Here is a 61,252-nt window from a genome sequence, read left to right as displayed (position 1 = left end):
ACACACTTATATATATATATATATATCATTGGAAAAGTTAGTGATATTATTTAATAGGATTTTTTTTCCCAATTTTGTCGAGATTTTCTTAATTAATAAGCCTCATTCAAAAAATCATTATTGTATTTGAAAACAATCCAATATATGTTTTTGTTGGAAAAAATTTTGCATGGGCTGATTGTATGAAAAGGTCCAGAGCCCAAGATGACTGTGCTCAGCAGACCCACCTATTGGAGCAGACAGATCATGATTGACCATCACTCGACAATCCTTATGTGCCATTATCGATGTATCCTCTTTGATCGATCATGTTTGGCCAACCAACTTCACGCCAGTAAACAGATTTTGGCCATGGATGTCCCTATCCAATGGTGTCTTAAGGTGACCGACCTCTAATCATCGCCAACCAATCCTTGTCTTGACAACACACGATTTGCAATTTTATTCAAAACATAATATCCGTCAAGTAACAACTATCGCTGGACTAATAAGATAACCACAATCGTCACATCTTGAAAATCTCGAGCGACAATCTCGTATCCCACAAATCACGTCCTGATCATGCAGGATCATGCCAACCACTTGCCAACTGAAGCTCCAACTCTTCGCTATAAAAGAGACTCAAAGAAGACCTCCAAAAAGATACGCCATTATTCTACCTCTCATGTTTCTCCTTATGTTGAATAAAAGTTCTAACTTTAACGTCGGAGGATCCTCATCAGAACCACCTCCACTTAGGATTTTTGTGTAAGTTGTACTCTCGGGAGACCTACCTCGTCATCAGCTCCAGCATCTTGGCGCTAGATGAATTCTCACACCAACAATTTATATTTATATTAAAGTGAAGTACCATATATATTCAATGTATTGAGTGAAGCTAATTAAACCTAGACTTAGTCATTGGATAAAAATAAGATTCTTGATCATGTCTTGCTATTAAAATATAAAAAATAGTATATACATTTACATATGGAAAATTGGTCCCTTGACTTTGCCTGTAGAAATCTCTATCTACTTCATGGCACCACCTTCGTTTATAAATACCATAATGCCATTCGAAATTCTTCATCTTCCATATTGAACTCTTTTCCTCTCTATCACCAAAAACAAGGAAAACTCTTCATTCTTATATGGATATTCTTTTATCTAAGAAATTTTTGACATTATTTAGTAAGATCAAGATTTTTCATCTCTCAAGATTCTCTTGATTGATAAATTTGGTCAGGTAATTATTATCGTATCTAATATCATCCAATATAAGTTGATTCTACCAATGTTCAAGTAGATTATCATGTTCAACATATTGAATTAATCTGGCTAAACCAAACCTTTATCATCGAAGAAAAAAAAAATTCAATTCATTGCTCTCTTCTTATATTGGTCTATGCTTATTCAACCATATCAAAATCAAGACTTCAAGTGATGCTTAGAAATATATGCTTAAGTTTCATGAAGAAATCATTCATCTGTATCTATGTTCGAATTGAATTGAAATATAGTAGGTTGATAATTTTTGTATGCATCTTTTTTGTAATCCTAACCTCAAGGATCCAAATAAACTTGACTTCTTTATTAATTGAATATTGTCTTAAAAGATTTAGTAGTTAGGCCTGTATTTCAAAAATTGTTGAAAGTTAAAACTATCTACATATTGATCTCATTAAAAATCACTAAAAATAATGACCATTATTTACCAAATATAACTATAACATTGACAACTATTTTAATCATATTTATTAGTTTCAATAGTGAAAAAATATATATTGTGATAGTAAAATAGTAGTATTATTAGATCGGTAATGTCCAACATATATTTTGCATATGATATTGATAGGAGCGGTGGTGGAACCTGACATCAAATATTGGGAGGATAAAATAATAATTTATTAATAATTTTTTAAATAAAATATTTTATAATAAATAATAAAATAAAGATATATATATATATAATATTATAAAAATATCAATAAATATTTAATTTTTTATATAAATAAAGATAAGTAAAAAATATTACCTTATACTATCTATAAAATGAATTTGATTGTGTAAAAATCTTAATAATTTTTTCTACATTAAAGGTTGAAGAATAAATAAAAGATTAAGAAATAAATAAAACTATTTTTTTAAAAAAATATTATTTTTAATAAAAAATTAATATATAAATAAATTATATGATTTTTTTTTAAATTAGTAGATTCGTAATGTGTGTAAGACTAAAATATTGGAAGGATCATATATATATATATATATATATATATAGGTAATAAATATTTTAAAATTTTTTTGAGGGACAGTGGCCCTCTTCGGTCCTTCTTACCTCCATCACTAGATAAAAGAAAAGAAAAAGAAAAACTTATGATATACCATAGGTATATTATTTTTTGTAATACGTAAACTAAAATTTTTTATTCAAATGGTCTGAAAATGTGAATGTAAATTTATTATCTCATTCATATAAAAAATACAATATCAAATGATAGCCATATTATATCTACTGTACAATAATCATTATAAATTTACTATATAGCACCCACTCATTTAATTATCCATCATTATAAACAACCGTTATAATGGCCGTTACTTTAGACGGAGGTCGGCCTAGGGAAATAAGTAGAGCCCAGTCGACGCACACGGAAAGTAACGCACCCGGACGTTCTTCTCTTCTCCTTTCTCCTGCAGGACACCCTTCCGATCGTCGGCTCGTCGGTAGAAGAGAAAGGAAGGAGTCGGGGCCGCGGAGGAGACCCAGATTCTCGCCAGAGCGCCGCGGAGGAGACCCAGATTCTCGCCGGAGTGCCGACGGAGATCGCCCGTCCTCGCCGGATAAAGACGGTCGCGATGAGGCCCTTTGTGAGAGCGATCAACCTCAATGCCTGCGCCCAGCGGGTGGATGTCGACAATCGGATCTCCCTCAATTACTACTATCGAATTGCCGATAACCTTCTCAGACAGGTCTGTCCCTCTCCCTCGATCGGTCTTTGTTTTATTTCACTTTTTTTTTTTCATGTTTCATTTCAATCTTAACCTATTCTTTTGTTGGAAGATGAAAAGCCCTGATTTTATTGGGTTCTTTTTACGAATTGTTGGTTCTGGGTGTTTGATTAGGTTTAGGGTTGTGTTTATGTGGATTTGCTGGGGAGAATTGGAGAGGTGAAAAGCGGGATGGTGTGAAATTTAGGAAATTGCTCGTGGACAGATGGTTGAGATTGTCTGGGCGTCTAATTGGGGGACATTGATGGATTTGTTGGGTTGAAAATTGACCATCGGTGGTCAGTAATGATAAAACTATGATTTTGGGGAAAGCGAGATGGAGGGAGAGATAGGAGGTATGAATTCTTTGGTGGGTGTTAACTCTCGTTCTCAAAGATTTTCATGGTGTAGCATCAAAAGCGTGTTCGCATGATCAAAAGAAATTTTCACATTATCTAATTGATTTGAAGTTGAAGTCGTGATCTTGAATTATCCTGCTCAGCAGGATGTACAGTTTTCTTATGGACATATTTGTAATTGAATGCTTTGTGATTTTGCATGGGCTTTTCCGATAAAATGGAACTTGGATTTTAAGTTTCGCAGTGCTCTATTCTTTGTTCAGGCAAGCATATATCGGGAGGAGAAGAATCTCATTGACCTATACATCATACTTCTTAGGTTTTCAAGGTAATAGAAGCTGAAGAATCAAATTTTGCTTTTTATATGTAATCAATCTTAACATGCTGATATTTATATTTATTCTGACCATGACACCAGTTCGGTGGTTGCTACCTTTATTCATTTGTCTTTGTTTAGAAAGTTGTCTGAAACCATTAAGAGAATCTGCAAAAATACCTTCTCAGTTCTCAACTTGTGGCTTTGTTATTGCAGTCTAATGTGTGAGACCATACCTTCACATCGTGATTACCAAACATCGCTTCCAAAAGAAAAGGCAATTTTCAGGAAGGTTGGTAAACTAACTGTTCTTGCTTAACTGCATTCTGTGAAACTTTATATGTTTTTTTTCTTTTTTTTTAAAAGGAAATAATAGCTTGCCTAAAAGAAAGAAACAATGACAAGTTTTTTCAGTAAAATTATCAAAAGCTGTTGTTGACCTTTAGCACATCATTTCAGAAACTGCTGGATGTCATGGATGAACTAGAATCTCTGAAGCCTTCTGTTCAGCACCAAGTCGACGAACTCAACAAAGGGCATTTTCAATCTGACACTCAAGAAATAATTTCTTATAGTACAACTCCTGCTAAGAAGCAGATCTTCCCAAGTTTGTGCATAGAGCAGGTAACCAAAGTTTTTCCAGAATGTAATACTGAAGTCAGTGCATAATAAGATTTGATTAGCAACTTTTTCTGCTCCAAATAGTGTGCATCTTGACCTATGTTTTGTTGTTCTATATCACTTAGATAAATGCACTTTCCAAGGTTTTAAGTACTGTTACCAATCCCTGTAGTGCCACCTGATTTGTACGGGCATATTATGTGTTGATAATTTGATATGGTATGCTGGTCCAGTACCTATTGTCAGTGTGGGGTGCATACCACTTACTGGTTCTATTCCAGCCTGGTATGATATGCCGGACATGGATAGGTACTTAAAACCTTGGTGCTATGTTTATTTGTAATATTTTTCAGGTTCACATAATTCTTTCATATTCAATTTCTGTATAAATTTTATGCGATCTCTCGTAACCACAGGCATCTACCAGAAGTACATCTCAGTTGTCACGGAAACCCTCCAATGAGCGAAATCTAGTGGTATCATCAGATCGCATGCAAACGGAGAGGCAATTGCAGAGACTGTAAGTGTATAGTTAGATTTCTTATTCTCGTTTACTATTTGCAAAAGGTTTAGAGTAATTGAGAAACCTAGAAAGAAAACGCTAATTGGAAGAGTAAAGGCATTAAACATTGCCTCACAAGGAGATGGGACTTAAGCTTATGTGGTTGTATCTCAAAATAATAAAAGCATGCTCCTGTAGTATGGAGTGAGTTGCTTATAGAATGCTAAGTATCCTTGGGATTTTGCATCTGACCATATGCTGCACTCACTGTGGACAGCGTATTCTTGTCAGTATCATGGACTTCGATCAGAAGGCAAAAAATTGTGCTATTCATTGATCTTCACCAAACCCATTGGATCACATTTGAAATTATTTTTATGTTAGCAACCAGCACTTGTGCTTTTAGTTGTTTGGAATCTTATGATAATGACTGTCAGCTGCGAAATCATGACATCTATATAAATTCACATGAGAGAGCTCCTGTCATTGACCTGTACAGGTTTCCAGATCGTGTTACTAATTTGGCCTAGAAGCATATATCATGATTTAGTGTCGAGGAGCAGGACTGAGATTTGTCTGAAGTCTGAACTCACAGTATCAGATCATATTCATAATAGAGAAGGCTGCTTTTAATGTAGCATTGTGGACCATTGCATCCAATGAATTTCGTTGTTCTTTTCCTGGAAAAATGAATGTTCCCTGGGTTCCTCTTTGAACTGAACTTGAAAGTGAGTGTCACCAACTCAAAAAATAGAAGAGGAAAGAAAATTCCTGTTTGCAGAGTTTTTTTTTTTTTGGTATTAAGTCCATTTTTCTGAATAGCTTCCCAGCAACAAATCAAGTTTTCATTCTCCATGAAAAGCTTCCAAAGTTGGACCATTTGGATCCCTTTCTGAGTGGCCAACAAAAGATAGAAACACATCCCATCTGGATTTTTGATTGGGTCAGAGTCTTGGAACCCAAAATCGATGGAAAGAGAATCCTAGTTCAATCCAATCAGAAAGGGGGATTTCTTTCTCGATAGTAGTGGAATCACAGTCATTTCGTGAGGTCAAAGATACTTTTGGTAGAAACAGTTTTATGCTAATTTTGATATCATTGGAAGGGTTCTCAAACTATTGAATATGATTGGATGAATTCTGTTGTCAACAGGATAAAAATCTGGTTGTGGAAGGCTGAAGGTGAATCATGTCAAAAGGCAACTCGATGTCTTAGGTTAGGATATTGAAATTGCTAATTTGCTATTTTAATTTGTCCAGGATCCAACAAGTGTTTCTGGAGAAAGGTAAAGTTTTTGAAGAAAGTTCATGCTAAAAGTTAGTAACAAGTTTACAGATTGGTGCATTTAGCAAGTTGGTATTTGGCTTAACATTTTTAGTTTTAAGGGTCGTTGTTGGCATGGTACTCTTGATTGTTCCAGCCATACTTTTAATTTCAAGTGGAGGTGGAACTAGTGTGGGCCAAAAGCTCTTTTAGGAAAACTGTCCATTTGATAAGTTTTGTTCAGGTTGAAGCAAGTAGGGAATCTTGTCTGCAATGCTGGCTAAATGTTTGGACATTTGTGATTCAGTAGAACTTTTTAGCATGAGTTTATTGTCCAGAACTCAATGATGGGCTTTAATTTTTTTTCCTTATATGACATAACCATTTTGGTTGTAAGCAGAATATAACTTGAAACAAGACCCAAGGTGACATGTATAAAAGTTGTGAGAAAAGGTATGGAAAAGGTTGAAATAGCATCAGAGGTGGCCCTAAATAAAATACTCAGCCAATGAGGATTCATAAGACTGACCCAAATAGTTGGGACAAGGGGATAGTGGTTATCGTCGTGGTTATGGGATGGTTGTAAATGTAATGTTTGCATATGATGGAGGATTTGGGAGGCTACACAATGAGCTTTCTCCCCTTCTTGAAGAACTTTGCTTCCATAACAAGTTTTCCTGCAACTAAAGGAGGAACCTTGCTTTCATTTAATCTAATGCTGCTTGGACTTCACATTGAGGGGAAGTGATACCAATACAGTTGCCTTAGACCTAATTATTTTTCTGGACTCAAGTAGGTTATTTACTTATCCAAAACAGGAACAATCTTAACTAAGGCAACGATTGAAGGGCAAGGAATTAACAAATCCTTTGTGCAATAGGAGGAATTTGTAAAGAGAGGAGCACAATGTTGTACTTGGCTTAGTGCATTGCCGGTGCTTAGGTTGCATTTTGCATCACTGTCAGTTTTCAGCCTTCTAAAAACTGAAAACTGAAACTGTTTGGTAGTCAATGCTGTTTTTCTTTCTAAAAACTGAAAACTTGCGTTGACTTTGGCACTTTTGTGGTGATGTTGGTGGCAGTGAAGTTGGCGATGGGGGTGATGGTGGCAAGTAGGCAACAATAGCAGTGGAAGTCGTGGTGATAGCAGTGGTGGCAGGGGTAAAAGAGAACCATTTTCTCTTTTCAGAAGAAGTGAAAGCCACTTTATAGCTTCTACTTTTTTCAAAAATTTGATGAAAGTCCAAAAAAATTAAAACTATTCTACCAAACTTTTTTTCTGCCTTGGCTTTCATCTTTTGGTTTTCGAAAACTGAAAACCAAAAATTGCATGATGCCAAACAGGCCTTAGTTTGATATCTATGTTCTTAGCCAATGAGTGGGGTTTATATGAAGTTTAATAACTTCCTTTGAGAAATTTGAGATATGGAATCATTATGGAATATGTATGTTGGTATAAGTGGCCTTATTTTGCCAGGACTGTTTTACATAATAAAGTTCAGGTGGTGTGTTGCCACCTTTCTCGAGAAAAAAAAAAACATCGAGGATTTTAAGAAGATTGAAATGGATTTTGAAGATTATTTACATAGCAAAAGCTTGCATATCACACAAGTTTTTGTGGTATCAATGAGTCTCCCTCTCTATACATCTTTTATGCTGGTCTCTCTGTCTCTCTGATTGGTCACTTTTTCCCTACCATTTGACTTTTGATTTCATAGCAGGTTCCTTTCTTGCCTAAGTTGCTTTTGCTAGGAACTTGACATTAATAAGAAAACATAGTTGTTGGTGCATGGATTTATATTTTACTAATTTTGATCATTATGTGAAATAATTATTTGTTTTGTATTATTACACTTACATCTTATGTACTAAGATTTGATGCTTAACTTTTATGTTGTGAATGTATATATCAATTGTTAAATTCATCTCATATCTAATTAAATAGATCCCAATTATTTTTTCTTGAAGTAATTATATGATTCTTCGGAGTCGCAATTTTAATATTTTTTTAACATAAAAATCAAGGTTAGTTATGGTTTGCTAGGGTTGTAGGTAGATCTGGGCATGGGTCAGGTGACTTGGTAATTGGATGTGCCCCAGGAAAGAATCCTAAACCATTGGGTGACTCAGGCATATATGTTAAGGCCTAGTTGAGTTTAACGATGGCACATGCTTGCTTAAATTTACCCCAACCTGATCTAGAGAGCCCTAGCTTAGGATAATAATTAGCAATATATAATATATATGTTATATGTTTGTTATAAGTTACAATTATAAATAGTATATAATTATGAACCTTAATCCCAAACTTCCTTCTCTTCCTATGCCGTTCCCCCTCACCTTCTTTACCTTCTTTCTTATGTTCAAATGTAGGACTACCATTGTTAGACCTTGGCAATGTAGGTATACTCTTCCTCGCTCTCCTCTCTCCCACTTCCCCCTTCCAAAAGCAACCCTACAACCCCCTCACCTCCCCACTTCCCCCTCCTTTTTTCTTCCTTCCTCATATTTATGGATTGTGGATCACCCAAGCTAGGGTTTTGAGTTGAGCCCCTGGTTTACCTCAAGTCAAACATTAGAATAATTATAGGCTTTTGACCCTTTTCCTTGATACAATCTCATTGGATTCTTCAATTGATCTTTGGTTGTAGAAATATGGCGATAGATGCATGGACGTGGGTTCATGGAGGGGTGGGGGTGTGTATCCAAGGGTTGGATCCTTTAAATATCTAAGGGTGGAGCTATGGAGTCATGCCCAAGGCTAAAATGAAGTGTCCGAGTACTCAAGCGATGGGTAAAAGTTTCATTTGGTGAGTAGTGTTATGATTACCCCAAAAAAAAAAAAGAAATGTTATAGAAAGTTGGCCGAGTGCCATTCCACCATGTAATCTTTGCTGCAGGTCTAACCATTCCAAGGTTGTTGACTAATGAAGGCATGTATTACTGGTTTTCTCTCTTTTCTCTTTCTTAATAAAGATTTGTTGCTTAATATGTCAGGTGCAAAATGATCCCCTATTCATAGAATATTGTTCCCAAGGTTTTAAAATACTGTTGAATGGGGCTTTCTCGGTTTTTCCAATTTGAACAGGATTCTCCACTTAATGACACTCGGGATGGTGGGTGTCCCATCCACCCCAGTTCATTTCCCAACATTTCCCATCTTGACACTTGAGTTGGGGCACCATCTTGACACTTGGGATAGTGGGACGTCCCACCATTCCAATGATACTTAAACCCTTGATTCTTCCTATTTTGGGTCTCAAGAGAGACCTTTATTATGACTTTGCACCCCCACCACTCCCCGAAAAGGGAAAAACAAAAGTGGCGAGACACAAAGCATGTTTTAGATGTCTAATTGATTCAATTATGGGTGATGCTATTTGAGTTGCTTCTTCTAGAGTTTTATTCTCCTGCTAGCCGCCAATCATGCTATATGTGGTCCAGCACATTTTCTATGGCAAGACCATTGCCTATACCTTCTTGTATACACTGTATGATATTCTACCTACCTTTGGTTCTTCATTATCTTTATGCATTTAAATCTTTGGGGCCTAATAGCACAAGCACCATTCATGCTATGTTCAGTTTGCTGGTGTAGTTTTTTTCATTCTTGGGTCCACTTTCTTGAGTAGTGATCCAATCACGTTTTCTCAGAATGGACAATCACGCTTTCTTTAGTCACAGTAGTTGGGTCGTTCCCAACTTATGAAATGTGTGCCACTTATATATCATGCAGATTCTCGATTTGCACTTCATTGGGGTCATTGTAACTGGTTTTTGGGTGGTAAAAAATCAGTCTTGAAGTCATTCTCTTTTACTGAAATTAAATTTCTAGATAATTAACATGAGTTCGTTTTTCATATTTCAGTTGAGTTTGCTTGCAAATCTATACAAATTAAATCTTTTTCTGTTTTTATTTGTTTCCTTTTTCTTTTTTTTCTGGCATTATAAAATCTTTAATTTTCCATGGAATTCTCTCCTTATATTTTTTCTATACTAGTATGCTGTACAAATCATACGAATAACAATTAGTTTTCTAAAGTTTGATCAGTTTAAGATAAACTATGCAGATCCTTCAGTCTACCTCCGCCAAAGGAAGAAACACTATCCAGACACTCTATTTTAGGTCCTAATGGGCTCCGGGGCCAATGGACAGGACCAATTACTGGTATTAGGGTATAATCCTTGCATTCTTGACAACTCTTTTCGGTCCTCTCTGCAAAGTAGTGACTGACTGGGTCATTTACTGCCAATTGGTACAGGTCCAGTATCCCAATAATGCTGAGTTAATCCAAAGTGGAATTACAGGGTGAGAATTTTTAATACATCTTGTTAATCCTTGATTGATTGGAACATTGAATTGGCCTCATTCTAGCTAAAAAAGCATGTACTTGTTACTTACAAAAGTTTAAGCTGTATCTCATATGTTAGGTGATTAATTTTGTTTTGTTTTATGGTCACTTCCAAACTGGCAATTTCTGATTATTAGCAACTCTCTTACATGGTTTACTATCTAATAGTGTGAACCAGGATGAACAATATGGTGCTATTACGGTAAATGAAGGTGATTCTGGAAAGAGTAATTATGATTTGGAGTCTGTTCTCTCCCTTGATGATGGTAGATGGTCCATTCCGAAAGAAAAATCCGGTTCCCTGGTCACTAATGTTGCACAGGAAGGTTCTATTCAGTTAAATATTAGGCAGCCATCTCCTCCTCCTGTTCTTGCTGAGCTACAACCTGAGGTGCATTCAATTTCTCCTTCAAATGTTGCTGATCCAAGACCAGGACCACCAAAGCGTGCATTGGATGGAATGCCTGACTCCAAGGAATATCAAGATTTGCATGTTGTAAGCTCTCTATCTCTCTGATGTATGTGTGCATGTGTTCCACTAACTCTCTGAAGGCTTCAGGAAAATGAACTTGTCAAACTATGTGCCAGCTTAGTCTTTTCTATGGTGTTCGTCTATTTGACATAGAAATTTCTTCATCTGATTTACAGCCAGTGAAGATGATGGAATGCTTTTTGAGGCTTGCAGAGACAAACACTGCAAAAAATTTAGAAACATGTGGAGTTCTTGCAGGTTCACTGGTAAGTGCTATCAAATAAGAAAACTGAAACCTATTAGGTAGTTGCTTGGCTTTCTAATGTTGCTCCATGATTATTTTGTAGAAAAACAGAATGTTTTTTGTGACAACACTTATAATCCCCAAGCAGGAGTCAACGTCTGATTCAGTAAGAAAGATAATCTTATGCTATCTTGCTATAATCCTTTGTTTGTTCTTATAACATTGATATTTTATCCCGCATTTATGCATATATTATATTTTCAGTGCCCATTGTACACACTGTTTGTTGTTGATTCTGTGTTGCTGGGACTTCATTCCATCAAGACCTTGCATACCTGAGTTTAAATCTGCATTTAGTTTGGAACCCTTCCATGTCACGGTATAATTGATGCACAAAAAGAAAAAAATTGAACCAAAGGGTTTTTCTAATGCTTTTATCATACACATTGACAAATGCCTCTAAGAGCATAAGTTTCTTGTATACTATCAGCTTTCTTTATATGTTTGCTATGTTCAAAGAAATATATGGATTTTTAAGTTCATATGAGTTTTCCAGGTTAACAATTGCAATATTTTTGAAGTTGTGATTTGGAGGCACTTCCTTTGGATTCACTAGAAAAAATGTAGCAGCTTATGGTAGCAAGTACAGGGGGTATGAAAGATGGAAACAGCCTTTCTACATGTGCATTGATGGGAGCCTCTTGCACTAGGATGCCCATTTAGGTTAAAGTAGCATTTACATTGCACGTGCACATTCAATCTGCTATCCCATTTATTCTATCATGCCAATATTTTTTCTACATGTGGATAGTCATATTTCTTACCACTTCTATACATGACCTACATGATATAATGTCATATCATTGTCTTGGACCCTTAGTTAAAAGCAATGGGGACATAGTGCAATCTGCAAATCTATAGTCATTCCCTGTGTTGACTTGAGTCATTGTCTATCTAAACAGTGGCTAGACCTAGTGGTTGGAGCATTCCAGGAATCTGATTGTTTTGTTTTTGTAGATTTGCTAGATGTTGAAATTTTCAGGAATTGGAATAAGTTCAATGGGATTTGTTTATTGCCTGGTTTCCCAATCTTCTGAAGACCTCACTGCAGTTGTTTTTAAGTGCTTCCTGTTTTGCTTGGCAAATAATGCCTAGAAAGCTGTTTGTACTTCTACTGCTTTCCGTTACCAGGATCACAAGAAGAGTTGATAGTGCCATTCGGTTTGTTGTAACAAACTTGCTTTAACATGGTCCAATTCGATTTGTTTTACCAATCCGAGCTTTGATATAATTTTTAAAACATTTGATGGCACCCCTGAAATCAGCATACTTTGCTACATTTTTTATCCTTTTCTGTTTCGGAAGTTTCCTGATCTCGTAGATCTCCAATTTCATCCCTTCTGGCCCTGAATCTCAGTTTGATCTGTTTGCCCACTTCTCTTTATTCCTGCTTCATTGTTTTATTATAAACTGACTGTTTTATTCTGTACTGATTTGAGTTGTACTGTAGCCTTATTTTCACCTTTATTAGTCCTTTTTTCCTTGTGTTAAGAGGTTGTCAGGGGTCTCACACATGATGTCGGTTTTCAATTTTGCAGTCTCTTTATTAAGTTGTCTCCATATTAGGATCTATCGTTTATCTTGTACTGGAAATTCTCAATGCTTAAAAGTTGTGGCTTACCTCAGTCATTGGTAGCGTTTGATTTTCAAGGTCCAAAAATGGTGCAAGTTTACCTGATATAGGACACAATTGACAAAACAATAATAATCAGGATCTTAGTGGAAATCATATGGGTTAACATGATTGTTATGTTTGTTGCCGATGATTTTTATTCCTATTGTCAATGAGTATCTCGTATTGGGTATTTTTTTGGCAATCATTTCAAGAAGACTTTTCTTTTTCAGTGTCAAACTAAAGATGAGGAAGAAATATTTGATGTTCAAGACAAAAGGTCTCTTTTCCCCCTTGGGTGGATTCATGTAAGTATTATTTATGACACCTGTATGTTTGTCAATCTCCATTTATTTATTTTGTCAATCATTTGAAGCACATCATGGACAATTATCCACAAATGGTTTATTAATATTTTGAGCAATCTACCTGGGCATTATGATGCATTCGTTCATGTTTCTTGAAATCCTTGAGAGTATATGGAGTCTAAAATTGTGTTTTAAGTTTCTGGTTCCTTCTGTATATTTGTAATTTAACCGGAGTAAGTAGTGCTGCTGACATGGGCTGACCAGCATGGCACATCTTTGTTGTGCTGAAACAAAAATAAGGCTGGTACTTTTGGCTGTATTGACCTGTGCTGAACAGGCTTGGATTGATACCGTGCCAGTATGCCCGGTGCTTGGTACTGACCTGGTTCTCGGTGCTGGCACTGGTCTGGCACGGACCTGCACTCAAATTCATGTTATATGTTTTTAAGGATCTAAGTTTGTTCTCAATTGTTCATAGTTCATACATTCAGTCTCCTTATGCTTTATCAAAGTGCTGTGGTTTTCCCATAATTTTTCTGAAAATAATTATTTATTGGCAAAAAGGGAAAAGGATAGAGAGCCAGTGAGAGTAATCATGTCATGAATCATGATACAATGGTCAATCTTGTTTAACCACAAGCACTGTTACTATAAGTACTTCTAATATGAAATTCATAGTCATGTTAAAGAACTTCATGTGGGAAAGAAAATTTAACTGTTTACAGATACATTTAATTAGGAAGTTGAGGAAAGAAGTCAGTCAGGGAAAAAGCTGAAGTGACTATTTACAGGCTTAATTTGCATTCTTGGTTTTATTAATTTTTAAAGATGCCCATTTCATTGTTTTGATAGCACAAAATCTTCAAAAAGTCATTCTTTTTTCTAATACGGAAACTCATTTTGGTCATATTCTGTTTTCCAGACACACCCAACACAGACCTGCTTCATGTCATCCATTGATCTTCATACTCATTATTCATATCAGGTAATCCCTGATCACTTTAACCTATCTTATGTCTTCTTTTGGTTCATGTTTGAAATTACTACCTTTGCCTGTTTTGAAGCTGTCATTATTGCAATTCTCTTAAACTATGTAAATAAACTTTTGGAGTTCATCCGTCATGATATAATGTCTTAGTATGACTTTGTGGTTGGTCCCTTTTGGAGAAAAATGCGAAATATTGAAATGGTATCCCACCATTTTCTTCTATTTGTCATATTAACTACTTGTTTCTGTTAAAATAAGCAGTTGTTATCATCTCGCGATCTGTTTTCAACTACTATGTCATTTACACACAATGTTCTTAAATTTCTTGTAAAACTTAATCTAATAAACTTGTGGTTGCTTTCGGCTAGTGACTTTCATGTGTTTTATGTTTTTAGGGAATTGGAGAAATAAAAAAGAGATCCAAATTCCAGTGTCATAAAAAACATGCATCTCTGCTAAATTGAGATTAGATTCTATTCTGTTTATTTTGCATCAAACACTATTTGTTCTTGAAACTTATTTTATCTCTTTAAATTTGATCTTCTGGACTCTGCTGGTTTTTGGCAGATTATGTTACCAGAAGCAATTGCAATCGTTATGGCACCTACTGATACATCTAGGTATGTTCTGTTTCTTGCATGATCGATATCCAATTTCAGTTGACTTGTTGGCGGCATCAAGGGAAAAAAAAAAAAAAAAGAAAGCTCTTAAGAAATACTAATATTTTTAGAGGGTGGCCTGAGGGGTAAAATACTGCTCCAGAATAATGGATGCAATTAGGTATACATGTGAAGAATATTGGAAGCATTCATATTTCTCTACTACTGCCATCATTATGTTGTTGGCTATCAAATGCCTTGGATTGAGGACAGCTCAACAGGCCAGCAGGAAATTTTCACTTTATTTCTAACATGTATTTCTGGATATGAGTCTGCAAAGTGCTGATTGTACTTTTATGTTTTAATTAGTTGTTTTTGAGGTGCCTTTCTTTTTTGAGAGAGTATGGTGTAATAGAAAAAAGGGTGGCCTAGAGCACTGGGCTCTCACCATTGCAGGGTCTGTGTGGAGGGTCAGATTTACGCAGTCTTATCTCCATGCGCAGAGAGGTTGTTTCGTATTTCAAACCTGTGATGCCCATATCACAATGGAGCAACATTACTGTTGCACTAAAGTTGAGATAGTGAAATGATGAAAAACATTTAACCATTTGGGAGTATGGTCAAAAAATATGAATATGATAGGAAATCTGCAAATGATGGTTTGATGGTTGGTCTTTTAGTTTATTTTTGACTAATCAATTTGATACAAAGCATGAAATTAGTATCTAGTATTTTGTCTACTTGGAATGTGATACAAAAGCTCTTTTTTTTTTTTTTTTGGTTTAAAGGATTTTCACAACTTGTTTTCTTCATGCAGAACCCATGGCATATTCCATCTAGCAGATCCAACTGGTGTTTCTATTATACGTAATTGTCAAGAGCGTGGATTTCACCCTCATGAGCAGCCTCCTGATGGCAGCCCAATCTATGAGCATTGTTCACATGTTTATATGAATCCCAATCTTAAGTTTGATGTCATCGATCTTCGTAACTCATAATCACCCCATTGCTCTGAATGACATCTGCAATTTCAGCAGGCAAGAGATCAGATAGCATAGGGCATAGTATCAAGCTTCCAGGATCTTGCTTTGAGGAAGTTTGACCTGTTTATTTGGTACTTGATCGATCAACCAGTGTTCAGATAAGGGATTAAACATTTGCTGATCATTTTGATCTATCAAATTAAATGCTGAGCCTCTTTTATGGAGGGTCAGTATTATCTGCATTACGATGATGCCTCAGTGGTTAATCAACTTCACAATTAGTGAGCATTATCAAACATATTGAGGTCATCCAGTATTCATGGTTTTTTTGTATAAAAGAATTCTGGTCTTTGTACGCCAGTTGTGCAATTACAAGGAGTTCATGCTTGATGTAGCTATCGTGGAAGCACTCACTTTGCTGGTGTTTAATGTAAATGGTTTCTGGCCATTTCCAAACAAGTTTGAAGTGGCTATTGTGGAAGCGATCTGTCTTTGCTGGTGTTTCTCATTTGCCTGTAGTTTATTGTGGTTTCTTTCCTAGCAATCTTTCTTTCTCGATCATTTTGCATTTTCTTTCCCAGTTATGTCGGAGCCAGTTGCTGTTCCATGTTAATCAGTGGTTCTTCTTTCCACCCCTATGTACCATCTTGGGTTGGTAAACTTGGCGATCTCAATTGTAGCCCACACAATTGGCTGCATTTTCATGCTTTGTTGCCACTGACATGATAAAGACAGATTGGCTTCAGTTAAAGAATGCAACATGACTGTCCCTGTTTGTTTTTCATACATATGCTCTCTCTTAATGCTTAGTAGGCAACATGAAAAGTTTGATTGGCTTGATTTCAAGAAGGCAGCAAGATAGAAACTGTTTATCGTCATTTGTTGGATCTCTCAGTTGGTGTATAAATGAAGTAATGTGAATACATTTGCATGCAGGAAGTCAGTGATTAAAATGCTTGTATGGTTTTTATGCATATTCATAAAATGCAGATGAATCTGTGGTGGATGTACCAAACCTAGCAGGGATCTTGTCCCTTTTGGACCCAATCATTTAAACCCAACGGCCTCTGCCAACTTATTATTGTTGTAAGCTCATCATTTTCTGAAATATAACGATAATTTTCCTTAAAACATTAAGTTGCCTCCATATATTATCTCTGCAGCTCCATCCAAATATCCTTTATTATTATTATTATTTAAACTCAGCTTTGGTGTCCGATTATGTTGGCATTTGGCAATGGTGGAACACATATGCTGTTTGGTTTCTACATCTCTATCATGAAATAGCAATTCAGTTGAGGTATGGTCAAATTAAGTGGAAGAGGCTGGTGGAGTGGTGTTGGATGACACTGAAAAGGAGATAAAGAAGATTGTAATGGAAGGGGAATAATAATTGGCCAACATTGAGGTGGTGCATATTGTTTTGCACTCATTTACTGCCTGAATGTAAATGGTTATGTTAAATTATTGGTGATGTATGCTTGTTTGTCTGACCAGCTTAAACCAAAGGATAAGCCTTACTTGAACAAGCCAATGGAGCTCTATGAGCAGATGACAACCACTTAGGGCAAAGACCAAGCCACTGGTCTAGGTGCAAGAATGGATGTACCTAGCAATGACATCCCCGTGTTTCTAATGACACTGATGACCTTTCTCAGTCGTGATAGGCACAGACATCATCCACTCTATCATCTTTATCTGTTCAAGTTAAAGGTGGCACAACGACAGGCAAGAGATGAAGAGAAGGGAGCTTATTAGATAGTGAAGTAGCACTTCGGCCTTGTGGACTTTGCCCCACACTACAACGAAGTGATGGGGATGAAGAAATGCCTTTCAACAGACCAACACATCCAAGGCCAATGACTGCTTGCTTACTAATGAGAGGCTGTCTCGAGGGTTCATAGCAAGGATTCAGGATCTGAAGAAGATGTAATGGAGGACTTTTTGGCCTTTTTGACAGGTGAACTTGAATGCGTTGGTCTGTTTTTTTGTGAATAAATATCATAAAATAAATAATTAATTTTTTTATTAACTAACTTATCGATGTTCTAACATTTTTCAAGATGGATAAGTTATTTTCTATGGATGGTATTTATCGATAAAATTAAAAAAAAAATTTATCTATTTAAAAAGTGGTTAAATCATTTTTTGATCAGTCAATAAATTATGCATTTAATTTTATTTTTAAATACTCCATCTTCATTCCCAATGCCTCAATTATTCAATGCCCAAATAATTCACTCATCTATTTTCTTCTAAACTAAAAAGCATAAAGGATATTATAAAAAATATGGATAAATTTTAGCAACTTATTCAGAAAAGTAGTAATGCAAAAGAATATGTGTAATAGATTTTGAAATCATTTTTTTATATATAAAAAATATGAATAAATTATTTTTTTTATTTAAATATTATTTAAAAAATATTTATTTATAAAAATATAAATTTTTAGATATATTTTTATGTGCAAAAGAACGGTTCTCAGGAACAGAACGTAGGATAACCTTACTTCACTTGACAAGCTTGACTTGGTACTGTAGAAATACTGTTTGTGTATTTGGATTCTACTTGGGATGGCAAGACTTATATTTTTTCGTGCAAGCATGGACACGCATGCTAGTCCCTCAGGGGACGCTCATACCTCGATGCCTCCACTTTTTGAGGCTCTTTTTGCTTAGCTTGCACCAACTATACGTGCCTATAGATGAACGCTTGTGATTTTTAGAATATTAGCTGCATGGTTGAATTTTGTGGATATGAAACTCGGATGGTAGATTTGTTTGATATGGTTTGTTCGAGTTAGATGATAGATTCTCATTGAACTGTTCAGAATTATATTGCAGTATTGTTTTGATTGAGTAGTAAAATGATTCAAGTATGGTAGCATATCTGGTCATTGAAAAGTTATTCATTGCAATTGTAATTTTTTTTTTGTCATGAAATAAATGATTTAAATTAAATAAAAAAAATATATTTATGAGTATTTTATTGTAGAAGAAAGGATATTATTAGTCCTATATTGATAATGAATTAAAAGAAACTTTCGGCCTATATTCAACCCATGTGAGGTATTTTTTTAGATCTAAATATACAAAAATAAAATTTTGAGATCTATGAACCAAAATAAATAATACCTTATATACTGAGCCACAAGCGTTTTGGATAAAAGACCATCTCATTCTTTGTGAAGTCCAATGTTACCCTCAATTTAGCCCTCGGTACTATCGTATCAAAATTGTAACGCCATCTGCAGCTATAAAAGCATCATTATTATTTCCGAAAGCAAAACCAGCTCCACAGTTCCTTCTTTTTAAACAGTTGATTTGGGAATCCAAGTCTGCTACTTTGCCTCCCCTGTGAGCTCAAATACATGCAACTGGGAGTGGCAACTAGCAACGTAGCGTGCATCCAAGTAAGAAATCTCTTTCCCCAATTTTTGGCTTTCCAATGGACGCAGGAGCTTTCAATTTCGCTCCATCTCCGGGAGGATTCTTTTCGGTACACGCTGCAGGAGCACTCTTTTAAAGCTATGGTCTAGCGTCTAGAAGGAGGAGGTAACCTCACAGCGTGGTCTCAGGATTCGTTAGCATCTGGGACTTATATATAGGGTCCAGTCCTTCCCTTTTATGCCGCCATTCTTCCGGCGGTGCGATCGACGAGGAGGACGAGAGAGGAAAAAGAAGTGCTTTCAGGAAAGAGAGAGGCTGGAAAGAGAGAAGGAGAGCGAGAGATGGAGAGATCTCAGATCTGGTTCTCCTTTGGAACCCTAACCCTCATACTATCTCTCCTCTTCGTCTCTGCTGTCGCCGACGACGTCTTCGTGCTCACCGAGGCCAACTTCGAGGAGGAGGTCGGCCAAGATCGTGGTGCCCTCGTCGAGTTCTACGCCCCTTGGTATCCTCTACTCTCTTCGTTGCTGTGAGAATATAGAAAGTGTTGTCCAATCTCGTGAATCTGCTTTTGTCTTTGTCACAATCCCCGGGTAGTGATTCCTCGAAATTTTTGTGATTGGATTCTTAGATTGCGGTAGTTGGCATCTGGATGTGTAGATTCAGTGTTTTTATGCATGGATCTTGAGATCTTTGAGCTGGATGAGGAGGTGTTGACTTGATTTGGACGGAAATTTATTATTTTCTTCTTTTTGTAATTCATTCGAATGGATTATCTCGCTGCATTTGGAACTGTTCTGGAAGAAAACATTAACTTACTGCGTCATCTGATTGGCGAGATTTCTGAAACCGGAGATTTGTATTTGCTGGATTTGTCGCTTGGTTGGGATTTATACTTGTAGGAGACAGCTTTGTGAAAGGGTTGAATTTTGAGATGGTCTTTTATAACTTATGTTGTTTCATATCGAGGCTATGCATGCAGTTGAAGTTCTCCAGGGCTCTAGTCGTTTAAATTCGTCAGATGATGTTGTTAGAATTTGTGCTTGTAGGAGACAACCTGGTAAAAATGTTGGAATTGTTGAGATGATTTATAACTTTATGTTGTTTCTGTTGAAGTTGCTTAGGTATCCAATCTTATATTTTTATGGCGTTATACATCTTTTAGGGAAAATCTCGTGCCTAGAGCACCTGTTAGCCTCAGTTTTTCACAGATTGACATGTGATAGGCTTTTCACCCTGTAAATGCTCTATGCGGACCCCTTGCACAGCCAGTCACGTGCTGCCATGTCATAGTGTAACCTCAGGCCCATGCATAAGCATAGCAGTCAGGAATTTGTTGAAAAATGCCTTTTCTAGTACTAATAATAGTTGGTTCTTTATTAGACATAGCAAAGTTGTTTCTCTGTTTATTGATGGTTCATTAGTAGAACTTGGATGTGAGGTATTATTACCATGCGATTTTGGTTTTATTGTGAATGGTTTTTCCTTCTTCTTTTGTTCTTGATGTGTCTAACCAATTTTAACAATATAAGGTCAAGTTTAGCTAATTTTGGTAGTTTGGTTAGCATAAATAACATCGAACTAGCAGTATAGACTCTTATGGTAATGCATTGTTTCTAGTCTGCATAGTTTCTTAAAACCACATGCCACATTGTCTAAGCATGTGGTCTTACATAGTTACAAGAAATGTTTTAAATCCTGTGGGATGGGGTTGTTCCAGTTTTCTCATGGAATGGGATGCGTCGTTGTCCTATCTCATTTTGACACTTGGGACAAGGGATGTCCTAAGACGTGCCGATCGGGATGGTGGGATGATGGCGGGACAATTCTTTCCTGACACATGGGATGGTATCCTGTCTGATCCGGATGTCTTGTGGAACGTTCTATTGGGACTTGAATCTTGGGTTGTAGGCTTCTTTTCTTTTTTTTTAATTTTTGTGTGTGTGTGTTGTATTGGAACCTTTCATTTTCTTCTTTGCTGTGGAAGTTTAATTGTTTACTTACCTGTGCTCTTGATCACAGGTGTGGGCATTGCAAGAAGCTTGCCCCTGAATATGAAAAGCTCGGTTCAAGTTATAAGAAGGCTAAATCAATTTTGATAGGAAAGGTTAGTCTTATTTGTAATCTCATGTATCTTTTGGTCTCCAGAACTTGTTGCCAGTTGTTTTGTTCTCGCTTGACAGGTTTCAGCACATCTTGTGGGAGACATATTTGCGTGCACCACAGTCTACCAAATGTGCTGGAATTAAATGAAAAGGATATTGCAATCAAAATTTAGCTTTTTTAACTTTGTCTTGATCAGATTGGACAAATGGAAAACTGACTGCTCTAGTGAATCTTTATTAAATGGTTCACATTGTCTCTCAAAATATTGGTGCCACTCTAACTTCTGCTTGTTCTACATAGGTGGACTGTGATGAGCACAAGAGCTTATGTAGCAAATATGGGGTTTCAGGATACCCAACAATACAATGGTTTGCAAAAGGCTCCTTGGAACCAAAAAAGTGAGTGTAATATCCTAACAGTTTTTCCCCAGCTTTTAATGCTTCTGAAATTGTTTGAGTTTAATATGGCTCTTCTTTATTTCTATCATTTGAGTATTTATTGATTTATATGTGACACTAACAAATTGATATGATTATGGAGGTATGAAGGCCCACGAACTGCAGAAGCCCTTGCTGAATTTGTAAATAATGAAGGAGGTAATATTTTAATTCGTGATGTATAAGGGATTTGGTAGATTTTCATTCTTGCAACTTATAGCTATTGTATAATATATGTTTAGCATATCCAAAATTGTGGGGTGGAGATTGATATGATTAACAATCTTGGTTTTGTACAGAAGATTTGACACTTGTTGAAAAGAAAAGTAATTAACTCATATGTATATGAATTATATGCCTAAGTTTATATGTCAAAGTTGGTGGATAAGATGGCTTGGTTGGTGATGCTGCTATTAATGTTTGTCATGGCATGTATTCATCTCATTCAAGGTTTTCCCTCTTCGTACTGGACCCTGTACTGGCTGGTGTTCAGTAGGGTCAGGTTGCTATAGTATGCCCCTTGAACCGATGCATGCTATGTTGCTGGAGGTGAGAGTGCAGCTGTAACTATAATAGTAATGTATCAAGCCCTCGTACTGTGAGCACTAGGCAAAATCTTATGTGATGGAAGCTCAAGATTGTGTTCTCTTTCTTTTTGTCCTGTTGGCACAGTTGATGGGCTGTAAATTAGCAAATCTAGTTGGACTTCTAGGAAAAGGAGCCTTGGTAAATTAAAGAATATTATTTAGTAGCAAGTGAAATTTGTTTATGAAACATTCATCAGAAGTGAAAACTGCTAAGCAAAGTGCAATAAATGACGATAACATGCAATTATTTATGAATATTGGAGCGCAATACTTAGTTGACACTTGAAGATATGGTATATTGCATGTGTATTTCATGTGGTTTATTCAACAGAAAAAAAAATTCCACCGAATCATGATCAGGATTGTTTGTACCAAGATATGCTATCCTGTACCAAACCGCATGGTATGGAGCATGCTATACTGTATTGGTACCAAATCAATAATGTGGTGGTTGGGGGGGGGGTTTTTTTGGGGGGGGGGGGGGGGGTTTACTAACACTTGATATGCCAAACCAGCCTCTGTACCAGACGGGCATGCTAACACTTGATATGCCGAACCAGCTATCATATTGGGCGTATCGACACAGTAACAAGGTGGCACCTATATGGGGCCAAGTAGCAAGACAGCGTACCTTGGTTTATACGTGGGTTGGGGTTTACTAACACTTGATATGCCAAACCAGCCTCTGTACCAGACGGGCATGCTAACACTTGATATGCCGAACCAGCTATCATATTGGGCGTATCGACACAGTAACAAGGTGGCACCTATATGGGGCCAAGTAGCAAGACAGCGTACCTTGGTTTATACTATATTGATGAGCCGGCTGCCTGTTTACTCTCATGTACCTACTGATTTGCTCTTGATTATTTGAAAGGAAATACAGAAAGGTTTAGAAAAAAGATATCCATCGAAAATGAGGAAAGGAAGAAGTGGAACCCAGGGAGGCCATGTATTAAATTGGAGATGAATACATTAATGTGTATGTGGAGATCGGAAAAGCAAAGGATGGAGATGCATGTGCCTCACAACAGGAGTTTGCATTTCAATAGGCAATATAGTGAGATTTAGAGATGGTAACAAGGTGTTTTGATCACTTCACAGTTTCTAAAGCTTTGATAGATTTCTTTGATGGAACAACTAGAATGTCATCGATTGCTTTGCTGTTGATATAGGAAGTTGCTTTTTATCTGATCTTCGTATGACATGAGGGCTCATAAGTTATCTAACAATATCTAGTAAAATTTATTAGATCTCTGTCAACCAACACTCACCACTACAATTCAATCACATGTGGAAGAATTTTCAGATATCTTTCTGCTTCAATCTACCAGACTTTTGAAGCATTTAATTGAGCTTGAAATGTCAAAAACCGGACCAGAATGGGGGCTCACTTGAATTTGACAATCAAATTGGATCCATTTAACCTGATACACTATTCTAGTTAAAGATACATGAGTTGGTGCAGGCTGAGCTGTTCAAATGTACTGCTAAAGAACCCAATCAAATCCAACGTTGTGCTGTTCAGATATGGAACTGCTTCTAAAACATACAAAAGAAGTGCAATTCAAAACAAGCATATGTAGATATGACACTAATAAAATCATATAGTCACAGGAAAAAGATAATTGTATGAAGAACATAGTTATGCTTACATCTGACGTTATTTCATTATCTAAATTACATTTGTATTTAGTACATCAGATTAATTTTGTATTCTTCATGTATATTCATGAACCTACTCAAGAAATATGCATATTTACATAGTTTAGAAGGAAATTTATAGCTTGTCAAATGAAACAGAATTATGACTTTCCTTTTTTTACAAAAATATTTTTCCTAATACTTGAAAAATGATTGCAATTCTTGTTATATTTTGGAATTTTTGAAGGGCTGTATATTATCCGCCTTCAAATGCAGGATCTATACTGCTCTGGATGAGAATGAGTTCAGTTTATGTTCTGTATTAGGTGCAGTTGGCATGTGTAATATTGCAGATAGTCTGTGACTCTTCTGCATTCTCCTGTGATCAATATCATACATACGTAGTGAGACGTTCTTTTCATATATCCTTCGAGCGAGAAAGGTGCTGCGCCTTACCAGGGCCTTTGACCCTCAAGGTCATCTGGAGCCACTTTAAGGCAGTTTATTGACCGTAGCAATGCGGCTGTCTACCCACTGACCTGTGGATTGGGAGGGCTGGTATATAACCGTGTGCTACAGGATCAAACTTGTATCCCAGGGCAACGGCTTCTTTCTCGCAGCGAGGGTAAGAGAGGTGGAGGAATCCATCCCTGAAACTCAAAACGGGATCTTTGGTATTCATCCCACGCTTCTTTCTTCTTAACTGGCTTGCACCTTATTATCCCCCGGAAGCCACGAATTAGACATTAATAAAGTAGGAAGATGATTGATTCTGGGCGTAACTGGCATGAGACGCTCCAATATCATCTGCGTAAGGAGATGGAGAGTCAGCCTTTGTTGTCTTGTTTGAAGTGGCGCATGATATATATCTGAATTGTTAGGGAGTTGAAGAGATGAAGAAATAGATGTAAATGAACTCCTTGCCTTATCTTTTAATCGTTCTCCGACTAGTATCTGACATGTGTACCATTCTTGTGCTTTATTCCTAGTTTGGCCTGCTGACCTTTTCCTGGCATGCCTGCATGTAATGCTGATAGTGGATTTTATCTTGCAACAGTTGCTAAATTATGCTCGAATTGTCTCTATTTTGCTACTGTTCATGTTTTCATTGATTATTATGCTACTTGGGGCTTAAAAGGATAAAGTCTATTCTGTCATTTACTGCTCACCCTCTTATAAGTAGTTGTTGAATGAGATATGACATACCGGATAGAACTGCATAGTAACCTGTTCATATGTTTTGCTTTCCCTCTATCTATCATTTGAAGCAAGATGGTTCCCATGTGATTGTTCATTTAAATAATTAGTTTCCTATTATCCAGTTTTATGAGCTGAAAATTCATTATATCATCATGTTTCATGGGATAGTTGTGTCATCTAGATGTCAATTAGTGGATAGAAAAGTGTTGACCTTACCTAACAGATTTGTTAGTCTATGATTGCAGGGACGAACGTAAAAGTGGCAACTGTTCCTTCCAGTGTAGTAGTACTAACAGCAGATAATTTCAACGAGGTTGTCCTTGATGAAACTAAAGATGTCCTTGTGGAGTTTTATGCACCATGGTTAGTTTGCCTTCACGACTGATGGCGCTAGCGATGTTCATTTCATTGGATTTTTCACTTGTTCACATTTAATCTTATGATTGTTATTTCAACAGGTGTGGTCACTGCAAAAACCTTGCTCCTGTAAGTAAATTAATGTATCCTTTAAAAATTGTGAAATGAACTGGCCACTTATGATTAGTAATAGCATTGTCATGTACTCTTTGTTTTGTAGCTTCACTAGTACTTAATCTTCTTGTGTTTCTTTGTAGACATATGAGAAGGTAGCTACTGCTTACAAGTTGGAAGAGGATGTTGTAATCGCTAACATTGATGCTGACAAATATAAGGATTTGGCTGAAAAGTGAGTTCAGAATTTACAGTTATTTTTACAAGTAATCAAAATCTTAGGACCAGCAAATATCATAATTACACGACCTGTTTCTAATGGTTAGTATTTCGAAATAAATGTGGTTCTGCAGTTCAGGTTCATTACCTCGAGATCAGTAATCAAGGGGTATACCTGCTGTGCAATGAGAAATAAAGCTGCTATCAGAATATTTCATTTCAACGTTTCATTGAAACCCTAACCGATGAGGATATAATCATGATTCGATATGTTGTTGATTGCCAATTTTTGATGTCATTTTAGTTCTTTTTCATGTGCCCATCAAGAGACCTTCCTAATAAAATCTTTGATGCCCACTTTGCAATCAAAGGAAGCAAAATTTTCACTTTGTTTGCCTCCTTCAATTCAGCCATTGGATTTCAGCATTAATAGATTATTTTCTTTGGAATGAAAAAAAATCATTAAATGTGCAGTAACCTTTCTAACAAGCTTTATTCACTTGATAGCATTGGTTTTGCATATCCTGTTTGGCATTTCATGCAGAAAGGCTTTCCTTCATCCATACAAATTAAAAAAATGTTTTCACTTTGCCTTTCTCTGACACTATGATCCGATATGTATGCCCATTTTTTGACTTCCATTTAAATGGCCAAACTATGTCATCAGCTCTCTAATGTCTGATATTTATTGTTCTTGGGGATTGCTACCTTGACTATATTCATTTCTTGCTTGTTACTTATACTGTGATGCACACATCTCCTTGTTTTCTGTTTCCCTGGAAAAAACAATCCATGCAACATCAATTGCATGTAATGTATTGGCATGATATCTTTTTAAGTTCCGTATCTTGACATATATGATACAATTGATATTATTACAGGTATAGAAACATAATCTGGTGTTATCCTGTTGTGGCTTTACGAATTCCACTTCTTAATTCCTACTAACTGCCATGGCACCCAAAATAATTTATTAAAGAAAGGTCCTGTATATTTTTTTGAAATATCATTTGCCTCTGATTTTTACAGAACTGAGTTCTCATTTCTTTTTTAATTTCCAGCACTGGTTGTGGTGGACCAATTGGATTTATTTTTTTTAACAAAAAATATCTTACTATGTTATGGAACCGTTCATTTCATAAAAATGCAAGAATACAAATCTCTTGGTACAGGACCATCCTGATTTTCTTGTGGAATGGGATGACCATGTATCGTCTTGTCCTGATGCGTGGGACAGGTTGGTGTCCTATGTGTGTTTTCCATGGACTGCAACAGGTAAAATGGGCATAAAGCCCCAGATAAACCACCTACACTGTGTATGGTGCGCAAAAAGCTGGTTTAGCGCTGGTTGGCTCCATGAAACAAAGGGGGAGAAGACTCCTAATCTCCTCCTTTAGCTGCCACTCCCCAGCCCTCCCCTGCAATACCCCTCCCCCCCTCCCCCTCCTTCCCCCACCCCGTGTGGCTATCACCTTCCCTCGCTTGGTTGGAGGTGGGAAGTTGTGGAGGAGTAGCCTACATAACTCCTCAGATTTTCGTCCTTGAATGTCATGAACTGCCATGCTGGATGTCGCTGCTGCGCCTCTGCCTCCACCTCCTCTGGGGCTGCCCTGTTGCATCTTCTTCCTTCTCTGCATCATTTGGCCCCTGTCCTACATTGTTTCAATGTCCCAGTGCCTGTGTGTGTGCTCATTTTCTATTGGATCGGTATGGTACCAGCAGTACTGTCCCATTCTGACATATTGTCAACCCTGCTGAAAAGAGCTTGGTGTTTCTCACTTATTAGTCATTTTGACTGAAGCCCTATATTCATTCTGCTTTCCACTATAAATTCCCACTACATTCTGATTTGATTACTTTTTAAAATATTTATTTATAGAGCAGGTTCTGTGATTTAATTCTCGATATCTTTCCCTGTTTCTAGCTACCATAAACACCAAATCATGCACAAATATCCTGCAACAAAAGGCTTTCCTCTTAATGAAATCTTTGAGCTAGCCCTGGGTTTGGCCTATGCAAAAGTTGGGCAGCATGCCTGGGGCTCTATGCTTTTCATTTTTCTTCATGCAGAAAATTTTGATGTATCAAGTTACCGCCAGATGGGGTGAACAGATCAGAAATAACTTCATGCAACTACCCTTTGGCAGCAATGATGCTCTGTAGCTTTATCTTTTGTCAGTTGTATTTTAGCAACCTTGACTTTTTGATACATCTCACAAGCTAATTTCATTAATAGTCACTTATTAATCCAATCAAATTAGAGCAATTGTAAGACATCTGTGAAAATGCCTCTCATTTGCTCCATTCAACCATAACCTCAACCAAATTGTATTATGCTGTGGGAACTGCTTTGGGGTGTGATCCTTCATCCTCCGAGACGTTTTCTTTTCCGTTTTCTGTCGCCATGGTGTCAACCCTCTAAATTTGTGCTATGTTTTTGGCCAAGTTAACATTGGCTGAAGCAAGGTTTTAAATTCCGTGGGACGGGACAGTCCCAGTTTTTTCATGGAACGGAACGCGTCGCCATCCTGCTCTGTCCCGACACTTGGGACAGAAGATGTCCCAAGGCGTCCCAATCGGAATGCTGGGACGCTAGCGGGACGGCCTATCCCAACACATGGGATGGTATCCCGTTCCGGTGTCCTACGAGATTTCCTACTGGGACCTGAATCCCTGGGTTGGAGAGAGACCTAAGAAAAGATCTGGAATGTCGGTTTGTAGGTGGAAGAACTAGCATGTGGCCGTGTTATGTTATGCTAGACTTGGAGGGCTGGATGAGTGGAGAAGGCAAAGTTTGATGTAGGACACCATATTCTTTTCTTAGGTATAAATTTCAGCACAATCACCTTTCTGCTCATCTTCATTCTAGTTCCAAAATAATTCAAGTCAGCATTTAATATTATTGGGAGGGAATTATGTTTTTCTAATGATGAACACTGATTGGATATGTAATGATGAGGCTCTTATGCTGTTGTGCAAGAAGGCAATCTTGGAAGTGTCTGAAGGAACAAGTTTGAGACTAAATTAACTTATGGTGGTTCATTTATTTCTTGTGTGCCAATTGATTTTTCATTGTTTTCCTCTTCTTGAAGCAGCTAGACATTGTAAAAATACAATTCCTATTATCACCATGAGCCTGTTTTTGAACTTCCAAAACTAAAACATACACATACAAGGGTTCTGAAGAGTTTGAAATTGGAAGAAGAGCAGTAAAGTGAATGTGGTAATTATCAAATCGTTGTCAATTGTAACCCAGGTTTATGTAAGGTGTGCGATAGTTAATGCTTAACATGCTTCTGAAAGTTAAGATGAAGGTACCCTGGTACTCATTATAAGCTAGGTCATTAAAAAAAAAAAAAAAGAAGAAAACTTTGATGTTTTTGTCAATTGTCAATGTGGACTGTTCCTTGATTCTTGTGCAGTGCAGAATAAAGAACCCTGGCTTTTTTTCCTATAAAAAAAAAAAGTTTACCATTTATTGTCCTGTTTTGCATCATCTATCAGTGCATTGTTGATGGCTTCTGTAGGGAAATTTCTCGAAAATCAATATAATGAAGCATGCTTGCTTGTGTCTAAAAAATTTTACAATGTAATAGAGTTTACTTTGAAATATTTCAAACATCATAATATTGGCAATGCAGTCATTAGTTTTGATTTTTATATTTTAATCTTAATTGCTGAGTCTATGTTGTTTTATTGACACCATGCATACGGTGAAATTTAGGTATGGAGTTAGTGGCTATCCTACATTAAAATTTTTCCCAAAGGGCAACAAAGCTGGTGAAGACTATGATGGTGGTCGGGACTTAGATGAATTTGTTAAATTCATCAATGAGAAGTGTGGCACAAGCCGTGATACAAAAGGAAAACTTAGTTCACAGGTTTGCAGAAGATAAGAATTTGAAAACCTGCATTTTTTGTATTTTGTCAATGAATTTGCTTTAATAATTAAAGTTTAATTACTGTAGGCTGGTATCATAGCAAGCTTAGATGCTTTGGTGAAGGAATTTGTCAGTGCTAGTAATGATGAGCGGAAAGCAATTGCATCTCAGATGGAAGAGGAGGTTGAGAAACTCAAGGGTTCTTCTGCAAGGTAACATCTTTTCCCAGTTGAATCTTCATTAGTCATTGTGCTGATATAAATTGATTAATGAATTTGAAACTTGTCAATTGGATTCTGCAGCTGTGGTCCTCTGATTTTTCTTATCGCTATCCTTCCTATGAATGTTCAATTGCTTTTTCTCTATTTTGGCTGACACCATCACTGTTCTGAGAAGCATGTTTATCAAATAATTGTCATTGCTAAAACAAAATTAAACCTCATTCATATGCTTACTATGTTGTGGAAATGATGTATGTATATGCAAGATGTGTGGGCTGGTACACTTTTGTCACTTCTGGTATTCTTCTTCCATGTCCTCTATGTTCTGGTTAGGACAAGAATTCTTTGGTTTCTTATCCAGGCTTCTAAGCCAGTGATCCCTAAGAAATGATTTAACCCAATTGGTAGTGGAATGTATTCCATGGATGTCAAGGTAAATCACTTGACGCAGAATGGTGCTTTTATCTCTTCTTCCTGCAAAGGAGATGAATATTATAGAGAAAACTTGCTTTTCTTAGGGGATGGTCAATAGTAAGAATTTTGATGCAGAACTGACCTCAAAAACTGTTTTGAACATGTGGTGGGGACCATCGGCTTCAATGCTAGGTGTCTAGGGATTTGATTTCCTATTTTGCTTAATGTTAGCAATGCAAATAGCAATTTGCCAATTATTTTAATCTTGCAATTCCTTGTATATGGAAATCTTCATGAATATGAGAAATGAAAGTGAACTTTCTGGTTTCATTTGGTGGTAGTTTCTTATTAGATGCGTGGTTTGAATGTCATTGGTCATCTCAAAGTACTCCAATCTCTAAAACTTCCAAATTACCACCTGTCCTTTCCAAAGTCAAGCACAAGCTCATCTGAAGAATTCTTCACAAACTAGTGACTTAAAATTCAATTAAATATCTATATATAACTGTAGATTTTCTCAATTATGTATCTCCAATAATTTACCAAAATATCAAGTATTAAAATGTTTATTTTTCTACAAGAAGTCAAAGGACTTTACTCCAAGGTTTGCCATCTCAGTACCAGGCTTTGTTTAGTGCCAACTTGTTAATGTATCGGTGCAAGGCTGATTCAGCACTCAGTTCACCCTCCATACCATATTACCGGTACCGAACTGGTATGGTATGTCCAGTACCACTCGATTCGATATGGTGCTGCAAACCTTGCTTGTACCTTTGCAGAATCTGTCTTCATAATTTTGGTACGGGGAACCTTATTTATTTACAATCATGTACCCCCTTGATCTCTGTGTGCGTTTTGGACTGGGCATGCCATGCTATGTAGTGGATATCACCATGTATTGCAAGTTGTACTGCCTTGTATTGGCAAATTGTGAGTAGATACAGGGGCATTCCACGTTACATACTGTGGTAGCACGTGATCTAGCAGCAGGGTACCTCAGGCCTTCAATAGTCAGATTAGTCATGGGAACCATGTTTAAATGGTTGGGTAGGGGTTGACCTTGATACAGCCCTTACTTGGCTCCTTTATGCTTCAGTCAAATGGGGAAAAATGTGTTATGTTTCCCCTTCCTGTGGATATCGGCATATCTCATAGTGGGAATTATTTGACATCATTATCTCTTCCGGGACCTTAAGATGGAATGAAGCATGGATTGTTAGAGCTTTTATTGTGGTTCTGGTGATTGGGTGATAGGTATGTGGCCCCACTATGCCATGTTTTGTTGCTTTAGACTAGTCGTGGGGGAATGTAGGATGCATGGAAGTTTTTTTTTTCCCCAAAGAACTTTTTATATTTGTTAATTATACATGCAATTGAATTGTATTTACAAAGTTTGCAGGATCCCAGAATATGTAGTGAATTAACTTAATCACCAATCTCGCTGGATGTTGTTTTGTTGTTTTAGGCTCTTAAAATCAGATCTTAAAATCTGTTCGATCTATATTTGCTTTCACTGTGGATGCTAAGGTCTTGATCTTCTTGACTAAACCAAGCAACATCATTACATCCAAAGGTTTGAAGTTTGGCCCAAAACTGGTCATGGATCAGATTTGGAGGTTTTGGCCGAGACTGGACGGAACTGATTGAAATTTTAAGTTTCATCTTTCAAACGGTTTTGGCTGGTTTTGGCCGAATTTTGGTGGTTTTTGTGGATACTGTGCAAAACTAATGTCTTTGATACTTTTTCTTATTTAAAAGATATATATGCTAAATATTTTGTAATGTTTGTACACTTTGTTAATACTATTCAATGTCATATGTTTTAAGGCTCCAATGATCAAATCTATGTTATTTTTTGGCTACGTTTTATTATCATGTTAGATGCAACTTGATGTGTATTTACTAATTATAAAGCATTGCATTCCTATAGTTTTCTTTCTGCTTAAATGATTTTTCTTCTCTTTTGTAGACTAGAATGAAATACCGAAATAAAATTGGTTCTTATTTAATGAATATAACGAAATATGCTTAAATGGTTTTTCTCTTTCTTAGATTATTAAAATTTGGGGGCGTTGCTTGGGTAGGTTCAAGTCCTTACACAGCCACTTTGTGTGAAAAATTATGAATGGTTACATGTGTCCCAGTCGACCCCTCCTAGGACCCCAGATTGCTGGGATTGTAAGTGGGCAATGACTTTTTACTAGATTGTTAAAATGAGAGATATGCTTAGAGAAAAGTTTAGTTAAATATAGAAATCAAAGAAAATATACAAAAATAGTAAAATTGAGAAAAATGTAAGAAAATTATCAACTAGTAAAAGTGTAGGATCATTATAAAAATTAGAAGAAATATTGTATATTTAATAGATTAAGCTTTCAACAATTTAGTTTTAATCCGAAACTGCTGAAACTACACAAATATGATCCTGAATAACTCAATGATGTGAACTAACTCTTGATTTTTTTTTCTTCTTATTTTTCTTTTTTTTTTCTTCTTATTTTTTTTTTCTGAGATTTTCCTTGATGCTGAAACTCTCGAAGTTAAAAACTGCTGAGATCAAGACTCCATCCATAGAGCCGAAACCAAAGTCAAAACAGAGCGTTAAATTCTTGATTACATCCATGTGTGGCCATGTTTCCACTTGCACTGCCCTTTAGTGGAAATGCTAGTTGACTTTTCATTTACCATGAATGCCAGGTATGGAAAGACCTACTTGAAGGCTGCAAAAAGCTGCATTGATAAAGGTTCTGACTATGCCAAAAATGAAATTGAGCGACTTCAACGCATGCTGGATAAGGTGTGACGGCAATCTTTTCTATTCCTTTTAATTTTTCAGGAAATGAATCTCAAATATATTAGATATTTGTAGGCTGTTATTTGATGTTCTAACATGGATAAATATTTACTTCTTGTCTGGTGGCAGTCAATCAGCCCTTCCAAGGCAGACGAGTTCATCATTAAGAAGAACATCCTATCAACTTTTGCTGCTTAGGGGTGTGCATGCTTCTATCATACTTTAAGATTTTTGAGACAAAAATTTTGATATTTGTATCAGTGCAACCTAGTGAGTTATGTGTAGCAGGGCCTTATGTTAGACGTTATGGTTTGCATAATCATATGCAATTACCAATGATCTCCATTTCGTTTTGTTTTTAAATGACTCAATCATGACTAACAGAGATAGGCTTACCTTAAAACAAGCGCGCAGATCCTTGCCATTGTGTTGTGCTATTTTCCGAAGAGCAGTTTGAAGCGATCTCCTTGTGCAGGGCAATTTATGGCAGAATTTATCTTTTTCTGGTCAGAATAGCATTCGGGTCACCTGATGTCTCCTGGACCGGAGCATCCTGAATATCCTGGTTTTTACCGGTTAGATTGGAGGTTTAAGTTATAGGAAGTTGGATTAAGTTTAGGTTTAATCAGTGTTAAATACAATCCGGCCTGGGATTTAGTTTGGATTTAATTGGTGTTTGCACATAGGAATTGATAAGTTTGGATTTAATTGGATGTTGGATTAAGGAATGTGCAACCTGATTGCAATCTCTCTGCATGAATGAAGGAACAAACTGACAACTGAAAACATAAATGGTTTGTATCTTCCAGAATACCAATATCTGAGAGAGATTGTGAGATGAATTTCAAACAATTAATAACAACTGAAAAAAATCCCCTTCCTCATGCCCCTTCCTTTTTTTGGTTCTCTCTCTGCACATGTGAAACTTTAAAATGGATGTTGCCAACTTAAGAAAGCTCGAGGAACGAGATAAAACTAGAGATCATTAGCTAAACAAAAGACAGACCGACGTACCAGCTTATCCTCCAACCGTCTGATTAATCTTCAGATAAACCTCTAAATGGCTGTTTGGTTGACCGCAGATGAGCATCCCAACTCAATCCGGAATAGGGGTAGCCCGTGTCGATCTCTTGATTGGAGCTTAGGTGAGTTCCGCATCATCCAATTTAGGGAAAAAGGGCTCGAAGTGATTTCGGCCCGAGAAAATCAACAAGCAATTGATAAATTAATGATACGATTGGATACTGAACCAAACTGCTAATGGTATACCTCTAATAGTTTAAACTATATTAAACGAAGATGGACTCAAAATATCTTAGGGAACATGACTACAATTGAGTAGAGTTGTCAAAGGAACAGATTGTCACCTCCATTCTTTATTTCAGTCATCGCACAGCAGTTTTAGAATTGCTGCCTATGAACGATGTATGACTCCAATATTACTTATCATGCGAGCAATAATAACCTGATAAAAGAACAAAGTAACTCAAAAAGACATATATACAAGCGAGGTAATTAACTCTGGCTTGAGTTCCGTCATCAAACGGCAGCGCATCTTGATGCCTCGGTGTGGATCTGGTGGGCGACCGAGCGAAGGACCATGTTACGGCGCCAAACCCCATACTGCAGTAGACCAACCGGCGCGAAAAAGAGGAAAAGATGAAAAGCAAAGACCTTCAGTATTAAATGCCGTATACGCATTCTCGGCGCCAATTCCCGAACCCCAAGTCCAACGAAACCCTTCTCCTTTCTCTTCTTCCGATCGCCACTCGAGGGTTTCGACTGATCTTTACGGTATCGAATCGTTTCTCTCGCATTTTAGACTTCTAATCATTGTCTTCGATTGAGATTTGAGCGTCTCTTCTTCTCTCCGTGAAAAAATTTAAAAAAATTTACAATCCCTAAATTTTATATCAGTATCTTATGGATCTTTCTTCTTTGCTTTGTTTTATCGCTGGTTTGGAGCCATATGTTTGGTATGATGTGCCCAAACTGCTCCCTTTTTTTCCTCTTTTTTTTTTTGGTCAATTTTAGCATTCATTGTGGTATAAGAACAGGAAATGTTACTGTTGTTTCATTGGATTAAATACTCCGACGTCAAGAGTTTAGATGAAAAAGATCTATACGTGATAGTTTTCTTGATCGTACTGTTCAAAGACATTGTAAGTTGCCTATGAAACATGGCTTAAAATGACGGCCATTATGCGTTACTTTGTATATGTTCATGATAGGTAATATGATTTAGCTGTTATCCCGTTCCATTACAGTGGTTGTTATGTTGCATGAATAGTAGCTATTTTTGGATATTTTCGGTGTTCTCCCACTTGAAACAATTTTTTTCTTATATTCTAATCATGGTATTATTACTGCTCATCCTTTTCTCAAAAATCTGCATATCAGTTCGGAAAGAGTATTTTATTTTCTGAACAGCGAAACAATCAAATAATTGCATTATTTTACCATCATTGCCCATCATTTGCTCTTATGACAACTTATGATGGCCAAGAAAAACGATATGCATTTGAATGCTAGTGGTTTCTGAGGGGTTCTTCTCAGGCGATGTCAACTTTATTTAAACCTTGCAGTAGACTAGTTGATTCTGCCTCATGTTTTTAATGCAAATACTGATTTGGTAGAGGTTAATCTTGCATTTGTAAGAGCAGCCAATCTGTGTACTCAACATGATGATCTTGATGATCCTACATGATTTTAGATTATCAAATTGCTTGTCTTAAAACGCTTCTGTGAGCCTGTTGAAATGTTCAGGACATTGTAACTCCTCTTTGCAGTTTGTTGATACTGATAGTATACCGGTAAATTTTATGAGGCAATATCTCAAGTTTGTTTTATATGGTTATGGTGCTTAATCATAATGTTTCATTATTGTCTTCATGATTCGGGTGTTGGAGTGAAATATTAGCTAGGATAAGTATCGTGGTCTTTAGATAATCTGACAATAATTTGTCTATGATGGAGTGACAATTGCCATATAGGTCTTGTCAAGGTTATCAAATTTTGTGGTGATATTGTATGCATCGCAACAGAGGGTCAGCACACAATCTGGTAATGAATAGGAACGTTAATCTAGTTGCGTCACAAAGGAACCATTATGATTAGCTCTTAAATATTCGCTATGAACAGCTATCAAATGTTGGTTATTTGCTTACACTCTTAGTGCTTGGGTAAAGATTTCATCATTTCAGCTGAGAGTGCTTTCTTGCTAACGCTGTGTTTTTCTCTGTCCTTTGCTTTAGCTATTTCTCTGCAAGCTAGTTTGTCTATGTTGGTGTTTTATTCACTTTTTTCTTAATTGTTAGTAAATATATTACAGAAAGCAAGTTAAAGTTACTGATATAGAAGAATTAACCATTTGATATGAATAATTGTTGAGCATCAAAGATTAATACCTGAAGTTTGAAGTTTTTTTAATTCTGCCTAACATGCTTTGCAGATAATGGATACATCTAGCCCCGCAGTTTTTGTGAATGCAGAGCTTCTGAAGATGTACCAGGGTCGGAGAGTCCGAGCGGTGGTTGAAGTGATGCGAAATGAAGGTGGGGTCATCATAGGGAAATCAACTGATGGGCATCAGTTAACCGTGAAGGTTTCTCAGGCCTTCCCTCCGTCACATTTTGTGGAGGTTATTGGTATTGCTGATGGCAATCAATCAGTTCGTGCGGAAATTTGCACTGACTTTGGTGATACATTTGGTATTTTACTTTGAACTCATTTAGTATTTTATTGTGCTGTCTTCCTCTTTATCATCCTTTTGCGCTTCTTAAACCTTCAAAGTTTTGGTTCAATAGCATTGTTGTTCATCATTTCTAGTTACATTTTCCACATATCTGATTGGGATAAGAAATGAGTATAGGTTGATTATCGAAAGAGCAGGGGGGCAAGGAAAAGAGAAATGGCCAACTGTTAATCTTACTAGTTCCCTTTCTTCCATATATTGAATTCTTTTATGAAAATCAACAAGGTGCCATTCTTCCATGGTGGTTGGGGAATCTTTTTTCTTAGTCCCAATCAAATTGTTTCTTTAAAATTAACTGATACAAAGGTCTCCTTCATGTTGCATTCATTTATTGAGATTAGACTATGAATTAGTTAATTCTCCATTGGTCCCTGTAACATATCCCCTTCTTTCGAAATCAACAACTGTTAGATCAATCTAACATCTTCATCCTTGACTGGGGCATTGATTTTTTTTTTTTTTTTGGACTACATCTTTTTCCAAATTGTTCTTGCTTGAGGGAGATAAGCAAGGAGCTAGGTACTGTCATAAGTTTTAAAATAAAAGAAGGAAATTTCCTTTTTATGCTGCAGATTGGATCAGATACTTTGGTCAGAACTAGTATCTATTTGGTTAAAATTTGCTGTTGTGGCAATAGAAATTGGCCAAAAGTAAAACTTTGCTTGCACTATGGATCATCCTCTTCGCATATGAGTTATGTCTTCATCCTTTTTTTTCCCTTTTTCCTCCTGTTGTTTTGCCGTCTCAAAAAGGTTCTCTCTTGCAGATACCTTAGCATACAATGGGCTATGCCAGCTTGCAAACGGCAAATTCAAGAACCTCTTCCTCTGATGAATTGGGGCTGGACCCGATTGAAGAAGATAAGAATATGGTCGTTATGCCTCCTAATGATGTATAATTCCTTTTAAGGGATGGTGTCAAGAGCCTGATTTTGCAGGCAAGAACCTCATCAACTTGGTTTCAAGTTTTTAAGGCCTCTGGCCATCTTACTCTTGCAAAGGTTGTTCACAGGGTCCAGCTTGTGCATACTATGGCGATTTATCTGTTTCTTGAATTGAGCTTTTCTTTGGTTCTCACTGAATTATTCCATTTGTGGATACTAAAATGGTCATGGAGATGCAGGACTGCTGGTAGGTGCTGAAAGAAAGTTTAGATGACTTGCTCATACAACTTGTTTAAATGTTTATTTCATCTCCTGCAAGAATCAAGATAATGTTGGCGGCAATATTAGAGGGAGAAATGTAGTGGTAACATGTGCAGGAGAAATTATACCCTACACCGCATGCATAATGTGGTCATGCATGCATCTAATCATCGAGACACATTATTGTGTGGGTTCTATTCATTGTCGGCTCATTTCGGTGATTGGCCCGCAGGAATATGCTCGGTGATTCGTGGCATGCATGGTCATGTTGGTGCATGCAGTGCAAACTATAATTTTTCCGCATGAAGCAGGTGATCAAGTAAAAGGAAATAAAAGGAGGGAAATTCTCATTGAATAGCTTGGATCTTTGCAAACTATAGTGATTGAGCCATTTTGGTATTTGCAAGTGGTGTTAGAAGTTTCTGTTGTGCAATGGAACTATTATTGAAGATTGTTGTCACGCTGGATCTTTGCTCTTGGGGGGGAGGGGAATTTGCGTTGAATAACCAATTGTGATTGAGCAATTGTGGTATTTGCCAGTGGTCTTAGAAGTTTGTGTTGTGTAATGGAAAATATTTTGGAAGATTGTTGTCATCCTGGTGCCATCTCGGGCTTCCACAGGTAGTGAAGCAGACCCCAGAGCCTTGCAAGTCGGGATGAACACTTAACAGCATGTGCGGTAGACAATACTGAGTAAGAAGTGCAGTTTAGGAGAAAAAGTTAAAAGAGACGCTTTGGTTTGTAATATTAATGTCTTAGTGGGACTTATATATGCACACTTCTGTTAATTCAATTGATGACGGTGAAATATCCAAACAGTTTTATCTTCACTATAGTCGATCGAACCAAGTTATTAATTTTTTTTAAAAAAAAGGAAAGACCCGACCTGATACTTTACGTTACTAAGAAAATGTATGTATTCTTCATAACTCGTTGACACGTATATCATCTGATGTTGCTGGGGTTGGCACTATGAGATTTCTAAACTTACATGCGAAAGTATTGCACATAAATAATCATTACCTTAAGCTGTCAGTACTTTCACGTCGCAGCTCTCTTTGCCCACGGTTTTCCCGCCGCTCCTTTTGCTGCCCTGCATCTAAAGCCCTTCATTGCTAGGTATCACTCGAAAGAAGGAAATTCTGTGGACTGCAAAATGCATCGTTTTATATGATTTATTTATGTAATTATTATTTTTTAATATATATTTAATATTTATAATTTTATTTTTTTATTTAAAAATTTTGAATGATGAAAATATTTTTTTAAAAAAAAAATTATAACATCTCATATTCATATTATCATATCCTGCATCGAAGATATCATAATTTTGACGTAGAATATCTTAATATATCATTGAATAATAATTTTTTTAAAAAAAATATAAATATTTTTATCATTAAAAATTTTTAAATGAAAAAACGGTAACTGCAGATATTAAATGTACGTCGGAAAGTTATTGGATAAAAATGTCCCTTCTATATGATGACATTCTGGGCTAATATTATGATATCGTGGGTCATATTATGACATCTTGCATGTAAGAAATCATAATTTGACGCCAAATGTCATAATATACTACAGGATATCATAATTTCTTGAGCTATATTATGACATCCTGCATATAAGAAATTATAGTATGCTACAGGATGTCATAATTTTTTTTGAGACTATTAAAATGGACTTGACCCACAGGACCGATCCGGCCTAATCCTGTAAATTGGATGGACTGGGCTGCCATATAAATAGCCCAAATAACAACCGGACCTGTTTGGCCCACCCCACATCAGCCCAAGGGTTAATATGGGTTAGGCTGGGCTAGTCCAGGTAGGCCATGAAAACTTAAAAAAAAAATTAAAAAAAAAATCCTATTAGGTTTCTAATCCTTGATTCCTTGTGACCCTCTTAGTTTTTTAATCCTAAGCCTCGTTGCCTCACATCGTCGGCCGCCACTGCAGAGTAGCAAGACGACCGCCTCCACCAGTTCCTCTCCCTTTCGGCCCCTCCCGCTCCTCGTCGTTGGTGTCGCTGCCTTCGACCTTCGAATCCGATCATGAATCAAGATATGCCAGCCCCTCCTCCCTTCCACCAACCGACACCTCTCCATTCAACCTCTGGATGATCCCCCTCCTCCTCCGAGCCCTTCTTCCTTTCCGCCAACGGACGCCTCTCCATCCAACCTCCAGATCATCTCCCTCCTCCTCCGGGCCTCTCCTCCTTTCTGCCGACGGACGCCCCTCCATCCAACCTCCAGATGATGTCCCTCCTCTTTGTCGTCGGTGCTGCCACCTTCGAGTCAAATCCGGCGATGGCTCCTCCTCGAGCTCTCTTGATCTCTCCCCTCTCTGAGTTAGATCCGCGCCACCTCCGACCTCCTCTCAGGCTCTCTCGATCTCTTTCCACTCTAGGCTCGACCGCTCGAGGCTCTTCCCCTCTCAAGCTCTCTACCTCTCTCGGTCTCTCTCCATCTCGCTTCTGGCTCCAGGACTAGAGTTCGGTCTCTCTCCATCTCGCTTTAAGCTCTAGGATCAGAGTTCGGTCTCTCTCCATCTCGCTTCTCGTTTCAGTCATTTGAGGTTCAAAGCCCATGGGCTGGTCTGGCCCGACCCACGGCCCTTAAAGGGCTGGGCTGGGCCAGCTATATTGCATTCCATTTTTTGGCTGGGCCGGGCTCTATTTTTTGGCTGAGCCTAGCCTGTCCCAGCCCATCAAATTTTAGGCCCTTCTGGGCTGGGTTGGGCCGGGTCGAGTAAGCACATTTTGATAGTACTAATTTTTTTCAAAAAATAAGGATATTTTCATCATATAAAATATTTAAACAAAAAAATGATACTGTAGGTATTAAATACGTATTAAAAAATGATGGCTACATGGATCAATCATATAAAGTGATGTGTTTCATATTGAATTTTCTACACCACCTGTGATACACAAAGAATTTTTCTTCAAAAAAATAAAAAAAATATGCACAATCCTAACTTTATCACCGGTGCTATTAATTAAATTTCCACCTCCATCTATTTTCAACCTTGGCCGTATGTTGTACATAAAATAAAAGATTGTACCCGCCCAAGCACCGCTCCTAAGATACCAATTGGATATCGATATATCAAAAAATATATTTTTTTATCTGACAAATATAAATAAAAATATTATTTAAATATAAAAATTTATATATAAAAATTTATATCTATATTTTTTTAAAAAATATAATTCAGATATAAAAAATATAGATATAATTATAGATATAAGTTAAATAATTAAATTTTATGACTATAGAATCAAAGGTATTATTAAATAGATGATAAATCAAATTATATGCTTATATATTTTTTAAAAAAATAATAAGTACTATATAAAATTATATAAAATTATACATAAATTCATATATCTCAATATAGATTGGATAGTTATCTATTTATATCTATTTTTATTTTTCTTTGATGGATATAGATACGGATATAGATATTAATAAGATCATCAAATCTTTATCTATCTTCGAATTGATTTGGATACGAAAATAAATCCAAACAGATATTATCTATACTACTTTCACTCTCATCTTGAGGAGACAACATGCCATCCTGGTGAAGATAGCTAAACCTGTTCATTGGGCGGGTCTGGCTGGGTACAGATGCTGTTCGGCCCAAAATACAACAAAATTGAGGCAAATCTAAGCTCGGCCTGTCCTGGCTGTCGGGCCTATTTCTTAGGCCCGAGCTTGATATTTATTAGGGATCTGATGCTTTGCTGTCGGACCTCTTTCCTCCTCCATTGGTTTAGGGTTTTTTTTTTTTTTTTAATTTAGAAAAATGTGCTATATGGAAGGAAAAAGGGGAGAGTGGGGGGCAAAGGGGACGAGCAGGGGAGGACAGAGCAGGAGGAAAATAGAGGAGGATTGGGCCCAGACTGGGCTCAGGCTCGGTAGCTAGGCTCATGTTTCAGGGCCAGTCCAGTTTGCCAGGCTCAAAATCCAGGTAACAGACCCGTTTGAAATGCTTCAGATTGGAGCAGGCCGTGTGCCCATCAAAAGGTACTAGTAGTATCTGGTGCAGCCTAACGCCAACGACAAGTGATACACTTTCAGATGCAGTAGGTAATCAGCTCATGCTAACTTAATACTTCTATTGATAGCCCTAAATAAATTTTAACAAAATCTAAAAAATAATGATAGTAAATAAATAGAATTGCCACCAAATTCGTAAATGAACCACCCAAGAACATTTGACAGCCTCAATGTATTCGAAACAGTAAAACCTATACAACAAATCTGAATAGTTTGCTCAAAGATATTAGAAATGACTTGTGATCTGAATTTTAGACGATAGTTGGCACCTCATAAAAGAAATCCTGTCCTAGTTCCTGTTTGTAGAGCAATTTTAACAATCTCCATCTAAAGGTAAAAGTGAATTAAATAAAATCCATCCAGATCTATTTTTATATAAATATAAATTTTAGTATTTGACTAAAATACAATCCTTATTTATATCTATAAAAAAAAATAGATATGAATATAAATAGATAATTATTTGATTTGCATCTGAATATCTGATTCGATTTGTAACTCTATTTAATCCTATACAGCACTCATGAACTTCCAAGAGAAACAAACACCCATGATAATGTGTTACTAACTTAATTAACCTTTTATTTGGTGATATCTTTGAATTTATGATCACAAAGTTTAACTGTCTAACTTACGTTGATATTTGTACCCATAATATCAGTATTTGATATGCATCCAACTATCCATTCCTGTTTAAAACAAATATGGATATAATTTTTTCACATGTCCAGCGAAGTTCAAAAACCCTCCAAATCCTTTCGTTCCAGACTTAACAAGTGTGCAATAGAATAATTAAAAAAAAAAAGAAAAAAAAAAAAGAGGTTCAATGCACCTCCAAATGTACAAGGAGCAATCTCTGCATCATCTCAGGGAACAAGCTGAACGGTTGATCCTATTCTACAACACCATTCTCCTTCAGGCTTCTCTTCCATATACTTTTCTTTTCTTTTCTGATAAAGTCTTCCACATACTCTTTAAAAATTCTCCTTCAGTGGCTTCTTTTCCAATATACCTTTTTTTTCTTTTTTTTTCCCCAATAAGTTTTCCATACCACACAAAAAATAAAAATCCATGCATAATACCATATGATGCTTACTCTTGTCCAAGTTCGGTCTCTAAGAGAGCCTCCACTGATGAACAATCCTCAATGAAGTCTGCTTCAGGTTCTGAGATTTGATAACTGGTTTCATCATCCATAGTCTTAATACATGAGAAGGACCGGTCTTCTTCCTCTTCTACACTCTGGATATTCTCTTGCCCACTACTAAATGGTAATGCACATGCAGGTGGGCAATGTGGCTGTGCTCTCATCTGCACTGATCTCAACAGCGCAGCCCGTCTGAGGTCTGCTGTGTGACACACATCATTTGGTGAAGATGGAAACCGACCTTCTGAGTCTGATCCCCGGTGGCGTGGATGGGAGCAGACAACAGAGGCAAGGGTGCAACTAGGAAGAGGGTAGGGATTGGAAGAAGAGAACATTGTTGGTTTCTGATGCCTGTGAGGAGAAACTGGACTGGTAGAGCTATTCATGACATCAGATTGGGTTGTGATGGTGTTTAATAGGGTCTCAAAGTACCGAGGATCATCTGAATCTTCTGACATTGGAGAGTACTGTGCGGCAATCTCATCCCTGAAAGTAGAGGCCATCACTCATATGTGCAAAGATTTATACAAAGCTACTGAAACTATACATAAAAAAGAGAGAGAGAGAGTAGTTGTGTTTGTGTGTGTGGGTGGGAGGAGGGGGGGTGAGAGCTACTGTAACTGCATTCCGCTTGTGTTGAGGTCTAACAAAACAAGATGATATATAATTAATGTAGTCAAAATGGTCCATCATCATAAGTAAGATTGAAGCTTTTCCTGAAAACTTTAGGACACAAATTTTAACAGTAGATAACATAAAATTAGCATGGTCCAAATGGTCCATCACTGTAAGTAAGATTGAAGCTTTTCTTGAAAACCTTAATAACATCTGCTTCAGCAAAATCATATATTGACCAAACTTAACCAAACCTTGGTCCTTAAAGAATTGCCTATAAACATATTAAGAACAAACAAGAGGGAAAAAGATTGCATGCTTACCGAGCTTGATGGGCAACATTTCTACCCCCCCCCCCCCCCCAAAAAAAAAAAAGAAAAATCTATAATCAATAACTGTACGCAATTTGGACCGACCATTAAGCAACAAAATAAAATCTGTAACGAGCATAGAAAGAAATACCAAAAAGCTAACTGCCACCACAACTTCACACCCCAAGTCTACCTTTTTGAAGACAAATGCAACCAAACAATTTTCCCCAAAACATGTCTTTTCAGACAAACAAAACAGTGGGTTGCAAAAATTTGACTCTTTGGGACTTGCAAGTCAACATGATTGCCTCAGTTCTTGTAACTAGAAACAAGCCTTACATTTCAAGCCAGCATAATAACTATAATCTATTCCATTATAATAACTACAAATTTACTTATTTCAGACATAAGCAAATAGGAGCCCGTTCCTCAACGAGTCCTCCGGACTCTAGCAAGTATCATCTGAAATAATTTCTCCATTATTTTACTCCCCATGGGATGACTATTAAGCTTCATCCATGTGCTTGGTAATCATCATAATTTCTCATTTGACCGAATGAAGTAAATTTTTTCTTAACAATGCAAAGATTATGTGAATAAGCCATCTTTACTACTCATCCTTCCGACTTATAAAACCAGGTGTCCAATGAGATTTTACCCGAAAACATAATGCTTTATCATAAAGCTGATAAAGCATATGATCTTATAAATGTAAACCAACATTGAGATCATTATGCAACTAATTTCATCAACAAATATCAAAATTTTTTGCATCATCATACCTTTTGCTTTGCACAAACACATGGTGCTTAAAATTTCTCTCATCTTTGTCATGGCCTTTCAAAGCCTAACTAGTGAGATGGTCACCATTAATAAAAGAGAGAATCTTGAGATGGTTCTTACGTTCTCCAAGTTAGACACACTGTAGCCCATAATAAGGATATTCTGTAAAGAATGTGAGGTACCCTTTCATCAATTGGGGCTCCCTATGAATCACAAGCCAAGGGTAAGAGCATCGCTCTTCATGTCTAATCAAGGGCTGTCATCATATACACACCATATAATATCATGCTGACAAAAGACATACAAAACATTGTCGAACATATGCCAAAAGAAGTAAAAGATCTGCAGAAATTAAGTTGCTCACTAGTAGGAGGTAGAAATCTTTCAAAGTTAACAAAAAAAAAAAAAAAATCTGACCCTGCTGTAAAGCTTATTAAACAAAATTAAACACAGTATTATTGTTGATGAACATGATGTATAAAACATGAAGTTATATCACTTAAGAAATCTAACCCAAACCAACAGAATTAACAATGCATAGAAATGAATAGTCCAAAACAATAACAAAGAGCAAGCATTTGACTATGAAATCTCATTAATACATTTGACTTTATCTCATAGTAATAAATACTTAACGTACATATTTTTAAGGCATCTGTAAATAACCCATCAAACAATAATGTTTCACAAACAATTTGGATGGCATCACATCAGGTTACTTTATAGAGGTGGAAATTTTAGGTGAAAAGAAGGGAAAACACATTTTAAATTCCTAAACCTTATCTATGATTGGAACATTGATCCATGGATTTATTTAAGAATTTAATGTTTCTTCAGAGAACACCAAAATCTATAGGCATCCTTCAATTCTAGTCTCTGTAGCTTGTTTAATGACTTTCAGATAGGTCTAAGGGGCAAAGATGGAAAATCGAACCTAACATGACAAATTACTAATGCATGACAACCACCAAATATATCATAGTGATACAAGAACAGGTACTGGCTGACACACAATACAGAACCCCGCAACATGCAAGTAGATATGCAGAAAGCTGTCAGATGGTATGATATGGGTGGTCACATTATTTTTTGACAGAATATATTCTGCACCTTCACTTTAGTAGAAATGGCTATACATCTGCCTGATCTTTTTCCCCATATTAATCTAGAAGCACTTGCATTCAATATGTGTGTGCGTGTGTTTCTATGGCCAATATAGTCAATCACCTTTCTTAACTATTCAAACAGCTAGCCTCTCGGCATCTTTTACCATGACAAAGAAATGCTATAAATGAGAATAACGCTCCCAAATCCATTTAGATGAAACTGAAAACTGATCAGCTAATTACCTTGCCAAACTTTTAGATATCAGCTGTTAATATTAGTAGTTCTGAATTTTGATTCCACAATGCTTTAATTAATTAATGTTCCATTCTTTTGACCTCCTATTTAGGTACTCTTACCAAATATCTCATGTTGTTGGGTATTTAACCACAACCATGGTTGATAAAGCCATCCATTTTCTCATTATATGCAAATTGAAAATGCATTCCAGTGAGATATGTAAGCAACCAATCATGTTCATAACCAATAAATTGTTCCTTAAAATAATCATTCAGGCTTTCCTAAGATGGCCTAAAATCAAACACAGATATAAGATAAGATTGTCAACTTCCTTGAAGAAACATGATCAAAGCAGTTATCAATTCTTCTCCCACCCAGAATCCAACCACTCTTGCTACCCAAGTCATCGACGATCTAATTGTCATCATGTCAAATAAACAATGGCTGTGTAGGTCCATTAGCAGTGATAATGGACAAGGCAGGCCCAATCCACCTAAAGACTTGATTTGGAAAAAAAAAGAAAAAAAGAAAAAAAAATTCAAGCCTGGAACCAAGATTCAAGGCTTATGCTGAGCTTGGGACAGGAAATTAAGGCATGGAAGATTTTTGGGCTGGCTTGGACTTGGAATTTCAGGGTTTGTGTCCAAATGCTAAACTTATTTCTACCCTCCAGAAAACCCTATAAATAGCCCTAACAGTCCTCATATTGAAAACAACACCAACTAGGGAACACAAATATCATTGTTTATATAAAACACTTAAGCAAATCCTAAACTGAAAGGTCTTTATCTCACTTCCTCTTCCTCTGTGTCTCTCTAATGCAGTCCGTTCTCACAAAAGCACCTATACATCAGAATGCCTCCCACTCAACAGTCTCCCTTGGTGGTACATGGCTCTCTTCAATCTGAAGAATCAGGGAGGCGCACACATGAATCCATCAAATCCCATGGCTTCATTTGGACCCAAAAGTCCATTCCATTTCCACCAAACAATATGCACACTCACATGCCCTTCTTATTTTCCATCTCTTCCTCCTTTTGGATAAGCCAGATTAAATCCACTGCGAGCATTGCTTTAACAACAAACAAGGCTTTCGAAAACTGATTTGTTGGTCATATCGGTAGATGACCAAGACCGAGATGGACTCAATACCCTGTTTTTCTCAGCCAAGATGAATGGTGCAAAGATCCAAAGTTTTCAGAAACCTCAACCAATATTTTAGGACCAAGATATTGATGCTGGCCAATGTTGTAAATACAAGATTAGCAACTCTTTTTAGGTATTGATTTTGAAATTTATTAGTTAAATGACCTACTTAAGGAAGTAGAAAAGGTGCTTGAAAAATATCAGCCAAAATGTTTATACTTCTTGGCTGGTATCAAGAAAAATATTGATTTATGTTTGCCAAGAAAATAGGGGCCGAGATTTTTAATCCGTTATATCTCGGGGCTTGGCCGGAATGAAATTCTTGATGTCATGAAGGGAAGGATGGACACAAGAAATTGGGAACATACTGTGGTTATAGTTTGGACTTTAGGATTAAGCAATGGACCTAGCATTTGATTTGCAACTTGAAGAGCAAAGAAAATGACTAAGGTGAGTAAATGGAGATGAAATAAATTATACATCAAAAGTGAACAAAAAAAAGGAAAGAAAACAGAGAAAGATGTTTATGCACATCACAACACTTGTTCACATGATGGAGAAAAGGATAAGAATGGTAGCCTACACCTTATTTCTGTATGTTTGTTACCATGTCGAATAAAAATATCAAGGAAGAAGATGTTTGACTGTTTAATTAACAGCTTCCATGAAATTATAGTATATATTCTTGTTGTACACTCGTATTATATATGCTGACTTTATCATTGTATTACATCTAATTCTCATGCACTGGCTAAGACAGTCAAAAGTCTCTACCATTCATAAAGTAAGGGATAATGTTAAGATATTCTTTCATATATCTTATTGGACTTGAAAGCCTGGGTATGGAAAAGAATATACAATAGCGAACTAAGTATATACAATAGCGAACCAAGTATCTAGAAGCATAAAATATTAAACATACCTGGGGCAACAGATATTTTCAGATCTTGCTGGGGATTCCATAAGATTCTCGGGGAAGGAATCCCCCACTGATAATCCATTCAGACTGGAAGCCATTATCTAAACCACAACAAAATAGCCAATCATGACCCACCAAATCAAATATAAATACTTGATAGTTACAGAGTATCAGGTCTAAAACATGATCACTTGGAAGTAACCGAGAAAACTCATATAGAAAATAGAAGGGAATTAATAAAAAAGCCATCAAGTTTTTTCTCTTACATCATTCAGAGAATATATTCCACATCAAGAAAAATGAACTTTGAAAACCAAAATAGTGAAGCATGGTCGACAGAGAACTGAGAACAAACCTATAAGCACTTAAGGCCACAGCTTTATAATCTACCAAAGATCAAATTTTCACCCATTCATAGAAAACCCATCAATCAAACAAAACTCAAAACCATAAAAAACAAAGATATTTACTGGTTGCAGAATAACAAATATCCAAGCAAAGAAATATAATCGTTTTACACCAACAAAATCCATTTTCTAGAAGAAGAAAAAACCCAGAATCTATTTTAAACATGAATAACGATCTCTTCCAACATTTTCCATAAGAATATGAGCAAAACTGAGACCTTTTTTTTTGTAAATAAATAAAACTCAAGAATAGAAAGCAAAACGGGAAAAGGATTTTTTTTTTCCTGGTTCTTCATCAAATAAGTAAAATTCCACTGCCACTATTAAAGAACGAGAAACCATAAAGAAAAAGAAAACACATATTTTCTTTCCCAAAAAAGAAGATTCGGCAACAAGAAACTAACCAACCTCACTGAGATAACGCTTGTGGGCATGGAAGTTGTCGAGGTAGACCTCATCCTCCGGATCTCTCCCCCTCTTCCCGTTCGGAGACGCCGCCGCCGACGACTCCCCACCGCCGCCGCCCATCTCGCCGCTGTCTCTCTATCTCGCTCGGAACCGAAAAAGAAAGGAGAGAGGAAAAAAAACAAAAAGGAAGGCAACGGTCATCCATTCCCGACCCCATTTTTTTTTCTTTTTAATAATAAAATAAAATAAAGATGACGCCCCTCCCCCAGCGATATGGATGATGTTTGATGACGTGTCGGCTCCATTAACGGTACGACGTGTGGAGCCCCGGTTGAATAGAATAGCCTGTTTGACGAGTTAATTAAAAAAATTAAGTGCATGCTTTATTAATTTAATTCACGGTGATGCCATTAGTTTTTATGTTAATATTCATTAGTTTTGGTTGTTAAAGTTATTAGGGGAAATAATCGAGCTAGAATGCTGGATTTGACAAATATGGCGTTGAGCTTGATGTGTTCTTTCTTCAGTGTGCTGTACTTAACGTCCTAATGAGGACACGTCATCAGCGAAGATACCCGTGTTTGATGAGATCATTCGGCTACTGGCTTCAGAAAACAAGGATCCAAGGGTGAAGCGTTTCCCCCGCTTGCAGTATCAATTGAACCATTGTCCATCTCAAATTTAAATTTTGATTATTATTAAAAATATAATTAAAATTAAATATAATATAATTTTATATTTTAAAATATTAAATATATATTATAAATAAAATATAATATTATTAAAAATATATATTTGGTTAGATTTGTAAATTTTTGAGTGATTATTTTGCTACTCAAACATAATTTGAAAAATCATTTGGACTATTCGAGTTCGATAATAATTAAATTGAGTTAACTCTGCATTTGAATCCAATTTGAACGGCTCACAAATCTTTTGGCTCATTTACATCTCTAAATCTAATATATATGTTTAAAAATAGAGGCCTCTCAATGGAGAAGCTTCCGTCCACCATGTGACAGCAATACAGGGTCTCTTTTGGCCACATTACCACGTAAAAGAAAAGAAAAATGCTCACGTAGAAAGAGCAAAGGCCGTTGCACGTTGCCGTCGAAGTGCACAGAAAAAGAGCTGGGCCGTCGTCGGAGTACCAACTCAGCTCGACATGTCAACCATTATGTGTCATCACAGTGGCCGTCGTGCATCGTCGGCAGTGGCTTTCCCCTCTCCATCATCATAAGCACCCACGAAACAAGATCGAAAGGAAAGAGTTGGAGCTGCCGCGCGTCGCGATGGAGTGTCGCCTGGACAAAGCGAGAGGATGAATCCCTTCTTCCTCTCTCGCTTCTTCCTTCGTTTAACGTGTGGCATTTTATAAGGGCGGGGGGGGAGGGGGAAGGAGAGAGAGCCACGTGTTTCCTCTTCGTTCATTTCAAGCCTTTCATTTGAAGCCTCCCCTCTCCCACCACCTCCACCTCTCGCCGCCGCCGTTGCCCCGGAGGAGGAGGAGGCCAAGGCTGAGGAGCCGTTCGCCCCTGCTCCGACCGAGTGGGAGTCGGAGGAGCCTCCAAAGGCAATAGAAGTAGAGGAGCCGCCAGCAGAACCGGAAGAACCCCGAAAGACGGCAGTAGTCGAGGAGATGGCTTCTCCGCCGCCACCAACGAAGGAGAAGGCCATCATGGTGGATGAGGATGGGGCCAAGACGTTGGAGGTGATTGAGGAGACCATGGTTCCCGTCGCTTCGCCGGCCACGAAGGAGGTGACTCCGATAGTGCCGATTGTAAAGCCAGAAAAGGAGGCCTCTGGTGAAGCACCGATGGTCGTGGTGGCACCGAAGGAGGTGTTCATCTGGGGTGTCCTCCTGATGGACGACGAGAAGAGCGACATCATGCCAAGGAGTTCAAGGTGAAGGAGACCATAGCCATGATCAAGAACGCCATAATTTGAAGGAAGCAGTTCGACATCGACACCCTTCTCAAGGAGGACTTTGGCCTGTCAGAGATGGAGAAGGTAGTTTTCATGCATGGGTTCGACAAGGAGGGCCACCTTGTGTGCTATAACGTCCACGGAGAGTTTCAAAACAAGGAGTTTTATGCCAAGACCTTCGGCGATGAGGAAAAGAGGCAGAGGTTCTTTGAGTGGAGGATCCAGTACCTGGAGAAAGGAATCAGGAGCCAATTGGACTTCACTCCCGGAGGAGTCTGCTCTATGGTCTATGTCACGGACCATTCTCTAAGACAATTATCCCGAATTCATTTTACCAAGAAGGTATTTTTGATTTTTGATAAAGATCCCGTCTTTTCTATATATTTTTTAAATTTAATCTATCATTTTATATCTCAAAATTGGCATGAGTTTAAAATATATATAAAATAAATAGAATAGAATAGTTAAATAAAATAAAATATTTTTATAAATATTTTTAAATATTTATATTTTTATTTAAAATATTTAATATCATTTGTGATATTTTTTTATATTATATTAATTTTTTAATTTATTATTTAAAAAATAAATACACATCGTGCATCGTGTGAGATTCTAAGCCAGTGATAACTAATATTTATGCCTAGATGATGGTTGGCGGACTTTTGGACAAGCTGTTGGTGTTTTCCTCATCATCAAAAGATTCAGGGAAAGAGTATGTTCCTTGTAAGCTATAATATATTATATAATAAGCAAAATGCATCAATTTAAAGAATACCATCCATTAAAATCATTAACCAAGAGGTTGCTAGATTTAGTTAAAATGTTATTAGGTTTAATTAATAATAGTTTTGCAAGGATATAAAGGGAACATCAACGATCATTTAAAATTCTTTTAAAAATTATCTTCTAATTAAACTGTTCAACCTAATATCCGCTCTAGCAACCTCCTTATCTTTTTAAAAAAAGATAGTTCCTGAGAGAAACAACCTCCTTATTTATGAAACAAGATCAAGCATATGTAACATTTTAATTATAAGAACAACAATCTGGATTTGATAGCAATAAAAAAAAAAAATCAATCAATTGAAGAGGAAAAAAAAAACTAAAATCTATTTATTTTTATAATCATCATTTTATTTTATAATTCTTTAAAGTATGTAGCCTACACGCTTGATTGCCGGTGTATCTCAAGACATTAGCAAGCATCAACGATGACCAAAGCCCCATGTTCCAACTAACTTCTGGCTTATATAAAATTCTCAGTCAGCATTTCTACTACCATCGGTCTACCTAAATAATCAATAATGGCAAGAATTATACTTTCGAGCTAATAGAGCCATCAGTCAATAGATACGTTGTCATAAAAATATGTGAACATATTGCACCTCTCAATTCCAAATAAATCCCTAATTACTCAAATGTTGCTTCCCACTAAAGTTGCATACCATCTCACATACTTAAGCCAACCATTATAAGTACTTTGATCGCATATTGCATGACTTCAACAGTGTCCTTTCAGTTAAGACATGCTTCTCTCATTGCTCGTACGTTCCATCATAAGCTTTCCCAAATCCATAGAACCATGTTTAAGTTTGACCAACTAAAAAATTCAGTAACTAAACCACATTTCACCCCCGTAAGTGAACAGGGCTAAGGATCTTGGAATACATAGGTTACGCAACTATAGCATTCCATGTGATCATGAAATGTTAACATTTTCAATTCTGCATCAATTACAAATGAAACCATGCAACGTAAAATGAAATTTGCTATGTACTTGGAGAGGAAAAGTTAAGCAAGAGAGACCATGGTGATCCAGGAGAGTGCTACCACATCCACCAAAGCTAAAGCTTAGCTGCGGTCAATAAGCCTCTTTACTACAACAACCTTGTAGTCAGAAGAAATGAAGATGAGAGAAAATAAATTAGAAAGAAAAGGAATAAGTTCAGCAGAAATATTTGCACATGGCCTTCTAAAAGCGCTTCCGGTATGTATTTAATTCATGGAGCCTCTGAAGTTATGCTCCAGCAGTGTCATGTCAATGCATCCTTCAAAGAAGGTAATTCATCCAGACCCAAGGGGGAAAGAAAAAAATATTATTATTGAGATCGAAGCAAAACAATGTAGAAAGATATACTATATAGAGTAGGTTGATTATATCAGTCCAAGATCTAAAATAAATACTATATATATATAGAGAGAGAGTCGAAAAATAATTATGAAAGAAAAAATAGAAAAAAATAAATTCATTTAGAAAAGAATAAGCGCTATAAAATCTAATAAAGATCCCTTGCAAAAGAGTCTCTATGTGCACAAATAAGCTCTCATCTTTCTTTCTTCTCATACTCTTTCACACAATTTTTCCACCATCTTCTACACCATTCTCCACATACCAAGGAGGCATTAAAAGTCCTTTTAAATAAAGCACTATATGGATGGAAGTTTGACTCCTACGTGAATTTACAAATCAAAGATCTACTATAACATAAATTCTAATAATCTTTGAAAGAAAATAATTAAATAGAATAACACTAGGAATAGAATTCTAAAGTCATTGGAATTGGTGATCAACTAAAAATAAAATTTTAATTAGATTAGGACTTAGCAATAAATCTTAATAAATAAATAAGTACAAAAACTTATTCCATACATGTGGGTAACTCCAAAGGGGGTGTTTGTCATCAAAAAATCACATGCATCCTCATAAGTGGGACCTTGGCTAAATTTTGGATAGAAAAGCTAAAGCTGCAATGGTGCAATTATTTATTGCTAGCATATCCTATAAAAGTAATTAAACACGATGCCAATGGTCTCCCGACTTAAGAAGTGAGAACAGTCAAAATCATTGGATTATGGGCTAATATCGATAAAATTGATATGTATCACCAATGTTCATGTCAAAAAAATTACTTCGAGCTGCGAATTTTCTTTGAAAATCTATATAATAATAATAAAATGATATACAGATATTAGGGATGGCATTTTGTATTGATACATAAGATTATAGAATAATCTTCCGCAATATCACATGTCAAGTTTTATTTTTTTATTTTTAATATTTTTAAATAAAAAATATAAATATAAATAATATGATAAAAAAATTATTCTATATAATAAAAAATTTATTCTATATATTAATAGTAAAATAATATACAGATATTAGGAGCGGCATTCCATGTCGGCACGTAAGATTATAAGATAATCTTTCGCAATGCCATGTATCAAGTTTTATTATTATTATTTTTATATTTTTTTAAATAAAAAATAAAAGTATAGAAAGTATGATAAAAAATAAAAAATATTTTAAATTATTATAACTCAGTTTTATTCTAAAAAGAAAAAGAAAATCTATCTATTTATATCATAATAGTAAAGCGGTATACGGATATTAGGGGTGGCATTCTGTGTTGATACGTAAGATTATAGAATAATCTTTCATAATGTTACATATCAAGTTTTATTTTTTTATTTTTATATTTTTTTCATAATGTGTCATTTTGTCTTCTCTTTCTTCGAACCCCTCCTAATTAGTCGCTTCATTCCTAATTTCTTCATTTGTCCCCAGTCAGCTGGGAGGCTTCGAGCACCTAAAGCGGACGTGGGGCAGGCGGACTGATATTTAAAATTTGAAACTAAAATTTACTATGCCTAAAGTAGATTGACATATCATTGACTTGATTTATAATAGTATTTGGTATTAAGTTATATAAAAGTTTCAAAGAAACTAAGTATAAGCTTCAATTATGCTATCCATACAAGTCTGTTTGTATTAAATCAAATCAAAATATGTAATCTATGTTATAATGACAATTTGTATATATATATAAATATCCATTTTTGAGCCATGACACATTCAAATAAGACCTATAATAAAAGGCATATCAGTTTCTATTGGAACTAAATAAGCAAATAGGATTTTAGTATGATGTTGAGATATCACAAAGAAAAATTGATGTTGATCGTGCAATAGTTTGTTATTTAAATTATATTTTGTTATTATTTTCTGTTGACTATTTTGGGTGGGTTTATGAATTTATGATGCTTTTATTTTTTAATTACTTTCAATTATGTCATGATTATTCAAATAGTTGGTTAATTTGGTATGATGGTGTTCTACGGATATGGAGAAGCAGAATTTTTTTCTCTATATCAAACAACCGATATTTTATTTTTGACACTTATAAAATAGATTCTAAGAATCTATCTTATAATATTTTTTATTTTTGGACTTACTAATATTAATAGTAAAAAAAAATATCATCATTATTTTCAATTAGACCCCTGCAATGCGGGGGTTTGAGTACTAGTTGGATGTAGAAAAGAAATAACCATAGCCAAAGATTAGGCCTTATCTCCTAAGATTTTCCTATGCTTCCATCCTCAGGACTTCCAAACCAGTATCCCATATAAATGGAACTCATGAGATTGCCTAGCATGCAAGTTATGCGAGCTAGCAAAACATATTTCAAAGAAGTTTAAAATTTATGATCCAAGGATTTAGAGCTAGCTCCTAGGAAATACTAGATGATCAGATGCTCAAAGTTTCAATCTCTATGATCACTTATCCAAAAGACTATCATTGCTTTTAATAATAAAGCATAAAGATACGGTGTTTTATCTTTTGTATGAAAGAAAGGTTCACCTTTTTTTCATGTGAATCTAAGACTGACAAAATATGATCTGATCCATCAATCCGATCTAATTCGATTTGCCATAAACTGTTTTAGATTTAGGTTAAATGGGTTTGGATCACAAACAGATCGATCCGTTTAACTCATTTAATATTTGGATCGAATTTAGGTTTCAGATATTTGATCTATCTAACTTATTTAATATTCAGATCGGATTGAGTCAGATAATCCATTTAAAATTTGTTTAACCTATTTAATATGTTTCTGACTTGTTTAATCCAATATACTTAATCCGTTTAATTCGTTAAAAATCTAATTAACCTAACTTGACCCATTTAATAAGCATATTAAATGGATCATGTTGGATTATCTATTTAATAAATAAGTTAGGTTCAGATCTAAATTTTTGATCTATTTAATAAATAGATCGGATTTGGATTGATGATTTTTTGATCTGATCCGTATTGATTCGATTCGTATCTGATCCAATTCCCACCCTTATGTGAACCCACCAATAGTTAATACAATTGTCACATTAAGACCTATGCATAGGATGAAAGGAGTTTGGAATACTTCGAGAGTTATACAAAGCACGATCTAATAGTTAATGTCATTGAAGAAAATCAACCATTCTTCGTTGGAAAGACACAAACCTAACTCAAACATAAATGCTTAACTTAGAAAAACAGATAACCTACAAAGATATCAGCTCAAGTGCAGCTGTGATGTCACTTCACTAAAATCAAACCAACAAGATTTGATTACTTATGCAAGTTATGTGAGTAATGTCATCCATTAAAGCATGGTCTACCAAAATATTTCGAGAAAGATCTAATTAAGTTCAGAGAAAGATCAATTAACACGGTTAATAGTAAATTGATATTCTCCTTCAAGTCAAACATGAAAGGGATCCTATAAGGAGCTTACTGGAGTTGAACTATGTGGCATATTTAAATCCAGGGGAAAGGATATATGTGGCTTGAAAATAGGAAAATCAGTTTGCTTCATGTTCTTTCAGGTTTCCTGAATTTCACCAACATATCCCTTGATTCTGAGTAGTTTGTTACTGATTTAAGGAGAAGAGAAGATAAATATAAACAGATGCAATCTTTAGGTGCAACTTTGTGCAAGTGAGAAATATTGGATGTTTTTGCTCTCTTTCAGGTTGTGATGTCGGTGGTTCTTTCTCAGTCCAATTTTGTCATCACTTCAATACTTTTGCCAAAAGGTTTCTGCAATCAAGCAACCAAAGAATATTACAACATAATGGCATGCAAGAATCAAATATTAATGCAAACGATGGTCACGTAAAATATCCTCCACGGGTACCTTTCTCTGTAACGGTAACAAGCACGAAGAATTGAACCACTTTGTGCAGTGTACTAAACCACGAGCATTGTACTAGATTTTCTGCCTTTATGTAAAGAGGTCTGGCCTAGACTACTTTAGTTAAGTGGTTGACCACTCTACATGGTGAAGTGGAAGATGATTTACTAGCTTGAAATTTGAAATTAACCACATGATCAGGATGCAACCAAAAACCAAAAAAAAAAAAAAAAAAGAAGACATGCCACATGGTATCTGATGTGATAAAATTGCAAGGAGAGAGGAACTTGAGGGATTTTAGATGACAAACTTATTTAGTAGACACTGTGCAGCAGCAAATTAAACCACCCATCGTTCGTAACTGAGCGTAACAGCATTTTAAAACTTTTCATTTCGTGGGTCTTTTCTTCTTTGTCCTTGTTTTTCCTCTTATCCTCTTGGTAAGTAATAAAAAAGAAATTGAGCAACACAAAATGACACAAAACACACACATACACAGAGGGGGAGAGAGAGAGAGAGAGAGTGAGGAAACCAAAAAAGCTGAAGGGCGTCAGTGAATCTCATGCACATTAATTTTGACCAAGAGAAAAGGTTGACAAGTTCTCATTAAACAATCCAAACAGTAGAGAAGCAAATATAGACACCACCAACCATCATGATATTACTTTCCAAAAGATCTTGGCTTATCATCCTAGACCCTGGCTAATTACCTATATGCTAGCTTAGACATCTAATTAGCAGTGTTGGCTGGATTACGCTAACGTCTTCCTCCAAAATCTACGTCGAAAACGTATCTGCGAGTCAAATACATATTAAAGTCTTAGACGTTTATTAAATTCTTCGTTTACGGCTTTAAAATATTGAAGGACACTGGCTTTTCGAGCAATGAAAGAACCCATGATGATTATGCAGGACGTTTTTATTTTCTTCGTTAAGGATGTTTGTAACAAAGTAATTTCATGAGATGTCATGTTTTTGTGCCTTTGAGCTAAATCTTGATCTCGGTGAGAACATATGTAGCGAAATAATTTAACAAAAATATCTTAAAACATTATATATTATATTAAAAAAAATTAAATACACAATATTTAGTAGGTATTATCCTCTTGTATAATACCTAGAAAATTAAATACATAATATTCTTCATAATAATTCATCCAAATGCTCAAATATTGGCTTGCAGCAAAGCCAAGGTTGAGACTGGGGAAGCATGACCCAGACCCAGCGGCCATGTTTTCATTCATATCAAGAGTTTTTTAGGCACGGACCCACCAATTTACCAACAAGGTCAGGTAAGGTGAGGTGAGGTACATTGAAAATTTTCAAGACACTCCAAGTCATTCAGATTAGGTCAGTTCAAGCATGACCGAAATCAACCCAATGCACTTGAATCTAGGTCAAGTTGAGTCTACATTTGTTTCCAACAGAAGATTCATTTTTCGAAAAAATTATACTATTTATTATCTATTTAAAAGAAAAAATAAGATGACATAGATTATAGGCAGAAAGACTTGGAAAAAAAAAGGTCTTAATGTCGATCCTGGCCACTGTTGTTGGTAGCAAGAATAAAATTCGACTTTAGTTGAACATTCAACATATAAGCAGCCTTACCACCCAACCTACGAATCTAAATATGGCAATTGTGGTGGCTAATAGAGGATTTAGAAATTTAGAGTCATATCCTAAATTTAGGAACTTAGGATAAGTCGGATCATCCAAGTTTGACTCATTTTAGACCTAATCAGTGTATAACAGATCAGCTCAAAGAGGGACAAGAAATAACTCGATCTCGACCCGATTTTTCAAAAGTGTCAACTGTTTGACCAAACCCAATTATAGATCGACGAAATTGGGATGGACAAAGCCTAACCAAATCTATAGTCGGGTCTTGAGTTGTCCCTACCCACTTTATGGACATCTATCCCCACATTATCAATTTTTAGAAGATGTTGCTAAGAAAATTCCTATCAATAGATCTGATCCACTTACCATTCTGTTATCTTCTTTATTTTGATAAAAGGACTCATTTCATCAACTAAAAGGTGGTTTCTTACAGAAAAGCTCTTTACACCAAGGTAACCTAAGCAAGCAGCAAGCTAATCCGGTCAGCTAATTTCACTCCGTTTGCACCATTTCTGAACCATTCCGTATTGTCGGAGAATGGAGCGGCGTTCACAGTACGACTGCAGCCGGGGGTTGACTTTGCAACAGTGTACCGCAAAATAAATAAAAAGACGGGGATGAATCAGAGCCATCCCCTCCGGACATCAGACGCACCTTGCCGTCCATAGACACCTATATAATCCGTATCATAGGATGGCACATTGGACCCGAACATGACAGACTTGTCATTCAGCAGAATATTTAGAATCATAAAGTCCCGTTGGTGGTGCTTGCTACAAGTACCTTAAGTTGCTTTTTCCTTTTTCTTTAAAAGTTACGCTTACACTCCTTATAATATGTGTCTGAGTTATTGCCCACCCAGTTCCATGTGGAAGCACCGGACACATAAAAAAATTAAACCCGGCTGACACGAGCCAAATGGACTGGATCAAGCTTGGACTCCAACTTTCGGGTTTGTCTCAGATCAAAATTCAACCCAACCATCTGGACCCACAATCCTCAAAGTTTAATTGGAAAATTCTTTGTGCATCGCGGGTGGTGTAAAAAATCTGACATGAAACGCACCATCTTATCCAATTGATTCATGTAGTCACCGCTTTCCAACATGCATTTTTAATGCTAGCAATTTTATTTTTTTGTTTAAAATTTTGAATGACGAAAATATTATTATTCTTTGAAAAAATTATGACATCCTATGTCCATATTATAATATTCTGAGTCTAAAAAGTCATAATTTTTATCCACGTGATGTCATAATATAATATAAGATGTTATAATATATACTGGATGTTATAATTTTTTTTCAAAGAATAGAGATATTTTCATCGTTCAGAATTTTCAAACGAAAAAGTAAAACTGCAAACATTAAATATACGTTAGAAAATAGTTGGACAAAAATATTCTTTCCCTATTATGATATCTTGAACTATATTATGACATCTTGGATCATATTATGATACTTAAAGATCAGCAAAAATCGAATCTGAACCAATCAAATCGGTAAAACCGAACTAAACTGTAGACTTGGTTTGGTTTAAAATTTTATTCGATTTGGTTTGGTTGGTTTTTGACATATAAAAAATAGATTTGGATTGGTTCAGATTTGCCAGTAAATAAAACTGTTCTCAAATCGAATCGGACCGATTTTAATAAAATGATATCATTTTGATTAGGATATTATTTATATTTGAGTATTGATATATTAAAAAATAATTTTAAATTTATGATGTTGTTTATCAATTTGATTTTGTGTTGATTAACCTTAAATCCTAAGTGACTTATTTACTGAATTATTTATTTTTTGATATAATGTGTTAGATATCTTTATCTTAATTTTTAATAATGATATTTATTTAAAAATTTTATTTTATTAAGTGATAATATCTTATGTCAATTTAAATTATTTTACTTGATAAATTCTATTGATGGTACTCTTATGTGAAAAGAAAACAAATCTTCATGAATCACAAAATAATAATAATAATAATAATAATAATACAAATCGATAAACTAAATCAGATCAGACCGTTTCAATTATGTTGGTTTGATTTGATTTCAATTTTTTATTGATCTGATTTGATTTCTAGAAATGTCAAACCATTTAGAACTGATTCGGCTTAGATTTGAACATGAAATCGATCCAAATTAGATCATACTCACCCTATTGGCATTTTGCATGCAGAAAGTCATAATTTGATGCAGAATGTCATAATATGTATAGAATATCATAATTTTCTAGATCAGATTATGACATCGTGTGTATAAAAAATCATAATATACCACAGAATGTAATAATTTTTTCCAAAGGATATGAATATTTTGGTCATATAAAACTTTTAAACAAAAAAATAAAACTATATACATTAAATATGTATTAAAAAGTCATAGCTACGTAGCTCCACGTCAGATTTTCTACACCATTCGCGATGCACAAAAAATTTCTTCTAATTATATATTAAGTAATTTTTTATATACTACATGTGATGCAAAATATTGCACACCATACATGATGATTGGGTCACATGGAGAGCATGAGCCTTCTTTTTTTTTTTTTTTTTTTTTCATCATCTCTCCAATTTCACATGTGTGATTTTCTGAACTGTACATGGTGCACAAAAAATTTCACTTATATAGTTTTTTTTTAAAAAAAATTGTATGCCACGAGGAGTGCAGAATAGATGCACCATT

The 61,252-nt window shown here is 36.1% G+C and overlaps 4 protein-coding genes across 5 annotated transcripts; 3 read left to right on the top strand and 1 right to left on the bottom strand.

Annotated features, from left to right (window-relative positions):
- The first annotated feature begins 2,621 nt into the window (after positions 1-2,621).
- On the top strand, positions 2,622-16,129 carry LOC105052580 (AMSH-like ubiquitin thioesterase 3). The gene is made up of 14 exons (XM_010933432.4): positions 2,622-2,952; positions 3,593-3,657; positions 3,862-3,937; positions 4,105-4,269; positions 4,683-4,786; positions 10,101-10,206; positions 10,293-10,339; positions 10,551-10,878; positions 11,031-11,120; positions 11,202-11,264; positions 13,004-13,078; positions 14,001-14,063; positions 14,634-14,686; positions 15,483-16,129. Exons 1-14 carry the CDS (start codon positions 2,839-2,841, stop codon positions 15,661-15,663), a joined length of 1,530 nt encoding a protein of 509 aa, XP_010931734.1. The 5' UTR covers positions 2,622-2,838; the 3' UTR covers positions 15,664-16,129.
- A 3,139-nt stretch (positions 16,130-19,268) lies between these two features.
- Positions 19,269-33,356, top strand: LOC105052579 (probable protein disulfide-isomerase A6). Its single transcript, XM_010933431.2, has 11 exons — positions 19,269-19,542; positions 21,060-21,144; positions 21,444-21,541; positions 21,684-21,739; positions 25,257-25,374; positions 25,470-25,497; positions 25,626-25,717; positions 29,426-29,582; positions 29,670-29,794; positions 32,915-33,014; positions 33,141-33,356. The coding sequence occupies exons 1-11, from the start codon at positions 19,379-19,381 to the stop codon at positions 33,207-33,209; spliced, it is 1,092 nt and encodes a 363-aa protein (XP_010931733.1). The 5' UTR covers positions 19,269-19,378; the 3' UTR covers positions 33,210-33,356.
- A 1,233-nt stretch (positions 33,357-34,589) lies between these two features.
- LOC105052578 (replication protein A 14 kDa subunit) lies at positions 34,590-37,862 on the top strand. Its single transcript, XM_010933430.4, has 3 exons — positions 34,590-34,805; positions 36,463-36,721; positions 37,532-37,862. Exons 1-3 carry the CDS (start codon positions 34,698-34,700, stop codon positions 37,594-37,596), a joined length of 432 nt encoding a protein of 143 aa, XP_010931732.1. The 5' UTR covers positions 34,590-34,697; the 3' UTR covers positions 37,597-37,862.
- Positions 37,863-42,711: 4,849 nt separating this feature from the next.
- Positions 42,712-49,246, bottom strand: LOC105052577 (uncharacterized). 2 transcript variants are annotated; one of them, XM_010933428.4, is made up of 3 exons: positions 49,052-49,246; positions 48,244-48,341; positions 42,712-43,608 (listed from the first exon to the last, which is right to left on the bottom strand). In XM_010933428.4, exons 1-3 carry the CDS (start codon positions 49,103-49,105, stop codon positions 43,068-43,070), a joined length of 693 nt encoding a protein of 230 aa, XP_010931730.1. In that variant the 5' UTR covers positions 49,106-49,246; the 3' UTR covers positions 42,712-43,067. The 2 variants fall into 2 exon arrangements, with proteins under 2 accessions (XP_010931730.1, XP_010931729.1); XM_010933427.3 differs by having other exon boundaries at positions 49,056-49,244.
- Positions 49,247-61,252: the final 12,006 nt, after the last annotated feature.

This window comes from Elaeis guineensis, chromosome 10 (genome assembly GCF_000442705.2).
Source record: "Elaeis guineensis isolate ETL-2024a chromosome 10, EG11, whole genome shotgun sequence".
In the NCBI taxonomy this organism is placed as follows: Eukaryota; Viridiplantae; Streptophyta; class Magnoliopsida; order Arecales; family Arecaceae; genus Elaeis; species Elaeis guineensis.
This window is presented reverse-complemented; position numbering and strand designations above follow the sequence as displayed.

What these genes read in the sequence shown, in the direction of transcription:
- LOC105052580 (XM_010933432.4), top strand. Translation starts at nt 2,839, where the DNA reads ATGAGGCCCTTTGTGAGAGCGATCAACCTCAATGCCTGCGCCCAGCGG. An exon ending in CAAGTTTGTGCATAGAGCAG is followed by an intron (nt 4,270 to 4,682) that starts GTAACCAAAGTT and finishes TCGTAACCACAG; the next exon opens with GCATCTACCAGAAGTACATC. An exon ending in ATACTCATTATTCATATCAG is followed by an intron (nt 14,064 to 14,633) that starts GTAATCCCTGAT and finishes GGTTTTTGGCAG; the next exon opens with ATTATGTTACCAGAAGCAAT.
- LOC105052577 (XM_010933427.3), bottom strand. Translation starts at nt 49,175, where the DNA reads ATGGGCGGCGGCGGTGGGGAGTCGTCGGCGGCGGCGTCTCCGAACGGG. An exon ending in ACAAGCGTTATCTCAGTGAG is followed by an intron (nt 48,342 to 49,055) that starts GTTGGTTAGTTT and finishes GTTGTGGTTTAG; the next exon opens with ATAATGGCTTCCAGTCTGAA. An exon ending in GAAAATATCTGTTGCCCCAG is followed by an intron (nt 43,609 to 48,243) that starts GTATGTTTAATA and finishes CTCTACTTTCAG; the next exon opens with GGATGAGATTGCCGCACAGT.
- LOC105052579 (XM_010933431.2), top strand. Translation starts at nt 19,379, where the DNA reads ATGGAGAGATCTCAGATCTGGTTCTCCTTTGGAACCCTAACCCTCATA. An exon ending in ACTGCAAAAACCTTGCTCCT is followed by an intron (nt 25,498 to 25,625) that starts GTAAGTAAATTA and finishes GTTTCTTTGTAG; the next exon opens with ACATATGAGAAGGTAGCTAC. An exon ending in AAGGAAAACTTAGTTCACAG is followed by an intron (nt 29,583 to 29,669) that starts GTTTGCAGAAGA and finishes TAATTACTGTAG; the next exon opens with GCTGGTATCATAGCAAGCTT.
- LOC105052578 (XM_010933430.4), top strand. Translation starts at nt 34,698, where the DNA reads ATGCCGTATACGCATTCTCGGCGCCAATTCCCGAACCCCAAGTCCAAC. An exon ending in GGTTTCGACTGATCTTTACG is followed by an intron (nt 34,806 to 36,462) that starts GTATCGAATCGT and finishes CATGCTTTGCAG; the next exon opens with ATAATGGATACATCTAGCCC. An exon ending in TGACTTTGGTGATACATTTG is followed by an intron (nt 36,722 to 37,531) that starts GTATTTTACTTT and finishes TCTCTCTTGCAG; the next exon opens with ATACCTTAGCATACAATGGG.